Source organism: Myxocyprinus asiaticus, chromosome 42 (assembly GCF_019703515.2).
Source record: "Myxocyprinus asiaticus isolate MX2 ecotype Aquarium Trade chromosome 42, UBuf_Myxa_2, whole genome shotgun sequence".
NCBI classification, from domain to species: Eukaryota; Metazoa; Chordata; class Actinopteri; order Cypriniformes; family Catostomidae; genus Myxocyprinus; species Myxocyprinus asiaticus.
In genome coordinates, this window is record NC_059385.1 from 25,775,404 (window position 1) to 25,836,573 (window position 61,170).

Sequence of the window (61,170 nt, forward strand, 5' to 3'; positions counted from 1 at the left end):
AAAAACAAAGCAAAGATTGAGGTTACAGTGAGACACTTACAATGGAAGTGAATGGGGCCAATTTTTAGAAGGTTTAAGGGTAGACGTGAAGTTGATAATTTTATAAAAGCACATATTAATTGGTCTGTTAAAAGTTGTGTATTATTTGAGCAGTAAAGTTGTTTAAATCATCATTTATATCATTTTAGGGTGTTAAGGTTTACGCCGTCATGGCAACGAAGTAATGACTTTTCACAGAAAAGGTTAGTAAGTAATTTTATCACAATGAAATTGTGTTAACATGCATATTGTTTACATCTTGAGGCCAAATTTTTGGAACAGTAAGTATTTTGATTGGCCCCATTCACTTCCATTGTAAGAGCTTCACTGTAACCAAAACATTTGTATTTTTATTTTTTTTAACAAAAGGAGGTACAAATCGAATTAATTATTGTGGTAATCAATATTGTGCCACAAATGCTGCTGATTGAGCTTAAATTGTATTAAACTGATAAATTATTATTTAAATCTTTGTTTAAACACTGACCCTTAACACTTTCTTAGTTTAATAATTTTAAACCATGACTTGCACTGCATTCATATAACTAATATTGGTATTATATTCATGCTGTTTAACCAGAGGGGAACTGGCCCCCACAGTGAGCCTGGTTTCTCCCAAGGTTATTTTTCTCCATTAACCAACATCTTATGGAGTTTTGTGTTCCTTGCCACAGTCGCCTTCGACTTACTCACTGGGGTTCTAAATACAATTATTATTTACTTAAATATTTATTTTTAAACACAATTTACACTCATATTTTTTCTATAAAAATGCACAATGATGACTCTAAGACATTACAGATATTACAGCTTCATTTTCTGTTAAATCATGATTTTCTGTAAAGTTGCTTTGAAACAATGTGTTATGAAAAGTGCTGTACAAATAAAAATTACTTGACTCTTCCCATCTTCCTTTGGTCAGAAAACAGATAGTCCCACCCCAAATTCATGCCATTGGTTGAGATAATGTTGCTGTGTCAGACTAGTCGGGATGCTCAAACAAACAGAGCGATGTTTAAAAAACACCACAGAGGTGGGTCACGTGATGGCATGCAGGGAGCAGACGTGTGAGCAACGAGCTCTGCGCACTTTGCTAAATTTTTAATTTTTTTTATGCGATAACCTGGTGAAATTCGATACAGTCAGTTACACATTTGCTCTTTGAGGTAAAATATGGCAAAGAAGTCAAAATCCTCAGGCTCTGGAGACATTAAAAGACACTTACATGCTCAGGATGAAAGCCCCGTCAGGCCTACAGACCGGGGACTCGATTTGGTTGGTGTGATGAGAGAGGAGATCCAGCGTCAACTGTCCGACATGTCGGTGATGCTGACGAGGATTCTTGCTGACTTGGAGGATCTCGCTCTTATACATCGATTGATTACAGCGATGGAAACAAAATTCTCTGAGTTAGTCACAAGAGTGACTGTTGTTGAGAGACGAATCAATTGTCTTGAGTCATCGGAGAGGGAATTACCCGCTAATCCACCCGTGACCAAAGTTGATTTTGAATGTGTTCTTGGAAAAATTTAAGATCTTGATAATAGAAATCGCAGGAATAACATCCGAATTGTTGGAATTCCTGAGCATGAGGAGGGCAGAGATATGGTGAAATTCTTGGATGAACTCTTCCCGAGTCTGCTCAACAAGCGAGCTCACAGAGTTCCAGTGGGTAGATCTACTGAGGGAAACAGGCCCCAATCGATTATGGTCAAATTTCTGAGATCATCCGATAAAGATCTTGTGTTGCGCCAGGTGAGGAACAGGGGAGGACTTTCTTGGAAGAATCACAGTATTTTCTTTTTCCCGGACTTTGCGAATTTGACAAGAGAGAAACACGAGTGATTCAAGGAGTGAAAGAAACTCTTGCATCAAAGAAATATCGTTTTTGCACTGATGTTTCCGGCCCGACTGAGAATAGAGACGAAGGACGGTCACAAAGTATTCACATGTCTGAAACAAGCACTTTCTTTTATACAATCTATGAGTGAGTAAACCATTGGGGTTTTTCTCATGTAAGTGGATCGACTTGCTGTTCATTGACTCTACTGTTGGAGGAAGTTGGGCGTCATTTTTGTTTCTTTTTGCATTGACTCCGCCTGGCGGCTGGAGTCTGTTTGGTGGAATAACACTTTTCCTTAAAGAATCTTTTGCATTGATGGAAGATCGCTTCTGCACTGAAGTTCCCGGCCAGATTGAGATTAGACACTATGGATGACCGCAAAATGTTTACATGCCCACACAAAGGATGTCTTTTTTAAGGATGTTGGCGGTCTGAGTAAGTCATGGTGTATTCTTTTCATGTTTATGATGGTTCCGCCTAGCGGCTGGAGTTTGCTTTGTGGAGTAACACTGTTTTGGGACAGTTTTGTGGATGAACCTGCATGTTCTTTGTTCTTATGCGTCCTGTTGGCTGAGGTTTGATTTGCGGAGTTTTTCTGCGGGACATTGGAATGATTACGTCATCTGCTGCATTCATAAGCAACCGGTTCACCGTTCATCTGTTTGACTGTTCGAGGACACTGAACGGTTTATAGCAGCTGGAATTTTGTTCTGTGGAAGAACACATCTTTGAGTCAGTTCTGTGAATGAATCTATACGTTACGTGTGTTTATGATGCCTATTGGCAGAGGTTTGTTTTACAAAGTAATTTCTGTTATGTAATTTTGCCTTACAATCATTAATATGTCAATTGTTAATATGAATGGATTATCCCTCTCCACATGGAATGTGAATGGGTTGGGGCACCCCATAAAAAGAAGAAAGGTTGTTACTTTTCTTAAGCGTAAGAAATATGATACAGTGTTTCTTCAAGAAACACTTCTCTCCCCGCAGGAAGCTGAAAAATTTGGGAAGATATGGGGTGGACATTTTTTTTTTTAGTGCTGGCTCAAGTAAGAGCAAGGGAGTTATTATATTGATAAATAAACATCTACAATTCAAATATCTCAAACAGATTAAGGATAAATTAGGAAGAGTCATTATTGTTTTAGTTGAAATTCAGGGACAAAGGCTGATTTTGGCTAATATTTATGCACCTAATGCTGATGATCAGGGCTTTTTTATAGATCTTGAAGGGATGTTGCAAACTGTTGGCACCCCTTATGATATAATATTGGGAGGAGACTTTAATCTTTTGATGGACTCAGTTCTTGATCATAGTGAAGTGAAAGCATGTAAGCCCCCTAGAGCAACAGTGACACTTCACAGGATGTGTAAAAATCTTGGTCTTGCAGATATCTGGTGACTTTTGAACCCATCTGGCAGGGACTATAAATTTTTTTCATCAGTCCATAAGATTTATTCTAGAATAGATTTTTTTTTATATCTAAGTCCCTCATTTCATCTTTTGTTGATTGCTCAATTGAAAACATCTTAGTCTCGGATCATGCCCTGGTGAGTTTAGAGATGTTGCCACATACGGAAAAAAAGAAATCATATAGTTGGCGCTTTAATGTATCCCTCTTGCAAAATCCTGATTTCCAACAAATGTTAAAGGATGAAATCAATGTTTATATGGAGACCAACTGGTCCTCAGTATCCTCTGTGGGCGTGGCTTGGGAGGCACTTAAGGTGGTTCTTAGGGGTCGGATCATACAGTGTGCCTCATTCACCAAAGAAATCCAAAGCACAAGAACTTGTGGAATTGGAAGGGAATATTAAAAGGGCCGAGGCAGAGCTGAAATGTCGTATGTCATCTGATGGCCTCAGAGAATTGACCCTATTGAAATATAGATATAATGCTATTTTGTCGTGGAAAGTGGAGTTTTGGTTTTTTTCTACCATTCCCTCAATAAAATCTTCTGCCGGTGAAATATTTACCTCGACCAGTGATATTAATAATGCTTTTAGGGAGTTCTATTTTGATCTTTATAGTTCCACGTCTTCATCTACTGATGGAGATATTGGAAAATTTGTGGATCCATTAGAACTCCCTAAACTGACGACCAAGCAAAAAAACTCTCTTGATTCTGAGTTAACCTTGGAGGAGCTTGACGAGGTAATTAAGTCCCTGCCTACAGCCAAAGCTCCGGGGCCAGATGGATTTTTTAGATCTTGTGCAACAGAATTGGCTCCACATTTTCTAGAAGCTTTTACAGAAACATTAAAGAATGGAAAGCTTCCCCCAACCATGACACAAGCCCGAATCAGTCACAAAGACAAAGATCCAAGTGAGTGTAAAAGTTACCGCCCAATTTCCCTGATCCAGTTAGATGTAAACATTTTGTCAAAAATTCTGGCTAACCGATTAAGTAAAGTTATGACATCTCTTATACGTATAGATCAGGTGGGGTTTATTCGGGGCCATAGCTCTTCTGATAATATTAGGCGTTTCATCAATATCATGTGGTCAGTGGTGAATGATCAAACTCTGGTCGCTGCCATTTCACTCGACGCTGAAAAGGCATTTGATATGGTTGAATGGGATTATCTTTTTAAGATTTTGGAAATGTATGGGTTCGGGAGTACATTTATTGGTTGGATTAAGTTACTTTATAGACACCCTGTAGCAGCAGTACAAACAAATGAATTAATTTCAGATTATTTTACTCTGAATAGGGGCACCCGTCAGGGTTGCCCTCTTTCCCCATTATTGTTCTGTTTTGCCCTGGAACCATTAGCAGCCACTATAAGAAAAGAGGATGGTTTTCCAGGGGTGATTGCGGGAGGTGTGGCGCATAAGCTTCTGCTTTATGCAGATGATATTTTATTATTTGTCACCGACCCTTCTAGATCTATGCCTTGGCTCCACAGAATTATTAATTCCTCCTCCAAGTTCTCAGGATACAAAGTTAGTTGGTCTAAATCTGAAGTTTTGGCTCTGACAGCATACTGTCCAGTAGTGGTTTTCCAGCCGGGCGCTTTCCAGTGGCCCAAACAAGGCATTAACTAAGTCAGACAAATTTGGTGGAAATAAAATACCTAAATATTTAGAGTTAATTTTGACCTTCTAATAAAAATATTTTCGAGCAATGTGGACAGGTGGGCTTCACTAAATTTACTCCCTATAAATGTCCCCCTCTCTTATTTTAAGCAATTTGAAAGTATAGTGAAGTCCTTCATTTGGAATGTAAGCATCCCAGATTGCACTTCAACAAATTACATAGGCCGATTGACAAAGGTGGACTAGGCCTACCCAAGATTTTGTTTTATTATTATGCTTTCGGTCTCAGACATTTAGCTCATTGGTCGCTTCCACCTGAAAGGGCCCCTCCTTGGTTTTGTATTGAACAAGAAGTTCTTGCCCCTATTTCGCCATTGCAGGGCCTGTCTATCAAATTAACCGGTGAAATTAAGTTACACCCAGTCATCTCGCATTTGAACTCGTTATGGACAAAAGTGTCCAGAGTGTTTAATTCGGACATTTATTTGAATGCTGCTTCGAGCATATGGTTGAACCCAAAATTATGTATTGATAAGTCCCCCTTCTGCTGGTCAGAGTGGATTGTCAGGGGGGTTGCTGCACTCGGTGACCTATATGAAAATGAAGTGTTGAGATCCTTTGATAATTTGACTCAACATTTTGGGATTCCCAGATCTCAGTTTTTTAGGTATTTACAGTTGCGCCACCTGCTCTGTACTATTTTTGGGAGTAGCGTACACCCCCCTAGAGCGGCAGATACTTTGGGAGAGGTGCTTGTTGCTTTTGGTAAAGGACATGAGGGATCAGTGTATTACACTTTGCTAATTCAGAGTTTGGGGGATGGAGCTTTAACTTCTATTAAGAGATTATGGGAGAAAGATTTTAATTTGGTGTTGGAGGATGGGGTGTGGGCTGGGATTTAAAAAAACATCAAGTCTGCATCTAGTGATGCAAGGGTGCGCCTTATGCAATTTAAGATTTTGCATCGATTTTATTGGACCCCCTCTAGAATGTATAGGCTTGGTCTTAAAGACACACCCACCTGCTGGAGATGCCAATCGGAAGAAGGGGACACATCCCATGTTTTCTGGGGATGTGTTAGTATACAAGAGTTTTGGTTGAAAGTACAGAGGTTTGTAAGCAAAGTGGTCAACACACGGTTTTCGTTTTGCCCCAGATTGTGTGTTTTGGGGGATGTAGCGGTCCTGCATGTGGGTGATAAATACGTGGAGAGTTGGGTCCTGACAGGCGTGATGATTGGCAGGCGGTTAATTCTCAAGGGATGGAAGTCGTCTGATGCGCCCTCATTTCGTGAGTGGTGCGTTGAGCTGGGTAGGGTGGCAGCATTTGAGGAGATTGTGTACAGAAGGCTGGATAACATGGATATTTTCATTAGGAAGTGGGGCGGTTATCTAGCCTTTTTGGAGGGTTCTCGAGGAGGGGAAGTGGAGAGGGATTAGAGTTTTTTTAATTTATTTATTTATTTTTATTTCTATGTCTAAATATTTCCTGTTTTATTGTCTATTGTGTGTCTTTGTCAGTTGACTCCCGATCACTGGAGTGCTTGTTTGTGTCGGGTGGGGTGGAGGTATTATTGCTCGGGGAGGAAAAAAAAAAGTTTTGATTTCATGTGGTTTGAGGTTGTATCTTCTATTATGTCTGTGTGATTTGCTGCATAAATCAATAAAAAATTGTTATTAGAGAAAAAACACCACAGAGCCACTGGGTTTACATTTCTGGGGGGAATCAACATACAAATGGCTTACATATAATTGCCCCTGGGATATGAGAATGTATTATAATATATATATATATATATATATAAAAATTAATACACATTATCTTTAAGGATATAATTACACATAGTTTTTAAATATAGTCTACTTTTGCAATTACTGAAGTTAGGTCATTACAACCAGCAGCTTGATGGCAAAGTTATTGCTTGTCATTAAACATGGAGTCTGTTTCACATTTGCTAAACTGTAAACATTATGCACGTTGCCACTTTTTAATCAAGATAAAAGTTAGTTTAAAAATGTCACAGCTGACCAACCTCTCTACTTTAATCTGTTTTAGAATTAATGAACCTAAAGTTGAAAGATTTCATAGAGGAGTGGACAGTTGAGCTTATTATTTTCAGTGTGGCTACTGTAGACATTACTGGAATACGATGTGTTTGTTTATAGTTTGTGGTGTTCCTAATACAACAGAGTGAAATTGAACAAGGTGTGATGGAGGGATGAAAGGATGAGAAACAATAAGACACAAGTCATTCTCACTAATGTTCCAACTTCAGATGACTCTTCCATCTCTGATTGTCGTGCTTTCATTTTGAGTTGATGAGACAACAAATGGTGTCAAACCTAACTGGATAGTTCTCCCAAAATTTCCTCCCAAACCCCATTGACATTATTTCTTCTACGGAACACAAAAGTAAATTATTTAAGGAATGCCCTACTGGCTGAATTCAATACAATGGCGGTACATATGACTCACTTTATCGCTTAATAAACCAACCAAAAGTGTCAAAGTAGTCCATGCCACTTTTGCATCATATTTCAAGTCTTCTAAAGGCATACAATCAGTTTTTATGGAGAATTTTATGGTTATTCACTTAAATCAAATCATTAATGAATTACATAAACGGCACTGAAATCCAATATGGTGGCTACATTGATAGCATCAAAACTCAGTGGTTCTTCATTGGTTCCAATGAGATTTGCTGTTATTGATGTGTTCCCATACTGGTTTTCAGCACTGTTTATGGATTTATTAATGATTTAAAGGTATTTTTCACACAAAAATGAAAATTCTGTCATCATTTACTCACCCTCATGTTGCCTCATTTGGATTTCCATATATTTGAACTTGGTGTGTTGTTTTCTTGACACGCTAAGTTTGAACACAAGATTTGAGAGGAAGATTATCAGTGAATAATTTCTAAAAGGAATATTTCACCCTAAAATGTATGTCTATCCTGTAAAAATGTTCATTTTTGGTCATTTTGGAGCTTTATAAACCCAGTCCCTTTTTTTACTGTTATTATATGGTAAAAGTGGCCAGAATATTTTACAAAAAGTCAATTTTGTGTTCCAAGTCATATGGGTTCAAAACAACACAAGGGTGAGTAAATTATGACTGTTTTATTTACTTTTTTATTTTATATACCTTTTCTTTTCTTTTTTTTTTTTCTTGGTTGAAGTATTACTTTATATTGTATTGTACTTTTTAGCCTTTTTGGAGCTTGACAGTTCCTGGTCACTGTTAGCTTTTGTTCAGTGAAAACCCTAAGTTCACTTTACTCAATTGATTGAGTGAACTCATTCCCTAAATTGATTTGAAAAATGGAGTCTCCAAAACTGGTGCAATTAAGTTCACTTAACTTGGTGATCATATAGAATTAATTTAACTATTTAAGTTAAGCTAACTTCATACAAATAGACTTAAGATTTGCTATTTCAATGTTGTTGTTTGTACTTAATAATTTTAATTGAATGGACTCAAATTTAGTTCAAACAATAACACAGTTTAAATAAAGAAGACTATAACTAAATCTAGATCAATCATTAAATAAACTTAATTCTCCACAGAAATGCATAAACACCTGCATACTTCAGTTGTACATGCACAAGATGAGCTGAAATAGAGTTAACAAGGTCCAACTTGACCAAAGGGGGACACAGATCACCCTAATGGTGGCATCACATGAAACAACTATTTGCAACAAAACAACATAAATAATACTACAAAAGAGCTAAAACCTCTATGAATTCTTAGTAACAACTATTTAAATGCCCCCATACGTTCCCCTTTAACAAGGAAAGATGCTTAAATAAGTCAAGCGCAAGGGTATTCCCCATAGCCTCAATTTGGTACACAGTAGTTGAGTTATTAACACTTAAAATCTTAAGTCAATGGGTTTTTTAGATGTATAAGTTCAAGAAACATAGATATTTGAATTATGAGCCCAAAATATGACATTTCAACTAATGTTTAATTAAGACTTGATTTTCCCAATAACGACAACAGTAGGGATTATAGTGTCATATGGGAAAACCGTGAATACATTTCAACATTTCTCCTATTATATTCTAGGGAAGAAAGAAATTTGTATTGATTTGGAACAACATGAGGGTGAGTAAATGTAGATTTTCATTTTGGGTTGAAATTTCCCACATATTATTATCACAGTGCACATATGTAAGGAGTTGCTTTTGCTCCTATAAATATCTGCACATCTTCCCTCCTGTCTGATCTCTCCTACTGCCCCCGTGGCCTCTGGATGGAGTGAAGACGTAGCCAGGCCTCAGTTGTACACAGGTTTCCTCTGAGAGACAATAGGGGGGCAGTGTGGGGATGTTCCAGGGCCGAGGGGCCAGATTTATTGCTGAGGAAACAGAGACGAGTGTCAAAGTGAACAATAGGGGATTCACACAGCGGAGGTGTCCCTTGGACAGACACTTACTTATAACCAGGACTCTTTCCCCTATAGCCAGGAACTCCTTTCCTGCAGAGCTGGTAAAAAGACCAACTTCCCTTGTCAGAAAGAGGAAGAGGGACCCAGAGAAAAAAGAGAGATCAACATCTGACAGGGGGTCCGCCGCAGGCCTGACAGCACACGCCTGTTGGTCATCACATACTGATATATGGGTTTACCAGCCCCCACGTGGAGACACTGGAGTTCTTATCTATACTGTCCTGCTGCCCATCTCTTGATATTGAGAAGCACCACCCATGTCGAATGCTTCAATGCTTTAACCTCCAGTATTCTTCTGTCTGGTTGGACTCAAGAGTGCCCCTGCTGTATGATATCAGAACTGACTTAATGAGACATGCACACACAGTATTGTGGCCACATCATGTTTTTGGACACTAAAGCCACACTTAAAGGAAAAGTTCACCCAAAAAACGAGGATTCTCACATCATTTACCCACCCTTGTGTCATCTAAGACTTATATGACTTTGTATCTTCCACAGCACACAAATAAAAAAATAAAATAAAAAATGGAAATATGGTGTCTGTTTGTCCATACAGTGCAAGTGAATGGTGACAAAATTTTCAGGCACCAAAAAGGACATGAAAGCAGCATAAAAGTAATCCATAAGCAGTGTTGGAGTAAGTTACTCTAAAAAGTAATGAATTACTAACTACTAGTTACATCTTCTACAGTCTAATTAGACTACTGTACTAATTACTCCGTCTGAAAAGTAATTGCATTGCTTATTACTATTTACTTTCTAAAACCCTTAACCTCGACCAGATGAAAAATATAAAGATAGACATAAAACTGTTCTTTTAATTCTTTCAAATAAATCATATAAAATCAAATAAATTATTCATGAACTGGCCAAAGAATTTAAGGGGGCTGTGTTAAATTAGAAAACATACATTTTAACATTAGACGTTAAATTGATTTGAAATTCACTATTGTTTTTTTATAGAATTGTTCTATAGTCTATACAGTATTTAACACAATTACATCAGACACTTGGTTATCAAATGTTAGTGGAAAATGCCCATAATTTATTTACAGTTGCTACGTTTGATATTTCCTTATCAAATGCAACAAATGTCATATTAAGTGTATCCACATATTTTCTGGGGTAGCCTAACTGTATATGCTCTTAAGAGACTATTCACATTTTTGTGCTAATGGTAGAACAATGCAATAGTTCTAAAAAAGTTTGTAAAAAAATAACATTTGTAATATTAATTAACACTTGTAATATAATTTATGTAGAAAGACAGTAAAATATATTTTTACATTCAAAAAATGTCAATGCTCAGTTGTTGTCTTCAAGGCAATACAGTTCTTTCAGAAAAAAGGGAAGAACGAGGCTAATCGTCACACTTTTTATTCTAGTGCATATTTCTCAGAGGTGTATGTTTATATAAGTCAATTTCTGTTTATACACATACCTTGTAGTCTTGGATCAAGTTATTGAATATTTCCACCAAATATTGCCATATTGTTCATTAAACACACATAGACGTTTTGTGAAAACTTGCCCAAATAGCAGGACATGTTATCACTCTATAAGTTGGTTATAAGTTGTCATAATGGAAGCTGAAATTAAATAGGCTATCATAGTTTTTTCAGTATGGTGAAAATTATATATAAACAGTACTATGCGAAAGTCTTAGGTGCATTATATTTTTCACAAAAACATTTGTCTCAATATGTATATATATATATATATATATATATATATTCCCCTTTTAATGTATCAGTAGGAAATATTAATTTTAGATTTCAACATTCCCTTTGCAAATAGAATTGAATAGAAGGAGAACAAGGACTGAGTCAGTCTGAGATTACATGAAGAGACAGAAGCAGTTGAGACAGTCTAAACAGATAGAAGAACTGTAGCGAATTCTCCAAGAAGCTTGAAACATCCTATCTGCCAACAACCAAGAAAAACTGTGTCCAGGTGTACCTGAGAATTGGTGCTGTTTTGAAGGCAAATATTGGCACACATAATATTGATTTAGCTTTTATTTTTTATGTTTATTGGACTTTGTATGATGTTAACTGACCAATGAAAACTTTTTATGCCATTATTTTTGAAGTCATCCCCACTTTGCAACATTTTATTTGCACACTAGGCCTAATATATACAGTATATTATAATGAACAAGAGTAAAAATGGAAAAAGTAACATACAAAAATATCAAATCGTTAAGTGTATAGAAATCAACATGGACAGTGACAGTACTGTCCTGACCTTTAAAAAAGAAAACCTTGTCCTGAGAATATATTTGTTCAACTTTTTAGTTAAAATCTACCTTTATATATCATTACATAGCCTAGTTTACTTTTGCCTGGTTTAATGTATGCCATTTAAATGCATATGGTTTTGAAGTGTTCACTTGTTTACCCATCAGCTATTTCAGAAATATGATGATTTTTGAAATTTTACAACTTTTATTCTTTTTTACAACTAGGACTACAATTATTCTAAATTAAATGTTTGAAACCAACTTATAAAACTACAGTTAGAGGAAACAAGCATTTGTTAAACTTTTAACTGAAACCTTGTAGTCTAAGATAGGCTATAGCCCTTGTGACAACTTTCCCGCGTGAGAACTAGCCCCGGTCCTTTTTATAGTTCTTTCTGAAGTATCTGGACATTTTTACCATGACTGATGATAAGATACAACTCAGCTGCATTGATCTGAATAGAGGTGAGGCGCAAGGCAAGAGGCAGGTCAAAGAAGCAGGTCAAAATCACACAGGTCCACCCCTCTCATGAGCTAAAGGAATTACCAGAGACAAATGCATTCAGAGCTATAGCTTTCAGTCTGCTATTTTTCACATTCCCATTATGCCGGCGAGGTAATTGTTGCCCTCCGCGCAAGACAGACAAGCGGCTTCTAACGAGCACGCGCCGAGGGAAAAAGGTGATATAAATGCATAAGATTATGTTGTTTCATTAAGTTCGTCTCCCTTCTCTTTCACAATGCGTTAACAGCAATTCAGAGCATAAAGCGGCGTAAATATAGTGTTTAGTGTTGTTGGCTGGTAATTGAAACTTTTTTTATTCCGCTTTTGTAATGTCGCGTGTCTGCGGGGGTGATTGGCAGACTCGAGTGCGCGCGGATGAAACGGCTGCCTTGTTAATGAATAGCGCGCTGATTGCAGGATCCCGAGCCGTAAATTAGCGGTGCCGCCACGCTGACGTGCAATTACCGGAGCCCCTTCATGCATATTCATCACGCTGTTTTGCATAGTGATCAACAACTTCGGCGCTGCCACTAACAGATAGAAAGGACTTTCAAAATGTCTTTGGTCGGAAGTCTAAGGTGTTTCTCCTGGGGTTCATAATTGGCTGCAACAAGACTTTTTATTTTATTTATTTATTTATTTATTTGCGTCCCACAAAGGCTGTTTCTTGTGATATTTAAGTTCCAGCTCTTTGCCAAATGCTTTTAGTAATAAGCACGTTGCAGGTCACCGTGAATCTTTTACGGAAGCCATACACTCCCAAAATGATTTCAATCCGAATCTACCATACAATAACAGTTTTTCGCTGCTCATTTGCATAACAATAGGCTACTGTATGCATACGCGTTTAGATATCAAAATATTTTATTTATAGCCTAACGAATGATCCGTGAATGCATTACAATAGTATGAAATAACAATGCCATGATTCCGACAGACTATTACAGCAGTTACTTATTTCTTTACATAGTAGATGTGGTTTGTAGTTAACAAATAGCCTATTATAATAATATTAATATGTAATCATATTAACAACCATATTAACCTACAAAAAAAAAAAAAAAAAAACATTGTCCTCAAAATGTTTAATATTTTGTAAACCTATTTATTTTCTATTTTCTCACAAAAAGGAAGCATTAATAACGAGTAAATTGGTGTAATTATTGTGTTAAAGTACTGTAATTGACATCATTGATAATGATACAGCCTTGTAATGCATTTAAACCATTATCATTTGCATCCAAGCATTTAAGTCTTTATGGTTGTCACCTGGAACAGACAGACATTGTGTTGAATTTTGAATTGTATTTTATTTTTATACATTGATGATAATATGTGGTATTATTTAAAAAAACAACTTACATTTTTATTTAAATGCAGGTACAAAAATGCTGTTATAAAACCTACTCTGAATTGATAAAAACAAATCAAGAAATTCATTGATCATTGTATCATCCCACACTACTCTAAAGACCTCTGGTCACTATCTGTATAATTTTTTAACCACATCCATTCAACATAAAAAATATGATGAGGAAACTTATAGAAACTGTGGAAAAGCAAAAATGTTGCCAAGAGCTGATGTTGTGCAATCAAGTAAGTGCACTTCTGCAGGATGAGAATGGCCTTTAACACAATATGCATTTGGTTATGATAACAGTTATTTCACAAGCATGTATTGATTTTTATTTTCTTGTTCTTGTTCTTATTTTTTGTTTTTGTTTGTTTGTTTCTGATTCCACAGCCAATTTTAAAGCACCATTAAATAATACAAAACCCACTCTCCGTTTAAATACCACATTAGTGCATTTGTAAGGATTAATATGAAAGTCTTCAAACAATCTTTCTGTACACAATTTAAAATGCCACAATAGCAAAGCTATTATAATATACAGAATATTGTATGATTCTGGTGAATAAATGAGAACATTGTTCATTGTAATCTTAGTCAGTGGTTTGTTTTAATAATAAATTAGATTAAAACCAGACTAGATTTCTTTGTCCTAACACAACAGACATTACATAGTTGTTTACTCCAAGTTTAATTTGGAATTCATATTGTATGTTACACAAATGTTACCTCAGGATATGAAAGGAAATACCAGTTCTAAAGATAATACCATTGTCATTCACTCCCTTTCATTAAATTCTTATATGAAAAAACAACAACAACAAAAAAGACACGAAAAGCTCACTATTTTCTTAGCACACATCATAACAATTATGATAATAAAAACTGATTAACTAAAAAACAAGAATGTCATTACTGAAGTTATACCTTTTTAAGTCTAAAAATAAACCATAGCCTCATATTTTATGCAACTTAAAGGAATAGCTCACCTAAAAAAGAAAATTGAAAATCATCTACTTACCCTAATGATATCCCAGATGTGTATGACTTTCTTTCTTCTGCAAAACACAAATGAAGATTTTTAGAAAAATATCTCAGCTCTGTAGGTCCATAAAATGCTAATGAATGGTGGCCAGAACTCTGAAGCTCAAAAACACACATAAAGGCAGCAATAAAGTAATCAATCAGACTCCAATGGTTTAACTCATGTCTTCATAAATTATATGATAGATGTGGGTGAGAAATGGATCAATATTTACGTCTTATTTTTACTATATATCTACATTTTCACTTTCACATTCTTCTTCTTATATTTTTGGTGATTCGCCTTCTTCCTGCATATTGCCACTTACTGGGTATGGAGGTGAATATTGATCTCTTTCTCACCCACACTTAGCATATTACTTCACAAGATATAGATTTAAACACTGGAGTCTTATAGATTACTTTTATGCTCCCTTTGTGTGCTTTTTGGGCTTCAAAGTTCTGGTCAGTATTCACTTTCATTGTATGGACCTACAGAGCTGAAATATTCTTCTAAAAATCTTTGTTTGTGTTCAGCAGAAGAAAGAAAGTCATACACATCTGGGATTGAATGAGGGTGAGTAAATGATGAAAGAATTGTTTTTATTTTTGCGTGAACTATTCTTTGAAATGTGCTCCTTTTTGAGTTGAAGTCATTCATCTTGATTATCTCTCTCTGTCTTTTAACAATTTTCCTTCAAGCCTTTCACTATTGCCTGTGTTTTTTATACCCAGGGTTCACATTGCTCTAAGTATGGAAAATTATATTAAAAGCAGTGGCCTTAAAAGCAGCTGTACGCTGGCCAGCAGTTAAAGTGTTCACACACAGCCCCTCTCCAGAGTCACTGATAGCGATCTCTCCCTCAGACATGTCCATTCACATTTCGACTGCCTCTGTTGCTCCTTTTGAAGCACAAAAGCAACCTGTACTCTGAGAGTGGAAACACAAACTGCATGAAAAGAGAGAGAGAGAGAAAGAGAAAAAACACATAATGAACGAAAGCCAAATGCAGGTGCTGACCCCCAGTGTAATACACATCTGTTCGTATCTGTTTGCAATTTCACCACGAGTGATCTTTATCATTGATTCAATTGAGCTATGATCTGCAGTCTCTAGCTTGAGCCTCGCTGGCCGAGCGCACTGGCAGCTATTCAAAGGACCTGAACTGCGTTCAGAGTCTGTGAAACCGCTTCCACTTCCCTCTTGATGGGCTCTGGATATCAGCGGACTAATTCTACTAAGTGGTCACTGTGTGCATTTAAGAACGCAAACAGTAAACACCCTGGCAGCATCTGTGTGCGTAAACGCAGGGACGGGCCTATCGCTACAGCCGGTCAAACAGGAAAGAATGACTTAAGATAAAACGAGGGGAGAGATAAGAAAAAAACACTGTAATGACCACAGTTTGGCAATGCAATGTAGTGTGAGAGAGAGTCTGAGATTCCCAGTGAAAATGCTTCTATTCTGTGCTTTTCTTATTTAATACAATATTTTTTAGCATAAATTATTTAATCAGTATAACAATTTCAGTGGAAATGTTTTTTTTATTATTATTATTATTTTATTTATTTAGATAGTTAGTTGCGTTTTCTGCTTTAAGGACAGCATGCTCTTGAGTTGACTCGACAAGTTTGTGCAAAACCTGATGATCCATTTTATCCAGCATGATTTGAGCTTCTTTGCATGACCCTTTATAAAAAGTATATGCTAATGTATATAGAAGTATATACTGTATATACACTGCCTGGCCAAAAGAAAAAAGTTGCCATTTGGATTTAAATAATGGTCATGATCTGGGGTTGCTTTAAAATAAAATGAAGTCAGCTAACTACCTGAATATACTGAATGACCAGGTTATCCCATCAATGGATATTTTCTTCCCTGACGGCACAGGTATATTCCAGGACATCAGTGCCAAGATTCATCGGGCTCAAATTGTGAAAGAGTGGTTCAGGGAGCATTAGGAATCATTTTCACACAAGAATTGGCCACCACAGAGTCCTGACCCTAACCCCATTGAAAGTCTTTGGGATGTGCTGGAGAAGACTTTATGGAGTGGTTCGACTCTCCTGTCCCAATGAATCTTGGCATTGTCATCCTGGAATATGCCCGTGCCGTCAGGGAAGAAAAAATCCATTGATGGGATAACCTGGTCATTCAGTACATTCAGGTATTCAGCTGACTTAATTTTATTGCTGCATAACGTTGCTGAGCCTAGACCTGACCAACTGAAGCAACCCCAGATCATAACCATTATTTAAATCCAAACGGCAACTTTTTTTTGGCCAAGCAGTGTACATAATTCAAAATCCTAAAACTTTCGGTTTATTTCCTGTTATACACTGGCGACCAAAAGTTTGGATTTTGCTGTTTCGGAAGGAAATTGGTACTTTAATTCACCAAAGTGACATTCAACTGATCACAAAGTATAGTCAGCACATTACTGATGTAAAAAACAGCACCATCACTATTTGAAAAAGTCTTTTTTTTTTCTCTCCCCTTTTCTCCCCAATTTGGAATGCCCAATGCGCTCTATGTCCTTGTGGTGGCGTAGTGACTCGCCTCAATCTGGGTGGTGGAGGACGAATCTCAGTTGCCTATGTGTCTGAGACGTCAATCTGCACATCTTTTCATGTGGCTTGTTGAGCATGTTACTGCGGAGATGTAGCGCATGTGGAGGCTTCCCGCTATTCTCCGCTGCATCCAGGCACAACTCACCACACGCCCCACCGAGAGCGAGAACCACATTATAGCAACCACGAGGAGGTTACCCCATGTGACTCTACCCTCCCTAGAAACTGGGCCAATTTGGTTGCTTAGGTGACCTGGCTGGAGTCACTCAGCATGCCCTGGATTCGAACTCACAACTCCAGGGATGGTAGTCAGCGTCAGTACTCGCTGAGCTACCCATGCCCCCTGAAAAAAGTCATTTTTGATCAAATCTAGACAGGCCCCATTTCCAGCAGCCATCACTCCAACACCTTATGCTTGAGTTATCATGATAAATTGCTAATTTGGTTCTAGAAAATCACTTGCCATTATATCAAACACAGTTGAAAGCTGTTTGGTTCATTAAATGAAGCTTAACATTGTCTTTGTGTTTGTTTTTGAGTTGCCACAGTATGCAATAGACTGGCATGTCTTAAGGTCAATATTAGGTCAAAAATGGCCTAATAAATAAATAACCTCTTTCTCTAGAAACTCGTCAGTCAGTCATTGTTTTGAGGAATGAAGGTTTTACAATGCTTGAAATTGTATTGAAGATTTCATACAAAGGTGTACACTACAGTCTTCAAAGACAAAGGACAACTGGCTCTAACAAGGACAGAAAGAGATGTGGAAGGTCAGATGCAGAACCAAACAAGAGGATAAGTACATCAGAGTCTCTAGTTTGAGAAATAGATGCCTCACATGTCCTTTCATTTCATTAATGTCCTGACTATACATTGTGATCAGTTGAATGCAACTTTGGTGAATAAAAGTACCAATTTCTTTCCATAAGAGCAAAATCTGTACATTATTCCAAACTTTTGGCCACCAGTGTGTGTGTGTGTATATATATATATTGACCCCACTGTATGTAAATAAATGTTAATAAGGCAGTTATATTCAGTGTAACAAAGCACTGAGGTGACAGAAATGTGAATGTAAATGCATCACTGTTATTGGTCTGAGGGGGACAGTATGTTGTTGGACAGAAAGTAAGAGGGAGATTGCAGGGGTGTGTCCAGGCTAATCAAGTGTGACAGAGGTCAGCAGATGTCAAGTGAGGTCAGGGGTCATATCCTGACTTTGCACTCACTGATCTGTCCTATTATTGATTTAGCTGATTTTCACTGACCTCAGTGTTAATGCAGCATTTATACAATGTTTCCACTTTTTAGTTTGCATTATTTGACACAAACTACCACAAATAAGGTTTCACTCTGTTTTTGAGAGATATATCTTAAGAAAAGTAAATTCCTTGGAGTAAAGTAGCCCTAAATGTATTTGGACATGAAAGTCACACTTCAAAATGTGTGAATTTCACTGCATTGGATAATTAATTTTTTATAATTTCCTTTATATTTATCACACATTTGCACATATACAGTGAAACTCTTCTTTTTCACATATCCCAGCTAGGCTGGGGTCAGAGTGCAGGGTCAGCCATGATACAGCACCCCTGGAGCAGATAGGGTCAAGGGCCTTGCTCAAGGGCCCAATGGTGGCATCTTGGCAGTGCTGGGGCTTGAACCCCCAACCTTCTGATCAGTAACCCAGAGCCTTAACCGCTGAGTTACCACTGCCCCCGAAATATCAAACCAAGAGCCATCTGCCAATAAATGATGCTAGACCTTATCTCTGAACTAACTTCACATTTCTGAGCCCTTTTTCATTTACGTCCAACCAACTGGTGTCAGGTTGATTTTTAGTGGATGTATGAAATCAGTTACCATCAAAATCACACAGGTGTAGTTTAGCACATTACCTATGGACATGTTCCTCAACCAGAACATTTGACAACCAGAAAATGTACAAATACTGTTTGTCTTAATTTTGAACAGAATATATAATTGTTTTATCATTTAAAACCAGACTAACTACTTCTTCTTTTTTGTGTGTGTGTGTGTGTGTGTGTGTGTGTGTGTGTGTGTGAAATGTTTTGGTTTGATATTTTGTTATGTAATGCAAAGACATAAATGTGGCTTAAGTCCAGATACTTGGTGGGTCCACTGTATGTTCACCTGCCTCTCACATGTTGTCAGTGCAGATATAAGGAGACCAATCATGATGCAAATATGTATTTGAACTGCACTTGCAATTATGAGAGATTGAGTGTTACTGTAAAACAGATTTAATAGATCTGTGTTCAAACACCTCAATGCCTGACTTCATGAAACTGCTAAGATAAATGTTAGACAATTGTGGACAAAAAGTAAAGAGATGAATAACCAGCACTAAGGACAGATACATGTGCATGAGTGTCTATAGCACCCGTGTTAAAGCTAACTAGTGCCCCCTGTTGCTTATTTCAGGTATTGGTTTTACTTTTTAATACACACATTTTTACCTTTTTTCCATCATAATTTATTCCTGAAATCCTGGTCAAGATTAAAAACAACTCCCGATCACAGTACTACTACTACTACTACTACTACTAATAATAATAAATAAATAAATAATAAAAAATAATTAAATTCGAAGTCTAGAATATCAGATTATATTTGTCAACGATTTGGGAATTATTTCTCCTCTTTTACCAATTACACGGTTTTCACTTCTCTTTAATTCACTAGCAAATCAAATATGATATTATAATAATAATAATAATAATAATAATAACAATAAAACAAAATAAAGAAAATAAAGAAAAATTAATAGTACATTTAAATATTCATTTTAAATATTTATATAGTTTAAATATGTACTGTATATAATTTTATATATTTAAATTTTAATATTAATATTTAATATTAATATTATATAAGCTTAATTAAATAAAACAGGTTTCGATTGTATTAGTATTAAAATAACAAGTGTATATTAGCTGCCTTAATATTGTTATGTTGTACTGCCAAAAGGTTCCTTTCTTAAGACATATTTTATAAAACTTGAGCTTGAGTATTGAGATTTTAGTATTCAAAGTAAGTGTACAAATGAACATGAACTCATTGAGTTTTTAATGTGTGTGGCAAACAGCTGTACACTACAGTTTATAGACTCCTATCTTAAATAAATAAATAAATAAATCTTCCTGAGATAGTTGGTTGTAACAACCAATAAGATATGTCAATACAAAAGCAAGGGATAACAAACCAGTAATGAATTAGCACGTTTGTGAATTAGTAGTGCTGTTAAAGTACCCAAAATGACCCCATAAGGCTACTGCTGATAATATTTACTCTGAGCAATACTTTAAGAACTTAATTGAAATGTCTTGTTCCATGGTTACCACAAGGTGGCGATATTCCAGATGTCCTCAGCATTCCAGATGTTGAAACATCTTCCCAGTCCAATTTTTTTTTCCCACACTCATAAAAGGATTGAATAGACTAATATACAGTATAATAACTTTTTGTAACTCATTTAGATTTATTTTTTATGCCATTATTAGAAAACACACACACACACACACACACACACACACACACACACACACACAGACAAACACACAATGTTGGTGTGGCTATCCTTATGAGGACTCTCCATAGACATAATTATTTTTATACTGTACGAACTATAGATTCTATCCCAAAACCCTAACACTACCCCTAAACCTAACCCTCACAAAAAACTTTCTGCATTTTTACATTTTCAAAAAAACATAGTTTAGTATGTTTTTTTAAGCGATTTGGATTATGGGTACACTAGAAATGTCCTCATAAACAACATTTATAGCATAATACCCTTGTAATTACCAGTTTAGAACCTAAAAAAATGTCCTCGTAAACCACCCAAACTCACCCACACACACACACACACACACACACACACACACACACACACACACACACACACACACGCACACATACAAACAAAACAGCTCTGTATGTCTGTACCATCTCTTTAGTCATGTATCTGTTATATTTGTCTCACATTTTTGGCACATATTTCATGTTTTCTATGAAAATGGGCATGTGTTGTCCTGATGTATCGCTGGCTCCGTGTTGATGTCCAACAGGCCAAGCGAGGGAGGTGTTGGTAAAGTTATAAACTGTCTGTCCTCACCAAACATTTACATGATTATCATTGAGGCACGAGGGAAGAATGCAAATGTGGGTTTGTGTTGAGGAGGGGTGAGCAGTTGGAGCAAACGCTTAATGACACAATATGTTTTTAGTCTCAGCTGAAGACACAAAGGGCAGATTTACCACAGGAGCCATGTACACACACACGCACTTGAGTGACAATGGTCTGGAACGATATATTGACTAATCAACATCCAGGACATCCGTTTTATAAAGTATATTATAACGTGACGAGACTTTACAGAGTCCATAAACCTTGCAAATCAAGCCACATATTATTTGAATTAAAAATCCATGAAGGTTGGTGGCTGTCAAAACCACATGATCCTCTCTTTCCTTTTATAACATAACCTAATGCCTGAGACATGCAAAGTAGTGCACTGTCACTTATTGACTGATATTCAGTATCTAATATGGCATATAAGCAAAACAGCTCTTTTGTCCTCATTTCTAAATGCTGACTTAAATACAAGGTCCAAAAAGCATAAAAAGGCTGCATGAAAGTAATCCATAAGACTCCAGTGGTTTAATCCATGTCTTCAGAAGTGATATGATAGGTGTTGGTGAGAAAAGATACATGTTTACCTTTTTTACTATAAATTCTCCTCCCTGACCAGTAGGTGGCTGTATGCACAAAGAATGTGAATCACCAAACACAACAGAAGAAGAATGTGAAAGTGAAATTGTGGATTTATAGTATAAAAGGACTTAAATATTGATCTGTTTCTCACCCACACCTATCATATCACTTCTGAAGTCATGGATTTAACCACTGGAATCTTATGGATTACTTTTATGCTGCCTTTTTATGCTTTTTGGACCTTCAAAGTTCTGATCACCATTCACTTGCATTGTTTGGATCTAAAAAGCTGAAGTATTCTTCTAAAAATCTTTGTTTGTGTTCTGCAGAAGAAAGAAAGTCATACAAATCTGGGATATCAAGAGGGTGAGTCAATGATGAGAGATTTTTCATTTTTGACACGTTTTTAAAAGTTGCCGTTTTTTAACCCCACACAGTGTCAAAACATTACGCTCATGCACGAGATGCATTGCAATGCTCAAAGACAAAGGAGAGGTTGAGTAAATAATGACAGAATTTTCATTTTTGGGACAACTATCCCTCTATGGACTGGAGACAGGCAGTAATACATCAAACAATTCAAAACTCTTTTCAGCTCTGAAAATCTTTTACCCCACACTTTGTAAAGAAGAACTTAATATGACAAATACCCCTAGGGAGAGATAAACAGTAAGTGAGAGACCTCCTCATGTTATTCAACAAAGACTAAGAGATGAGACTTAAACAAAAATGTGTTGAGTAATCTCGAGGAGGGAGGATCTGCAGATGTCAAATGGTTCTTCAGAACTGCTCTTAAGGCTCAGATATGAATTGCAGTTAATTTGCTTTTCTTTTCCCTCCCTTGTAAGGTCTCCATCCTGTGGACTCGTCTCTTTGCCCACCCGTAGTGCAGTAAGAGAGTGAAAAAAGAGAGGAACAATCATACAGTGAACTCTTAACCATGCTCATTACATTAAGGATTTGAGGTTTGGCCATGGTGCATAAAATTTTGTGTTTAACTTATGGATTTCAGGATTCCATGAAGTATACCAGAGGAAGGAGGATGCAATCATGAGGCCCATTTTTTTCCCCACAGACCATCTCTCTCCTGAATAATTAACACAGCAAAGGAAAGAGAAATAATAAATAAAAAAAATCACAATATCTGAATTAATATTGTTAATATCTGAACAATATCTCCTAGACAACAGTTTGCTGTAATCTGATTACAATGTAATAAATTACTGTAATCTAATTACTTTTTAGTAAAAAAAAAGTAGTGTATCACATTAAATTTTAAATTCTTGCAATCAGATTACAGTTACTGATGTTCATTTAAGTTAATTACATTTAAGTACATTACTTGGGTTAAACATATTTCTAAATAATATTATACATGTAGATTACATGAATGTTCATATGTATTTGTGTTTCTGTGACAGCTGAAATGCATATATAGACATTATAATATTAAGATTATTTTGAATTGTTGAGCGGGAAAAACTTTTCAGTGAAATGAGTTATAGAAAGTAATTTAAAAGCAAAGTAATTAGAAATCTATAATGGATAATCTTTTTTTGAGTAATTTACCCAACACTGCTAGACAGTGATAAGATTAAGGCTACATCTACATTAATCTGGATACATATGAAAACAGCATTTTCGTTTTCAAAACGCTCTCCGTCAGCACTGCCATTTTCAAGCATTTTCCAAAATTTGCTCGTCCACACATGTCCATGTTGCATGTACGGTCTGAAACGCAATTGTCCTCATGTTCCGTTGCCAGACACCAATTCAGATTAAACTTTCCGTCACCTTAGAAGGAATGCAATGTGACTGTTGTACAAAGTAACATTTATCTTTAACAACGCTATCAAAGTGAATATCAGGTACAACAGTGTCGCTATAACACGGGCCGCCATCTTGATTGTTTTGGTTGAATGGATCACATGATTGTGGCACTTGACAACAAATACAACAAAGTCATCGTTTTCAATTTCCCAGTCCACACTACAACGTGAAGAAGGTGTTTTCAAATGTAACCGTTTTCAAAAAGCTTGGTTTTCGCTGACAAAAACGCAATCTCAGTGTGGACGGAAGGCCAAAACGTAGAGAAAAAGATGCCTTTTCAAACGAAAACGTATTAGTGTGGACATGGCCTTATGGACAGGAAATGGAAACCTTGGCTTAAGTCTGAAAAACAGATCTGCATAATCTCACGTGTCTCTTCTAGTGTTTCTCAATAACTTCTCAAACTGTGCTAAAATTATAGATACCAAAGTCTGTAATTAAAAGTCAAAGATTTTGGTATGTTTTTGCAGATCTCTTACCTCATATTTAATGTAAACAATCGTCTCATTTTTGTCTATTTTGATTTCTCCTAAGGGATTTTAGCAGAAACATCAGAGACATAGTTGATACTTTAATGAGACATAACTGAGAACTCCAGTAAGTTTCCTAAGCAACCTATAAGCAAAAAAAAAAATGTCTTTGCGACTGCCTCATTAGGTCTCTTCAATAAAGAACATTTCCACTGTATCATTGTGCAATATAATTTTATTTGCAATATGTGAATTCACATTTATTTATATTATCTGCACATACCCAAACCTCTTCTGTAAATATCCATTCCCTTTTGCACATATTTTGCAACCTCTCTCTTCGTATATGGACCAAACCCTGACACAAGGCAACATGTAACCTAAAACATGGATGTGTGAATCCAATCAATTTCAGTGGTGTCATATTGTTTGGCTGTAGTCTTTAAAGCTCTGAAAATCTAACTTTGTGAGATCTGAGTATTTCAATGTGTTTATGAGACTTTAATGGCACAATAGACCTCTGTTTCATTACACTACTCTGATCCCATGTCACCGTTTACTGTAAGTGAACGATTAGGCTATGCTGGTGTTTACACAGGAAGATTTAAAAGAGTTAACAAGCGTGGCTCAGTGTGCATCACATTAAGAACCACTTTATGTGGTTCTTAACAGTTGTTATTGTAAACTAAATCTTTTAATTTTCAGAAGAAAATATGAATGGTGCATTCCTTTGCAAATCTCAGGTTCTAAGTGATTGCTAAGGTGTTTTGAAAAGTGTGAGGGGTTGCTTCGCAGTTGTTAGGGTGTTCTGGGTGGTTGTTAGGGCGTTGCTAAGTGGTTTGCTAGGGTGTTCTGGGTGGTTGTTAGGGCGTTGCTAAGTGGTTTGCTAGGGTGTTCTGGGTGGTTGCTTACTGTCTCTGTGACATTAAGATTCCTAGATACATGATGCTGAAAAACAAAGGTGGTTTGCTCGTTTCAGCTGATTTAAATTGGTTTTAAGTTGGTTTCTTTGCATGGCCAAACAGGTATTCAACTGGTTTAGTTGGTCTGCCTGTTGGACTCCCAACCTAACTAGCTGACAAGTATCCCAAACCATTCTAAAACCAACAAAGCAGAACAGCTTGACCAACGGAAACCAGCTTGGTAGCTGGCAAAGACCAGCACAATGCCTTGTTTAAGCTGTTTCTTTTCAGCAGGGTATGGTCCGGGTCCATCTTCCATGTAAGACTATTTGATAAAAACCACACAATTTCAAATATTTTTCATTGTCCAATGGACAAACAGTGCTAAGATGAGTTATATGCCAATGTTTAATACTGAGGGTTTGGGGTTTGTTCAAATCAGTAAGCAAATCAATAACAGTGATGCTTGCCTTAGTAAATCAATCCAGATCACTATTATGCATCAGTTTTAAGGTCTTGGTTTAGTAGAGCACAGTTTGTAATCGCTGATAACTAAAATCCTGAATAGACTGGCTATCCTTCTGATCTAGTTCAGGGAGAATCGTGGATGATAAGGAATGTATTGTACAGTAAACACTGTTCTGCCTCCTTGGGTTCAGCCATAGATGTTGTCGTGCAGGCACATAGAGCTGGCTTTGTTACTTCATTCTCTTTATTCATGTTACAGCAGAAAGCTGTTGAATATTTCATGCTGTGATCTTTGGTGTCTTGAGTTACACCTCCTCGATGTGAATAACTCCAGTATGAGAGAGAGAGTGAGGGAGGAGACTCCTCCCACAGGTGTCCAGGTACTGTAAGCCCTCCCCCAGCCCTGAGCTCTATATGAAGGCACTGTTAGGTACTGAGCACGGTTTAGCACTCTTCACATCACACACTCCAGAAGCAGTCATCCCCTGCAAGCGCAACAGGTATGAAACCTTCACTTTTTTAATGCAATTACCACATACTGTATAGATCAACCCTCATGACAACTTCTAATACCAAATGTCTATGTTATTCAATATGATATGATTCACAGTGAATTAGCATGGTATACCTACATTTATAGTAAATTGATTAAATCAGTGTATACATTTATATTGCAAGAATCATAAGAAAGTAACTACAGGATGTAATTCTGAATTCTTGGTTGGTTGGGAAAAATCCTTCCTTTCGGTTTCATTAAGAACTTTTGGGTAATGGGTAATAATTTTAATTTAAAAATCTAATGCATCTACAAACTAACTGTATTATCTTGTGTAGTGTAACTCAAACAGTAGAAGACACAAAACACAAGCAGCATTGTTTCCAAGACAACGGACTCTGCATTAGAGGAAGGTGGCTGAATTAATTGTTTGATGTGCCAACACAAAACAACAATGCAGTCTCCATTTACATATCATGTGATCTTTTTCATTCAGTTAAGTTTTATGCTTTGTTTGATAATTTTAATAGCCTACTTAATTGACAAAAAACAAACAAACAAGAAAAGGAAAGTAAATAAGCATTTTAGCTCAAATTAACTTGTTTTAAAAATTAAAAATGTTCATTGTTTTGGGCAAACGGTAAGACTTATATGAGTGTTGGTTGAATTTCCTACTCTACAACTGATCTGAGATCTGTTGTGTTTCTATATTTAAAGTTTATTAGTATAATCCCCCTATATATATATATATATATATATATATATATATATATATATATATATATATATATATATATATATATTTATACACACAACATTCACAAAAGCATTTGTCTTAAGATGGTTATTTATATCTTTAGTGTGTCAACAGGAAATATAAATGTTAGACTCCCAAACATTACTTTTGCAAATAGAAAAGATTAGAATAGAAGAACAGGGAGCCCTGCAACAGATGTCATGGCCCCCACAAAGCCCCCCACTGAACATCGTGTCAGTCTGAGATTACATGAAGAGACAGAAGCAATTGAGACAGCCTAGACAGATAGAAGAACTGTGGCGAATTCTCCAAGAAGCTTGGAACATCCTATCTGCCAACAACCAAGAAAAACTGTGTCCAGGTGTACCTAGGAGAATTGGTGCTGTTTTAAAAGCTAAGGTGGTCACACCAAATATTGATTTAGCTTTTTTATGTTTACTGGATTTATATGACATTAAGTGATAAATGAAAACTATTATGTCATTATTTAACATTATAAGACATCCTCACTATGCAACATTTTTCACAAGTGCCTAAAACCTTTGCACCGTACTGTGTGTGTGTGTGTGTGTGTGTGTGTGTGTGTGTATATATATATATATATATATATAACATATATGTAAATATATGTGCATCCCACATAAACATAAAAGACTCCTTCATCCCAGAGTTCTTCAACAGTAGCAGACTGTCAGAGGGTTATCATTTTATGACAGGAGATAAATGGATTAGGAAGGTGTGAACAGCCCAGAGTTGAGAAGTCATTTTTTACAGATTTTGGACATTTACTTCTAGATGTAAAATCCAGCACAGACAGCAATGGAAAATTCTTGGACTCCTGTTTGTTTACAGACTGTTTTAAACTGGAAGTCTTGAATTTGGGTGGAGATGTGCAATGAAATTAAGATTTTCTTTGCTTATTGTTACTTTATACTGTATTTTACAATTGTAACATTCTGGCAGGCTGAAAACAGATGGAGACGAAGTAACTGAAGAGTGAACCCAAGTTTAATTTATTTACAGTGCTGGTAACGGAACAAAACAAACATAAATGACTAGACTTAATGAGGAACCGGATAGACGGGACATTGAAACAGTTACAACCAACAATACTCAACAAGGGACCAATGCAAACAAGAGGGCTAAAATACACTGACAAGGGAAACACATGTCAAAGACAACCAATGACAAGATTAAACTAATAACAAGATAACAAGACTCCTAAATAGGAACCAACAACAGAACAGAACTGATAACAAGTTAACAAGACAATAAACCAATGAGAACAAGACACATGAACATGAGGGAAACAGGATATCACAAGACTAGACAAGGAAAACACAGAACTACAAACTAAAAGCCTCTAAACTCCTTGTGACCTTTTGCCGCTAGGTCAAAAGTCTCAGGTGTTACAACAATACATCACAAAAAGGTTATAAACATATTTTAGGTATCTCAGGTAAGGTATCTCAAGGTAAGGTATCAAAATAATGGAACTTTTAAGGTAGTTTTCATAAATTTTTAAAAGGACATTTCATTATTACCTGCACTGTACTACTGATAGAATTTTCATTTTTTGATGAACCATCCCTTTAAATACTGGTGATATTTTAAAAATAGGGCTATTCTTTGAGCTATAATGATATAATGATTCACCAATTTTGGGAATGTCATGTCATCCCTGTCGACAGAGAACATGGCATCTAGCATGTCCGTACGGAGTTTCTCTCTGGGTCGACAGCCCTCTTTCACCAGTTTGTCTCTGAGGGACAGCGGACGTGCCCGATCCAAAGCTGCCGTCTCATTCGCTGCCGCCAAGCCCCTGTCTCGATCTTCCTCCATGAGCATGTCGGACCTGAACGGTCTGTCCAACCTGTCCCTCAACGGCCTGCACGGAAACAGCACCAATGAGAAAGAGGCCATGCAGAGCCTCAACAGCCGCCTGGCCAACTACCTGGACAAGGTTCGCACTCTCGAGAAGTCCAACGCTGACCTGGAGCTGAGAATCAAGCAACTGATGCTGGAACGTGTGCCCAAAGGTCACGACATCGATTCCATGATGGCCCAAGCCCACGCTCTAGAACAGGAAGTATGTGCTCAGTTATTCTGAAAATTCCAGATATTAGGGTACTAGCTGCTTTGAATAGCTTTTAAAGGTCATGTGTTTTAAATGTTTAAATACTGTACACTGCCGGTAGAGCTGGTAAACTATAATTTCGGCATTTGTAGGTTGACTCCCTCAAACAGTGTAAAAACTGTGGCTCTGTGGTGCTATCAAAACATTGTTCTGTTTTTTCTTTTTTTTCTTTTGAGCCTCTCGACCATCTTGACATAGTAACATTGGCTCAACCAGTGGTGTCTGTTTGATGACCAATGTCAGATGGGGGGAGTGTTTGGGAAACCTGTGTGGAAATTTTATTTGGAAACGCTAGTAGCACAAAAATTACACACGTGACTTTAACAAGGCACATTCTGTAATTATCCTGATACCACACAAACAAAGATGTGCATCGATTTTCAGCAACATATATACATTAACTTAACACAAGCTAAATACTTTTATGGTGTTTTGTGTTTCCTGAACAAATGTTTGTTAGCGTTTCTCTTGGTAAGTATACACATGCTTTAAAAGTCTGCTCAGCAATGCCTCTGATCATTACCATGCCTCTGACATGCTTGTTAAATGATTACCTCACCTTGGACTGAACAGTTACCCTTTAACAAAGAAGGAAAGTAATGTCTAATTAGACTAGAATGTCCCTGTTGACAAGATGCAAATATGCTGGTGTCCCCTCTTGACTTCTTAACTTCTTAACCAGCAAAACATCTTTGGTCAACCAGCTTCACTAGAAAGACCATACTGGTTGATCACCATTTTGGCAGGTGAATAGTGTGGTCATGGTGGTCCACCAGCTAGACCAGTGCCAAACTAACACTACCCATCATAAACCAGCTCGAACCAGCATAGAACTTCTTGCTGGTCTAAGCTGGTCTTTTCAGCAGGGTTAACACAGTCTGATAGAATATATGCATAAAAGCAGTTGTATTATGGTCAAAACTCTTGAGTGGTTACCCAGTGGTACCAGGTTCAAACCCCAGTCAAGATGAGTGAGATGCTTCGTTCCGCTGTCACTAATGAAAGTTCTGATGCTGAAATCAGTCTGTGCTTACCAAAATTTGAACCACTGCCCCCTGTGGCTGAAGCTGGAATTGTTGTTGAACGTCCACAGAGTGGCGCCAAAAGCGAGTTGTTTTTAGATGCAAATTATGTAATACAGTAAATAGGAATGCACATTTTATTAACTCTACCCCTTAACCCAAACCCCAACCCTTAACCTAAACATCAGTGGAGTAAAAATATAATTTTACAGCAAAAATGTAACCTCCGAATCACGCACACCATTATTTATCTGTATGTGATTACTTCCTGGTCTCCATCAGTAGAACCAGAGGAAAAGATGAACACCTCCAAATTGATGCAGACTTGTCAGTAATTCATCAGAATGGGGTCGATTTTATGGTACATGAACATTTGGAAGCAACATGTCGATTTCCTGTGTGATCATGTTAGCCATTATGGCTGTTCAGCTAAGAAACCAGGTTGCCTCATGGGCATTGTTCATGTTGAAAATATGCTAGAAGTTACTTTTGGTAAATAATATTGTATCCTAGTAAAACCAAGCATAGTTACGTCTTCAATAATAAACTACACTTTCACTATGACTATGAGATTGGTGGTTTTAATGTATTGGAGAAATAATAAAGAAATGTACAATTATGTGCACCTTAATGTGCTATATCTTGTAGGTGAGAAAGAAAACTCTGGAGAACGCTCGCATCATGTTGGAGATCGATAACGCCAAGCTGGCTGCGGATGATTTCAGAATCAAGTGAGTGTATGACTTCCTCAACATCTTTGAAACATCTTTTGAGGTACTTTAGGAGGTATGGACTGTATGTGTTCTTGTTTTCTAGGTGGGAGACAGAGAATGCCATGTGTCAGTCCGTGGAGAGGGATTGTGTGGCCCTAAAGAAAGCAAAGTCAGACCATGACCAGATCATCGCCACACTCCGTGGAGACCTGGACAGCCTGAAAGAGGAACTCTACTTCCTGAAGAAGAACCACGAGGAGGTCAGAGCTCTGCACACAAATGGCATGACTAAACCTGACTTTACAGTGACAATTCCTCATTCCTACATTCCTTTAGTCCACAAATCAATTAAAAGATACCACGAACGTGTACATTAACACAGTGTCCCAACCAGGTGAAAAACAACAAGTTTCCAGAAACAAGCAATTTGTCTGTCTATACTGAATGCGAAACTGCAGTGCAACTAGACAGAATCACAGCCAGTAAGAAGATATTTATTGTTTAATGTGTAGTTATGAGGGGTGGATTTTTGAACCAATGGGAATTCACTGTGGGTGGGCTACCCAGCAAGATGCTTCAAAATATAAACCAAGCAATTGACAAAATGTCCTTTTGCTTGAGGCTTTCTCACGTTGTGTCTGGTTAGGATGCATTTTAAGTACACACAAACCACAGTAGGAAGAGTTCCAATCAAAATTGTTTTGTCCATTCCATGAAGTTACTGACAGAGTGTCTGTTCATATAAAGCAACTCATGTTCCCCTTTTCCATGCACATGGACAGGGGGAACGGATGTATAGCTCCGTGACTGCGTTGTAAACCCTTGAAGAGTCTCAAACCGTGACCTCTATTGTCTTTGATAGACAAGGGCTATGCTTAGAGCCACTTGTAACCCAATCCATAAGGCTCTTTTGTCTGATGCAATCTAAGATGTTGCTCCCAGCTACCCTTCTGGCATTGAATCAAATGTTTGTTGATTGTTGTTTTTAGGGCAGAAACATACTCTGCTCAAGAACGCAAATGCTACTGTACGTGAATGCTTTACTAACTCAAATGTGCATTACCATATTATATGTGTGAATATGTGTTCTTGCATTACTGTAGTGATAACAAATGTTAGCGATTGAGTCACCTTCAAATGTCTGTGCCATTCAGGCAGATATGTTATTATTCAGGGAGCAAGCTAAAAACATGTAGACAGTTTAGCTAACTCGCTAACAAATTTGCTCACCAAGAAGCAGACTATTTTACCATAGAAGTAGACAATTTGCGGTAATTTCTGTTCAAGTGCACCTTGCAATAATATTCTAAGGCCTGGTCCACACTAATACATTTTCGTTTAAAATCACATTGATCTCTCTATGTTTACACTACTCATCCACATTGGAACAGCATTTTCAGACACCAAAAATTTAGCATTTCATAAACGCTCTCTTTTAGCACTCTCTGGAAAATGATGATGTTAGGAAACTGAAAATTGTGTTTTCAAATGAAAATGGATTAGTGTGTATGTGACCTAAATTACATTCTGACACATTTGGAATGCAACGACAAATTTGCGCTCATGTTCTTGAATATGTTCCATAACATCAAAAAAGGTGTTAAGGTAAGGTGCCGTTCAGACAGAAAGTATTCTTGCACTAAAAAAAAACTAGAAGCTACACAACGGATATAAGAGTATACAGGTGTTTCGTGATTTTAGACACATTTCAGAATGCAATTACACATTTGTGCTCACATGCTTGTGCTGAGTATGTTCCGGGCCTTAATTGGTGCTTTGACAAAAAATAAAGAAAGATGTTATGGTACCATTCAGACAGAACACGTTCTTGTACAAAAAAAAAAAAGCTAGATGCAGGACAATGGATATAGCAGATGCCTAGCGTTTTTCATGATTGCAACAGTTAAAGTTCTTTTTAACTTGACACAGAATCTATGCATGAGATGCTTTAAAATCGTGACACATGGTCCAAAACCTCCATCTAGTGCACGTTTACATAGAAAAACAGCAAAATAAATAAATAAAATGCTTTTAGTGTTAACAGCCCTTAATCTGACTCAGCGGGAACTGTTGCAAAGGTTTTCATAGTAAGATAAGAAAAACCAGCTCAGGTAATATTTACGAAGTTCTGTTTTAATACAGTTAACACTTTCTCACACTTAATCTCTGGGTATATTTGGAGAGAAGGGTGCGGTGCTGTGGTTGTAAATATACATAATATACAGTAACAAGAGTGTTTGTCTGTTTATGTGAGCGACACACTGTGCGGTCCCTTTCAGTGCAACATGAGATCAACACTATTAAATATTCATTCACAAGAACTTAATAATGAAGTAGCTTCCACCTACCTTGTGCCACTGCGTGGTGTCAAATTCCCAACATTCACTCTGTACGGTCTCAAATACTCATACAAATAGTCTCAAACCATACCCATGTTCAAACGCAGAATACACACACACACACACACACACACACACACACTTTACCTACTCAAACATGTTAAAATATCTAATTTGTCAAGGAATGACAGTTTATATTAGTTCCACAGTAAACCATCATGCAATTTGTTTAGTCGTATAACATTTGTGTCTCCTTATCTGTCTCTCATTTCTTGTCTCACCACCTCTGCAGGAAATAGACAGCCTAAGGGGACGAATTGCTCAAGAGGAAGTCAATGTAGAGGTGGATGCGGCCCACGGACCTGAGCTGGGGACTGTTCTGGCTGAGCTTAGGTCTCAGTATGAAGGCATCGTCCAGAAGAACAAGGAGGAGACTGAGAACTGGTACCGTAAAAAGGTCGGTTTACTCAAGGTAACAGGGTCAAGGCCAATACCATGACTGCCAGCTCACATTTAGATTTCCCTAAGCCTTGTTCACATTTCAATTGGGATTACCATGTTTTGTGAAGATGCTACCATGTTTTTTTGGGCATGTACCATGTTACTACCATGGTATTGTTTTTGTAAGTAAAACTATGTCATTTATATGATACTCCAAGGTATTTAAAAAACATGGTATTACCATGTTTATTGGATGTGGTACTGTGGTAATAAGAGGCCTATGTTTTGTAAGTTAAACCATGGTATTTACATTGCACTCTAATACACTTAAAAATTACTGTACTATTACCATGTTTTGTTTTTGGACATGTTACATGGTAATTATTATTATTATTGTTAGTAAAATCATGGTAATTACATTGCATTCCATGGCATTTAAAAAATACAGTGTATTACTGTAACAGGAGCCAGCTGGTACGTGATAGCTGTGTGGTATGTGTAAACCTCACTACCCTGGCCTCAAGAGGCGCACTAGCCACTGATGTGTGAGACTGTAGCCTTTAGCGTCCTCTTTGGCACACCCGCCCCCCCATACCAGTTGACACCGGTTCGAATCCCGCTCGAGGGGGGTCGAGTAAGACCACTGACGTTACGACTGCTATGAGATGCAGGACAATTTCTCTTCAGGAGTTTAGACCCATAAAGATGTCGTTATATTCCCTCAGACTGGAGTTATACAAATGCAGGTATTTCCAGACATCCTCACACACGCGCACTTGACATGAACTTCTGCTGTTGTTGTTTTTACCTCCTGTTATTTAGCGGCGATAACTTCTTCCTCTAGTGTGTCTACGTGACAGCATCAGCTCAAATATGACTATTGCCACCTCGTCGATCCACTAATTTGAGTAAATAATTCCAGGCTCATGTACATTCTGCGTGTTTTAAGATGCGTGGTTAGAAAAATCTAGTGAAAATCTTCAGTGCTCGAGCACGCTGCTGATGATGAGATTTGTGTCACGCATCCTGTACACTTTCGTGTCTGACCGAAGTATACTTTGGGCTTTACCATGTTAATGCTTTGTATCTTTGTAAGTGAAGCCATGGTAGTTACATTGCAATTCAAGGCATTTCAGAAATACTGTTGAATTACCATGTTTTTCATACATGTTACCATGGTAATGCATTGTTTTGTATTTTTTTGTAAGTGAAGCCATGGTATTTACATAAAATTCCAAGGAATTTCAAAAATATTATGGTATTACCATGTTTTTTGGACATGTAACCACGCTAATGCCATGTTTTTTATTTGTTTTGTTAGTGAAGCCACGGTACTCACATTGCATTTCAAGGAATTAAAAAAAAAAAAAAAACTTTGGAATTACCATGTTTTTTGGACGTTACCATAGTTATACATGTTTTGTATTTATTTTATTTTATTTTTAATGTTTTGTATTTTTGGGTGAAAATCATGAAATCATGAATATCAAGTGAAAGTGTGTGTGTGGGGGGGAGGGGAGGCATTAGGTAAATATATAAATATTTGTCATTATTATCTTTACTAAAATAGCAATTCAATTCCCAAGTAAAAATTGTATTCATTATGGGGGGTCCCCAAATATAGTTATTTTTAGTAAAGATAACAATGACAAATACATTTTAATTAAAATGTAAACACACCTACGTCAAAAGACCACTAAGCACACTGATGCAATGTACAGTATATACCATGGTATAGGAATGGTACATTTTAAAGGCATTTTATTACCACTGATACCACTGTTTTACCATGGTAACATCACAGTACTTTTTATAAGGGTTTTATGATGTTAGACAAGAATTTGTGTAACATTTAAATCAACAAAATACCTTTTACCGAATGCATTACGTTTTCTTATGTTGCAAGGTGGTCTTTCACACTCGAGTAACTTATCCACTGAATACGTGTGTGTATTTTGTATATAGTTGGACATGGTGCAGACACAGGTGCGAGAGAGTAACGAGGCTCTGAGAGGGGCTCAAAGTGAACTCACTGAGAGACAGCGCTTCCTGCAGACCCTCGAAGTGGAACTGGAGAGCCTGCACAAACAGGTCAGCACCAGGCAGGGGAACATTTTAAAGACCATTACTGCTCTCTGAGTGAACTTCTAAAGTGCTGGCCAATGTAGATACAATTACAGCTTAGCCATGGAATGTAAAACCTTGCCCTTTACATCTAGGCAATTTAATGACCCAGACCATAAATACTCTATCTCATGCCTGTACTTACTTCCACAAGTAAAATGTAAGTGGCACGGCACATCGACATTGTTTGTTTTTGGATAACAGCTAGATAATGACTTCAAAAAGGGGTCAGTAGCCACCATAGTGGAACACTTGGAAATATGCTTCTGGCTCTAAGATCTCCAAAAAAGATATTTCCATCAAAAGTTTAGCTGAGAAACAGGTTTGCTTGTTGCAATGACCTTTCGGTCTCATGCCAATCCAAGATCGCTCCCAGCTCCTCAGTTGTAGTTACTATAAACAGGTTATGATTGAGTAAATAAGGCAAGGTGTAAGTTCACATATGGGTCTGTTTCATAGTAGTGTCACAGCTAGTACAGTTATTTTGGGTGTGTATGTTCCCACACTCACATATAGGCAAATTACCAAATAAACAAACAACCACAAGCTGCAAGTTTATACAGTATGCATGCATCAGGATATAAGTAGCATAAGTAACCATACATTAAAAATAAATAGGCACAAGTGAGCACATACATGCACTATACATTTTAATGCCTATGGGAACAGTTGGCCCAAAAATGAAAATTTTCTGTGAAGCACAAAAGATCTTTTGCACAATGTGTATGCTGCACTTTTCCATAAAATAAAAGCATAAATGCACAATATAAGTGGTCCATTACGAGACTCAGAAGAACATAGCACAGATGGACTACTTTAATAGTGCTTTTAAAGTGATTTTATGGTGCTTTGATATCCTTTTTGAAACTTGACAGCCTCTGGTGTCCATATACTTCAATTGTTTGTAGAAGAGCAGCTTAAACTTTTTTTTTTTTTAATTTGTGTTCCACGGAAGAATTAAAGTTTCATTAACTCATAAACTGGGAGGGTAATACAGCAGTGTATTAAATATTTTGCATGAACAGAGGTCTGTATGTGTTAATTTAAAACTCTTCCACATCATCTGCATGTGACCAGTAGCAAGAGAAGCTTTTTTTTTTTTATCTATACCCACGGCTCACCTTATCAGCAACCGGTGGATGGCAGTTTAAACACAATAACGTGTAAAGTAAATTGGATTGACTAATTGACAGATGAAATAGCTTCAGATTCATTGTAATTATTCACCAAACACGCACATGCATATACTCATATTGCCATATTTTCAAATATTTAATGATGTAACACTTTACATCATGCAACAATTCCTTTGGGTCTGGACATGCATGAAATTTGTATCACCAAGCTGAAACTGCTTAACAATTGACCTTTTTTTTTTTTTTAAAGGAATGGTTCACCCAAAAAATTAAATTTTGTCATTATTTATTCACACTAATGTCACTCCAAACCTTTCTTTCTTTTTTCTGTGGAACACAAAGACTACACAGGGTTTATTTGCAGTATAATGCAAGTGAATAGTGATTCCGGTCTGTCAAGCTCAAAAAAGGACAATATAACCACAGTCAAAGTAATTGATGCAACTCATGCAGTATATAAGCCTTCTGAAGGCATATGTTCACTTTGTGCAATGTACAGAATGACATTTAAGTCATTACTCCCTCTCAAATCAAATTAACTCAGTAAATCAAATATGGCATCTACATAGATAACATCAAACTTCATGGTTCTCATTGTCTCTTAAACCAAACGTCATTAAGTCATGTCACAAGAACAAATAAGGTTTGACCAGTGTTGGGGAAGCTACCTTGAAACTGTTGTTTGACAAGCTACAAGCTACTCATAGTTTAAAGTAGCTAAGCTACAGTCAAGTTACTCTTTTGAAAAAGTAGTTTCAAAGTAGTTTAATATACACAAGGTACTATCAAATAGTAGCTAGCTACACTGAACAAAAATATAAATTAAACATGTAAAGTGTTGGTCCCATGTTTCGTGAGCTGAAATGAAAGATCCCAGAAATTTTCCATATACATTGATTAGATTAGATTAGGGCCTAATGAATTTATTTAAATTGACTGATTTCGTTAAATGAACTGTAACTCAGTAAAATCTTTGAAATTGTTGCATGTTGCATTTATATTTTTGTTCAGTATACATTGAATGTACTTAATGAGGCAATATTTTTTTACAATGTTACTATCAAACCAATAATATTATTAACAACATTTACACTAATAACATTTATTAATAAATGTATTAATTAAATAAATGTAATGTATGTAATACATTTAATGAATAGTAACATTAATACAGTTAATAATGGCCATAAAATAAAATGCAAAATATAAAATAAAAACAGAAAAGATCAGACACCATTAACTTTATTGCATAGAAGCCAAACTTCTATGGGAAAAACGTCTGGACTGATGGTGATGTAAAGTGACCAACCACAGTTTGTTTACTTTTACAAGATGTACAAATTGATAAAAGAACACCATTCTATTCTATGAAACAAGCAATATTTTAGACACTTTGTTATAGACAGCACAACAGCATTAAAATTATTACTGCCTTTTTCTGTTCTGAATATGTTTATTTCGCTTCTCATTATCTGTGTGTTGGAGCAGCGAGAGAAATAATTACTATCATGCATTACTATTTGATTTTTTTAATGTCTTAGCATTTAATTAACTAATATTTTCATGTAGGCCTAAAATAAATAAAATTCATATAATAATTTACTATGGCATGTATTATTATGCGACAATCTTCTATCAAACGTCCTCTATTTTGGACCTGAACAAAGCATCTGGCCAGGATTTTAAAAATGCCTCTAAATGTTTGGAAGATTTTTGTAGAGCAACCTCTGTATGTGACCTGTACAGCTGAAACTTGTGTGTCAATGGCAAAAATGTCAGAAAATACAATGAACATGAACACAGTTGAGGGGAGAAACAAGCCTCTATTAAAATATTATTCATAATCAGTATTATGTAACAAGCACAAAACATCAGCCCAAGGAGAGTTTGTCTTAAAAATTTGATCTTTAGGGAAGTAGGCTACACCTGGGAACACCAGGAGGACTGAAAAGTGTGAAGTATAGTATAAAAAAGTTTTGTTAAGGTTATTAGTTATAATCTGACCAAAACATGATGTAGCATTTGGTCACGCTACACCGCTACTTGCTGGAAAAAGTAGTTCGCTACTGCAAAAGCTAGACTCTTTTAAAAGCAGCTGAGCAACTGTCAAGCTACAGAAAAATGTAGTTAAGTTAGTAGCGTCACTATTTGTAATTAGCTACTCCCCAACACTGGGTTTGACTTTATTTACGTAGCTGTCATATTTGATTGACAGAGTTTATTAAATTTAGTTATTTTTATCACACAAAGGGATCGTAAGGCTTCAGAAGACATGGAATATAATGCAAAAGTCTTATCGATTAGCTGGGGGGGTTTGCCTTTTTTTTTTTCAAAATTGACAAACTATTCACTTTCATTATATGAAAGTTAAACCCTTTGAAGACTTTTTAAAAATTCCCCTTTGTGTTTCACAGAAGAAAGAAAATCAAATGGGTTTGGAGTGACATAGAATGAGTAAATAATTACAGATTTTTTAAACTTTTGGGTGAACTATTCCTGTTATGTTTGACCATTATGGTGTCTTCATTTATAAGGACAGTGAGTCATAGGACAGGAAATTACAGGAAGAAAAATGGTAAATGGGATTGGGAAATGTTGCAAGCCAGATTCGATCTTGCATTGCCCACACGAGCACCACAGCTCAATATATAGGAGCATGTGCATTAACCACTAAGTCACAGCTTTGACTAAAATATTCTTATTTGTAACCCCTCCTCTCCCCGCAGGTGGCAGCTCTGGAGGGTAACCTGGGCGAGACAGGGCAGAAGTACACCCAGGAGATGGAGCGACTGCAGGCGACCCTGGCCCAGCTGGAGGACAACCTGTCGCAGCTGCGCCTGGACATGCAGCGTACCAAGACGGATTACGAGCAGCTCCTGCGTATCAAGCAGAACCTGGAAATGGAGATCGCCACCTACAGGAGACTGCTGGAGGGGGAGGAGATGTGAGTGCTAGGGATGCTGGGGACTATAGTTTAGAATTAATTTGAAGAATAATTCACCCAAACATGAAAATTCTGTCATTATTTACTCACCCTCATATTGTTCCAAACACATATGTCGTTATTTTTCCATGGGAAGCAAAAGGAGAATATGTTAACAATCTTCACGCAGCTCTTTTCTAAACAATGAGTAAATAGGGACAACAAACACCACAAAGCACCATTAAAGTAGTCCATATGTCTTGTGCACTATATTCCAAGTCTTCTGAAGCCATACAATAACTCTGTGTGAGGAACAGACCAAAATGTAAGTCGTAATGGACCCTTTTCACAGACTGTGATGACACATTTACACTTTAATTTAGCAGTGTAAATCTAGCAAACTTTTTTAGATTTAAAATGTTAAATTTCTTAAAGGTGCTATATGTAATATTTTTACTGTACTAAATCATAAAATGACCATAATATGTCATTAGAGAATTAGGAAACATGCTAAGTTGAAATTCTGGCTTCTCCGATAACAATGCTACAGCCAGTATATTCTACACTGAAGTTTGTATTCCGGGCCGGAATTTCTGTTTATGTTTTGGCCTGTGTGATCCCGCCCACTGCCCACACACCAATAGTATTTAGACACAGATTTGAACAAGTTTGCAGGCAAACAACACTGCATGCTGCTGCCATGGAAGCCGGCAAACTAACTGGATCAATGATAACAGATTCCACCCGACCTGAAAAGCCTCGCCATCCATCTAAAAACCACCATGACCAGAGGCGTAGTAATAAAAGAATAAATATTGGAGATGCCTTTGGAAGATGGAGACTTCCTTTAAAAAATCCTTTAAAATTGATGCTGAGTTGGCTAATTTGAGTGTCAACATTCTGGCAACCCGCATGAGCTTCGAGTCTGGGGCGGGGCAGACAACTCTCCAATATTTTGAATTTGGACTGCAGTACCCATTTCAAACGCTTGTTGTCAATCTTACATATAGCACCTTTAATGTAAATTTATAACTTTTTCACATTGACAGCAAATGCCTTTTCGCTTGTGCCATAACCAAACGCATTATGCCAGTCTGAGCATTCCAAATATTATAGAATGAGATTTGAGAACTTTAGTGTAGGGAAATATTTTCAATGCATAACAACTTTATTTTTGTTCTGTTCCTCACACAAAGCTACAGTATGGCTTCAGAAGACTTGGAATATAGTGCTTGAGCACTCATATGGACTAATTTTGTGGTACTTTTATAATGTTTTTTTTTTTTTCCATTTTGGAACTTGACAGGCGTAGACACTATGAATTGTTGTTGAATGGAAAAGATCTGTGGGAAGTAGCTCCTTTTGTTTTTCACATAAGAAAGTAAGTTGTGGGTTTGGAACAACATAAGGGTGAATAAATAATAACTACATTTTCTTTGTTGGGTGAACTATTGCTTTAAAATCTCTTCCTGGACTTTGCTCCAGTTTTACTCTTCCTTTAATATGATACTGATATTGGTTATTGTGTACTGTATTTTTGTGGCTGAATGATTGTTTTAATACAATATTTTTTTTTTTCATAGGGTTAAAGAGATTCCTCAACCACCCAAGAGTGAGTATTCACCCATAAAGAATGTGCTGTTGTAATGTCATGCTACATTCAGCAAACATTAGAACAAATTTGCACAAAGTGATTTACATGTTAGATTCTGCAAACATTAGAGGAACTTTCCATAAAACTAACAAATATTGCCTAAATCAATAAATAAAAAGTCAAACTCTGTCTCTGGTACTCGATTTTGATCATTTTCTCCATACTACCCACATACAAGTCAATATTCACTTGAAAACACCTTGCTTAAAAGTGCAATACACCATGAGCTCTAGTCTAATCGATAAACAAATAATTAAACCCACTCTCTCTCCTTTCCTCCCATAATGTAACCTCCTGACTTTTTTTTACTTGAGCTGAACTTTCCTTTAAGGAAAAATAGGAAGAATCAAATTTTAATAACAAAATCCTACTAATCTAGATTTAAGTAATCCATTCTAAGTTACAGTTTAGTTCTATAGTCAACTAATTTAATTGGAAAAGTGACGTTCCAAGAGCTCCATTGCTGATATTTCATAAAAACACCACTGGAACATTTCACACTTTGTATCACTCCACTTGTGTTTGTTACATAGAATTCCAATGCTTGATGTTGCTTTGGCATTTTTTTTAATTATTTTAAGTGCTGAAGCAAAAAATGATTTTAAAGGGATAGTTCACCCAAAAAATTAAGATTCTCTCATTATTTACTCACCCTCATGATATCCCAGGTGTGTATGAGTTTTTTCTTCACCAGAACACATTTGAAGAAAATTTGAAAAATATCCTAGCTCAGTAGGTCCTTAAAAATGCAAGTGGATGGTGATCTGATTTTTGAAGCTCCAAAAATCACAGATAATCAGCATAAACGTCATCATATGACTCCAGCTGTTAAAGTAATGTCTTCTAAAGCGGCACGATCACTTTTGGTGTGGAAAAAGGTTTGTTCTGCAGCGTTATGCACTTGAGACGTAATCGCATTGGCATTTGAAACACGCGAGAACTGACACACGTACGTCACAGCCGAAAGAGCAGCACTGTTTACAAGTGAGAAGGAGGAACGCTGTACAGTAGCTTGGTTGGTTTTGGTTTAGATCTGTATTTTTCTGTTTCTTTACTCACAATGGTGCATTTGTGTGCTTATCCTGGATGTCTCAACCAAGTGGAGAACATAAGTGTAACAAGACTTCACAGCAAAAGGAAGAATCGGCCACTACAATACTTTACAACTTCACAAACTCATCAGCTTCACAGGCACGTAGTCACTTAAACACATTAGCTTCACCAACACAATAGGGTAAACACAACAGCTTCTCGAGCACCGTGGGCTTTCTTGTGCCAGACTCTCTCTCCCTGTCTGAGACAGGTGTAAGACATAATTTAGCTCAGGTGTCAGCGCCCTTACTGCTTTCTCTGGACGGACGCTCGACCACACCCCCGCTGCCACATATCCCCTCTGCCTGACTCAGGCTGGAGAGCCATCCGGCCTGTCTACCACTCCCCCTCCATTTCTGGGAAGGAAGTCGGCGACAGCCATCAGCGCCCCCGGTCTGTGGACCACCTTGAATTTAAAGGGCTGGAGAGCCATATACCACCGGGTGATCCGCGGGTTGGTATCCTTCATGCGGTGGAGCCATTGGAGTGGGGCGTGATCTGAGCAGAGGGTGAAGGCCCACCCCAGCAGGTAGTAGCGGAGAGTGAGGACCGCCCACTTGATGGCCAGACACTCCTTTTCCACAGTGCTGTACTTTGTTTCCATCAAAGAGAGCTTGCGGCTGATGTACAGCACTGGGCGCTCCTCCCCCTCCACCACCTGCGAGAGTACATCCCCCAGCCCCCTGTCTGAAGCGTCCGTCTGCAACACAAAAAGGAGAGAGAAATTAGGTGCATGTAAAAGCGCCCCTTAACGCTTTAACCTGCGTAAACCCCTGTTGGCACTGCTCCATCCACTGGACCGGGTCTGGATCTCCCTTTTTAGTGAGATCAGTCAGCGGGCTGGTGATGTCCGAATAGTTAGGCACAAATCTCCTATAATAGCCATCCAGTCCCAGGAACTGTCTCACCCCCTTTATGGTCTTGGGACTTGGGCAGGTCGCAATCGCCGCCGTCTTGTCAATTTGGGGACGCACCTGCCCATGGCCCAAGTGGAACCCCAGATACCGTACCTCCACCCACCCAATCGCGCACTTCTTAGGGTTTGCTGTGAGCCCTGCCCGTCACAGCGATCTCAGAACCGCCCTCAGATGCTGCATATGCCGCTGCCAATCATTGCTTTATATGATGATGTCACCCAAATAGGCAGCGGCATAAGCCAAATGCGGTCTGAGGATTCGGTCCATGTGGCGCTGAAACTTGGCCGGAGCCCCAAACAAACTGAAGGGAAGTGTCACAAATTGGTGTAATCCGAACGGTGTGGAGAAAGCAGTTTTTTCATGTGAAATTGGTGTCAAGGGGATCTGCCAATAACCCTTTGTCAAATCCAGTGTAGAGTAAAAACGAGCAGTGCCTAACCGATCGAGCAACTCATCAATACGAGGCATTGGGTAGGCATCAAATTTAGACACAGCATTGACTTTTCTATAATTCACACAGAACTGTACAGACCCATCGCTCTTAGGCACCAGAACAATCGGGCTAGATCAATCGCTGTGGGATTCCTCTATTACTCCCATATCGAGCATTGCATCCAATTCTTCCCGGATAATTTTTTTTTATGTTCGGACAATCGGTAGGGACAGCTACACACCACCACCCTCGGCTCGGTCTCGATGTGGTGCTGGATGAGGTTCGTGCAACCCGGTAGAGGGGAAAACACATCCACGAATTCTTGTTGTATTTTGGCAACCTCTGCGAGTTGGTACGGTGAAAGGTGGTCTCTGCAAGTGACCAGGGTGATGTGATTGTGTTTTGTGTTTACTTCCGGCCCGAGCTCCACCCTCTCCAGAACTACCGTAGCCAACGTTACAGGGGCCGCCTCTCTCCACAATTTCAGGAGGTTGAGGTGATAAATTTGATGCGCGCCCCCTCTATCGGTTCGCTTTACCTCATAATTGAGATCCCCCACTCGTCGTGTGACCTCAAAGGGTCCTTGCCACTTGGTGAGTAATTTGGAGCTTGATGTGGGGAGTAATACGAGTACCTTATCTCCCGGTGCGAATTCCCATAGCCAAGTTCCCCGTTATACAGTCGGCTCTGTCGTTCTTGAGCTTGGAGCAAATTATCCTGTGTTAGTTGCCCCAAGGTGTGGAATTTTGCTCTAAGATCAAGAACATATTGAATTTCATTCTTACTGTTTGAAGGTCCCTCCTCCCAAACTTCACGTATGATGTCAAGCACGCCGCACGGGCACCGCCCATACAGCAGCTCGAATGGGGAAACCAAGTGGAGGCTTGCAGGACCTCTTGTACTGTGAATAACAGGGGATTGAGCCATTTGTCCCAATTTCTAGCATCCTCGTGCATGAACTTACGAATCATATTTTTAAGGGTTTTATTAAATCGCTCCACCAGGCCATCTGTTTGTGGCTGGTAAACGCTGGTGCGAATTGACTTAATGCCCAGTAATTCGTAAAGCTTGCGTAGTGTCTGTGACATAAAGGTTGTGCCCTGATCGGTGAGGATTTCTTTCGGAATCCCCACCCGGGAGATTATTTTGAAAAGTGCCTCCGCAACACTGCGTGCTGAGATGTTGTGCAGGGGCACTGCTTCCAGATATCGGGTTGCATATTCCACTAGGACCAATATAAAGCGCTATCCGCGTGCTGACCGCTCTAATGGCCCGACAAGGTCCATGCCAATTCTCTCGAAGGGGACCTCAATCAGTGGAAGGGGGCACAAAGTCCATCTTGGGGTGGCCGGTGGATTCACCAGCTGACATTCACGGCAAGCCGCACACCACCTGTGAACATCGCCACCAATGCCCAGCCAATAGAAACGGGCTATTAGTCGGTTTAGTGTTTTTCTTTCCCCTAGATGCTCTGCCATGAGATTATAATGAGCCGCCAGGAACACCATTTCCCGATGGCTCCGCAGTATTAAGAGCTGGGTTGTATCTTCCTCTGTTTGAGCATTCTGCATCACTCTATACAACCGCTCGTTTATAATTGTGAAATAGGGATATGAAAGTGCGACATTCGGCTGGAGCTGTTGACCATCGATCACTCTAACTTGGTTGAAGGCGTGCTTCAGGGTTTCGTCTTGCGACTGCTCCAAAGGGAAATCCCCTTCGGGAAATCCCCCGAGGATGGGAGGGGTTGCAGCCTCTCCCCCCCTCATGTCATCCTGACGTGGAGCTGACAAAGATGGCCCCGGCTCCACCTCCCCTGCCAGAGCATCACACATTTCACATCTCATCGTTTTTGTGCAGGACACATCCGCGCATATTCCCTTTAATACATTTCTAAATTCAGGCCAATTAGTCCCCAAAATCAGCGGATGGGTGAGGTGGGAACTAACCGTGGCCTCCACGCTATGTTTTGTTCCCCGGAATTTAATCACAAAGGTCATCACAGGGTAGTTGTGAATATCCCCATGCACACACTTCACCCTCACCATTTTAGCTGTGCCCAAAGCCTCGTTTTTAACCAAACGTTGGTGGATAGTAGTTTGATTACTACTCGTGTCCACCAATGCTTGGTGAGTACCCCCCTTGACACTTACCGGTATCCGGTACACTTCGGCCTGGTCGGGGGCAGCCTGTGGAGTGTCAGGGATCCAGACCACCATCCCCAGCTCCATAATAGGGCACTGATCCCGGAAGTGTCCTGGATCTCCGCAACTCCAGCAGGCTGGCCCAGGCGCTACGCCCGCACCTGTGTCAGCGGGCACCTCCACCTGAGGGGGAGAACAGTGGGGCACTATAGATGTTGGGGGTACCGACCCCCGCGCAAGGGGAACTGGCCTCGATGGCGGGACTCCTCGCCTCTGCGAGGCAGGAACGGGCTCTAGGGAGAGAGCAGAGTGAGAGGGAAGAGGGCAGGGGGAAGAGAATAGGGAAAACACAGAGGGAGGGGAGAGAGAGTAGGAGGGCTCTTCCACTATTGGGTATGCCGCCATATGGTCCTCCGCCAGATGGACAGCTTCCTCCAGCGATGCCAGGCGGTGGCACTGGACCCACTCCACCGTTCCTTTTGGCAGTCGATGGATTTGCTGCTCCAGCACCACCTGGTTGATCACTCCCATGACATCGCGATCCCCCACCAGCAGCCATTTCCGGCAGGTGTCTCGGAGCTGTTGGGTGAAGGCAAACGGGCGGCCGGTCTTCTCCAGCTTCATGGACCGGAAGAGCTGGTAGTACTGCTCTGGACTGCGGCCAACCCGCTGCAGGATGGACTTCTTCAGGTCTTCATAAGCCAGGAGGTTAGCTGCCGGCAGTATTTGAGTGGCAAGCTGGGTTCCTCGGACAAAATCGGGAGGAGCCTGGCCACCCATTGGTCACGCGGCCAGCCCCAGATCTCGATGGTTCACTCGAACAGGTCGAGGAAGGCTACGGGGTTGTCTTCCGCCCCCATGTTCAAAAGCGTGGGTGTGGGCAGGGGGCTGTGGTTGTCCGGGGACGCGGCTGGGGCTCTCTCCTGGCTGAGGAGGCTCTGGATCACATGCCAGTCCTCTGATTCAGCTCTTAGGATCTCGAAGAACCGACTATCTTGGTCTTGGAGAAGCGCAAGCAGGGATTGATGGTGGGTCTGGTGTAGGCCGGCGAGGGACTTGAGGATCTCTGCCAACTGCGAGGACTCCATGGGGTGTACTTCAATGTCCCAGGTTTTGGCACCAGTGTAACACGACTTCACAGAAGAAGGGAAGGAGGACACAGGGAAGCGGTTTCCAGGCTCAGGTAAGACTTCTAATTGGCCACATCAATACTTCACAACTTCACAAACTCATCAGCTTCACAGGCACGTAGTCACTTATACACATTAGCTTCACAAACACAATAGGGTAAACACAACAACTTCTTGAGCACCATGGGCTTTCTTATGCCAGACTCTCTCTCCCTGTCTGCTGGTAGCATGGCCACTTATATGCCACTCTCCCCATGCTCACTGGAATTAGAGATAGGTGTTTGACATAATTTAGCTCAGGTGTCAGCGCCCTTACTGCTTTCTCCTCTCTGGATGGATGCTCGACCACGCCCCCACTGCCACAATGAGATTACGTCTGTATCATGGCAACGCGAATACCACTCATGAGGAATCCACCCTCTCATGAAGCTTGCCGGAAGCGATGATTTAGAGTAAAAAAGTACTTAAATATTGAGCTTTTATTACACCAAAAGCAATCGTATCACTTTAGAAAACATTAATTTAACCGCTGGAATCATATCTATGATGTTTATGCTGACTGTTTGTGATTTTTGGAGCTTCAAAAGAGAAATCACCATCCTCTTGCGTTTCAAGGACCTACTGAGCTAAGATATTTTTCAAATTTTCTTCAAATGTGTTCTGGTGAAGAAAGAAAGTCATACACACCTGGGATATCAATGAGAGAATTCTCATTTTGGGTGAACTATCCCTTTAAATTCAGTTATGAAACTCTACTGTACTTTGACATGTAATCTGTTAGTCAATCAACTTGCATACTCCCTCTTTGTCTTGCATTTAAATTGCCTCAGTTGTTTGCAGGTAAGCCAGTTTCATTGCAGCACACTACATGAGTTTTCTAACTGAAACCCTCCTCCTCCCCAGGATCATTTGTCTAGATCTGCTTCATTGGCCTTGTATGAATGTCTAATTGTGCAGCAGCACGTATGTGTGTTCTTAGTAGTAGCAATTCTTTGTATCTGCTCTGTAGCAGCAGCATAAGCAGATCTAGTCTGCCAAGACCAAACCTACAAACTTGTCATAACCATTATAAAACCAGCTTCTTTCCAGCTTCTTTTTTTTAGGAAATCTCCAGCTTCTTCTGACCATTGTGACATCACATAAAACAACCAAAATGCAAGCAACCTCTCATTCCCTATCTGTCACTCACTCTACGTTGTGTCGATGTAGTGACACTAGGGGTAAATCTTGGGATCCCGAAACACCTCTGGTCTTTGAAAAAAGGACAATGAAAATTGGCGAGTGGTATTTGCATACCACTCCCCTGAACATACGGGTATAAAAGGAGCTGGTATGCAACCACTCATTCAGATTTTCTCTACGGACCCGAACAGTCGATGCACACTGAGCTGAATTCCCAAGGCTGTTCATTCACCTCTGCTGGATCTGACAAAGCATTTCAGCGGCTTCTCCCCTCTCTGCACTGGTACACTGCAGAGAACGCCCCTGGGCACTTCGGCAGAAATAGAAGAGTATATTCTAAAAAAGAGTATATTTCTCTAAAAGAGCGGCACACAAGGAACATCATTTTAAAGATGCATCTTTTTAAAGATGCCTTTCCGTTTGTGTGTTATTCCTGGTTGCGGTCGTTATCTTTCGCCTTCTGACGGTCACGATCGCTGTCTTTCGTGTCTGGGCGCTGCCTACACAGAGACAGCATTCGTGGATGGGTCATGTACTCATTGCGAGAACATGTCCATGGCAACGATATGGTTGCGGCTTACCTTTGTATCACTTTAGAAAACATTCTTGCCTTTGTAAGAAAGAAAGCCAGCCCAGCAGCTCCCCGCCCCGGTCCTTCTACCCACGGGTATGAGGCCGGCACGGCTAGCGCTGGGGGCGATTTGGGGACCCCAATGGGACCACCTCCGCCGGGTATCCCCCCATGGACCTCCCATTCCCCAGCATGCTCGTCTGCCCCGATCGGGCTTCCGGATGAGGTGATGAGCTCTCGAGCGCAGCATTGGAGAGCGGGCTCATCCAGTTGGACACGGAAGCCTCAGCTGGGCTCCTCCCCTCAGGTGCAGTCGCCCAGTCACAGGTTGATGCGGAGATGACGGACATGCTTTCCCAGGCAGCCGCAAGCATCGGGCTAGAGTGGAACCCTCCACTCTCCCCTGAACCCTCACGGCTCAATGATTGGTTCCTGGGCTCACGGCACCACTCACAGCCACGCCCCGCCCCAGTTCCTTTCTTCCCGGAAGTGCACGAGGAGCTGACAAGGTCGTGGGAGGCACCTTTTACTGCCCGGTCCCGATCTTTCAGCTCCCCCGCCCTCACTACCCTCGATGGTGGGGCGGCCAAGGGCTATTCGGCGATCCCCCGGTGGATAAGGCGCTCGTGATGCACCTATGCCCGCAGAGCGCCGCCAACTGGTGCGAGTGCCCAAAGCTCCCGTCCAAGGCCTGTAGGTTTACGTCGTTCCTGACGGCCAATACCTGCGGTGCCGCTGGGCAAGCCACCTCCGCCCTGCACGCCATGGCTCTCCTGCAAGTCCATCAAGCCAAGGCACTAAAGGAACTGCACGAGGGTAGTTCCACCCCGGGATTGATGCAGGAGCTGCGCTCGGTGACAGACCTCGCCCTCCGGGCGACGAAGGTCATGGCACGGTCTCTCGGGCGGGCGATGTCCACCTTGGTGGTCCAGGAGTGCCACCTTTGGCTCAACCTGGTCGAGATGGGAGAGGCCGACAAGGCACGGTTCCTTGGCGCCCCATTTCCCAGGTTGGCCTGTTCGGTGACATTGAGGACTTTGCCCACCAGTTTTCGGCGGTGAAGCAGCAGACGGAGGCTATCCGGCACATCCTGCCCCGGCACAGCTCAAGATCCCGCACCCCACCTGCTCGTCGCCAAGGGCGTCCCCCTGTGGTGACTGCACCGGCTCAGCTGCAGCCTGCCCCCACATCCACGGCGTGGAGCCCACCACAGGAAGCAGACTCCACCCGTCTCACCGCCAGCCACCAAGCACCTGCGAAAGGCTTCGAAGTGCCCCTGAGATGGGCGACCCAGGGATGACGAAAACCTGCTGCTCTGGAGCTGGTAAGCAGACCACTCCATCCCCCGGTGGAGGGCTGGGAGGAGAATCTTCTGTTACCTTTTCATTTAATTTCACCGCATGCGGTACCCAAGAGTTCAGAGCGGTTTCCTTGTTCCCTGGGTCACATACGCAGTGCGCATGGCCGTCATCATGACCACTGTCCACCATTCCATTTTGGCAGGTTTGGCACTCCAGTGGCAGTCTCCCCGCCCCTGCGCGCCCAGTTGTGGCACAAATCCGCCCCCGATGTGACGGTCTACACGGGTCACAAGGACAGCCTCTTCCTCCCCCATCCCAGGCTGTTCCGGGGGTGGTCACAAGGAGCCAGATAAGTGCTTCGATGTCCCTGAACTCAGCACGGCCACGACACGGCGTGGCACCTCAGGCTCTGCCCCGCTGCGAGGCCCCACCTGCCGGTATGTCTGACGAGATTGTCCCCTTGGTCCCCTTTGTCTGGAGCTTGGACGCGTGGCTTGCGCTTTCCAACACGTCGCGATGGCTGGTCCGGACCGTCCAAATCGGCTACACGATTCAGTTCGCCAGGCATCCGCCCAGGTTCAGCGGCGTCCACTTCACCTCGGTGAAGGGCGGGAATGCCACTACCTTGCATGCAGAAATCACTACCCTCCTACGGAAGAGTGCGATAAAGCCTGTCCCTCCGGCCGAGATGAAGAAGGGGTTTTACAGTCCCTACTTCATTGTAACGAAGAAAGGCGGTGGGTTGCGGCCAATCTTGGACCTGCAAGTACTGAACCGGGTTTTACACAGACTCCCGTTCAAGATGCTGATGCAAAAATGCATTCTAGCAAGCGTCCGGCATCAAGATTGGTTCGCGGCGGTAGACCTGAAAGACGCGTACTTCCACGTCTCGATTCTACCTCTACATAGACCCTTCCTGCGGTTTGCATTCGAGGGTCAGGCCTCCCTTTCAGCCTGTCCTTGTCCCCTCGCGTCTTCACAAAGGTCGCAGAGGCAGCCCTTGCCCCATTAAGGGAAGTGGGCATTCGCATCCTCAACTATCTCGACGATTGGCTAATCGGGATGTGTTGTGTGCACACAGGGACCTGGTGCTCTTGCACCTCAGCTGACTAGGGCTTCAGGTCAACTGGCGAAAGAGCAAGCTCCTCCCGGTTCAGAGCATCTCTTTTCTCGTCTTGGAGTTGGACTCAGTCTCGATGATGGCATGCCTCACGAACGAGCGTGCACAGTCGGCGCTGACCTGTTTGAAGGCGTTCAGACAGAAGACAGCGGTTCCACTGAAACTGTTTCAGAGGCTCCTGGGGCATATGGCATCCTCACCGGTGGCCACTCTGCTCGGGTTGATGCATTTGAGACCGCTTCAGCACTGGCTGCAGATTCGAGTCCCGAGATGGGCATGGCGCCGTGGGACACATCGCCTGGCCATCATGCCGGTTTGTCACTGCCTCTTCAGCCCTTGGACCGACCTCACATTTCTAAGGGCAGGCGTTACCCTAGATCAGGTATCCAGGCGCGTCGTGGTTACGACAGATGCCTCCAAGATGGGCTGGGGTGCTTTATGCAATGGGCACACAGCCACCGGCTCCTGGACGGGCCCACGGCTGCGTTGGCACATCAACTGCCTCGAGTTGTTGGCAATTCTGCTCGCCCTGCGGAGGTTTCGGCCATTGACCCAGGGCAAGCATGTGTTAGTTCGGACAGACAACATGGCAACGGTGGCATACATCAACCATCAAGGTGGTTTACGCTCCCATTGTATGTCGCAACTGGCCCGTTGTCTCCTCCTCTGGAGTCAGCAGCACCTCAAGTCATGCAAGCCACTCACATCTCGGGCAACCTCAACACTGCAGTGGACACGCTTTCATGACAGGTTACACTCAGGGGAGAGTGGAGACTCCACCCTCAGGTGGCCCAGCTGATTTGGAGTCGATTCGGGCAGGCACAGGTAGATCTGTTCGCTTCCCAAGAATCCTCCCACTGCCCGCTCTGGTACGCCCTGACCAAGGCACCTCTCGGTATAGACGCGCTGGCACACAGCTGGCCCCCTGGACTATGCAAATATGCGTTTCCCCCAGTGAGCCTACTTGCACAGACCCTGTGCAAGGTCAGGGAGGATGAGGAGCAGGTCGTCCTGGTAGCACCCTACTGGCCCACCCTGACATGGTTCTCCGACCTTATGCTTCTCGCGACAGCCCCCCCAGCGAATTCCCCTAAGGAAGGACCTTCTTTCTCAGGGGCGGGGCACCATCTGGCACCCGCGATCAGACCTCTGGCCCCTGGACGGGACGCAGAAGACTTGAGTGGCCTACCACCCGCGGTGGTAGATACGATCACTCAGGCTAGGGCCCCCTCTACGAGGCATCTGTATGCATTGAAGTGGTGTCTGTTCGCTAAGTGGTGTTCTTCCCGACACAAAGACCCCCAGAGATGCGCAGTCAGATCGGTGCTTTCCTTCCTGCAGGAGAGGTTGGAAGGGGCATCTGTCCCCCTCCACCTTGAAGGTGTATGTAGCCGCTAAAGCGGCACACCACGACACAGTGGACGGTAAGTCCTTAGGGAAGCACAACCTGATCATCAGGTTCCTGAGAGGCATCAGGAGGTTGAATTGACTGTGCCTCATTCCCTCATGGGACCTCTCTGTAGGTCTTCAGGGTCTACGGGGAGCCCCCTTTGAGCCCCTGCAGTCAGTTGAACTTAAGGCACTCTCTTTAAAGACTGCCCTCCTGACTGTGCTCACTTCCATCAAGAGGGTAGGAGACATGCAAGCGTTCTGTGTCAGCGAAACATGCCTGGATTTCAGTCCGGGCTACTCTCACGTGATCCTGAGACCCCGACGGGGCTATGTGCCCAAGGTTCCCACAGCCCCATTTAGGGATCAGGTGGTGAACCTTCAAGCGCTGCCCCAGGAGGAGGCAGACCCAGCCCTGATGTTGCTGTGTCCGGTGCGCGCTTTACGCATCTATTTGGATCTCATGCAGAGCTTTAAATCTCTGAGCAGCTCTTTGTCTGCTTTGGTGGACAGCGGAAAGGAAGCGCTGTCTCCAAAAGAGGATCGCCCACTGGGTCATTGACGCCATAACAATGGCATATCACGCTCAGGACGTGCCACCCCCGACAGTGCTACGAGTCCATTCTACCAGGAGTGTGGCGGCCTCCTGGGCTTTGACCAGTGGCGCCTCTCTAACAGACATTTGCAGAGCAGCGGGCTGGGCAACACCCAACACCTTTGCGAGGTTCTACAATCTCCAGGTGGAACCGGTTTCGTCCCGTGTAGTGGCAGGCACAAGCAGGTAAGTCCGGGACAGCTAGCCGGGTGTATCGCTTGCGCATAGCGCCTTTCACCTCCCCTGAGCTGAAGACGTGCACTGTTGACTCCCAGTAGTGTTCATAAACTGTGTTCTCTGCATGATTTCCTCCGAGCCCTGTGGCGATGAGTTTGCGGAGAAACTCGCTGCCAGCTCAGTACATGTGCTAACTAAGCCCTGTACTGGGGTAGGTGCTCCGCATGTGTTGGTTCCCCATAGGTAACCCCATGAGACGTATATCTTCCGCTATTCGTTTCCCTGTTGGTAAACTGCATCTTCCTTCACCATGTTTGTAGAAACTCCTCCCCCATAGGGTAGGACCTACCATGGGACTTCTCCACATGACATACTTCCGGCAAAGCTCGGCAAGACCATGTGACGTATTTCCACTCAAAATACCCCCCCTCTCTGGGCGGGGTGTGGTCTCCGCAGTGTCTTCCCCTTGGGAGAGACACCCTCCCAACGTAGACCTGGTGGCCCCTGTCGGTTAACAAATTTCACTCTTTTTTTTGGGGAGAGGAAAAAAAGAGAGGATAAGAGGCCATGACTGGACTAGCCTGTCTCTATCTTTTGGGCAGTCGACTTGTCCCCGAAGGGTCGTTCGACACTCATAACAGCATTGAGGGAGGTTACGTGTCGGCCTGATGTGCTGGCTACGAGGCACACAGTGGTCTGCCCATCACACACCGCCAGTTCACGTAACACAGTTCAGCCAGTTGTGGCGTTTCATATAGGGACCCCTAGTGTCACTACATCGACACAGTGTCGAGTGAGTGACAGATAGGGAATGTCCTGGTTACTTGCGTAACCTCCATTCCCTGATGGAGGGAACGAGACGTTGTGTCCCTCCTGCCACAACGCTGGACTACCCACTGAAATGGCCGGGACCTTGTCTTGGCTCCTCATCACAAAACCTGAATGAGTGGTTGCATACCAGCTCCTTTTATACCCATATGTTCAGGGGAGTGGTATGCAAATACTACTCGCCAATTTTCATTGGCCTTTTTTCAAAGACCAGAGGTGTTTCGGGCTCCCAAGAGTGACCCCTAGTGTCACTACATCGACACAACGTCTCGTTCCCTCCATCAGGGAATGGAGGTTACGAAAGTAACCAGGACGTTATACAAGATTTAGAAAATGAATCTAGAGTTGAAATAATGAAATAATGAGTTTTCACATTAAAAAGAAACCCTGTTTCTTCCCAGCACCATTAATCTAGATCTTCATCATTAGGATTGTCTAGAAGTGAAATGTAGTGATTGTTGATTTGGTTATCATCAACAACAAAGCTGACAAAGAGTTGTCATCTCAAAATTATGGTAATTCCGACACAACATAAATGCAACAAAGAATGTCAAAAAAGCAATATCACTCTTGCATCTGTGCTGCCTAAGTCTGAATCACAGTCATGTTGATATTCAGTACCACAGCACAATTGTGATATTGATATAAAACAACAGTTACTGCTTACTGTATAAACAAGAAGTTATTATCAATAACTGACATTTTTAGACACAGTATGGATGGTTATTTTGTCTGTTTTTGCTCTGCTAATGAAAATAGTTCCACAAGAAGCCAAAGCATGATCCAACATTGTAATTCTATACTGCAAACACAGGCAAACTGAGTGATTGTAGTTTCTGGAATGTTTTATTATACAGGCAGTCAGTTTGCCCTCTCACCTGGGCTCCACACCGGCTGCAACCTGAAACTGACACTTTAAACGCTACCAAACACAGTAACCTCTCAGGACAGAGCCGTCCATAGCAACACCTTGCACTATACAATGTGTTTAAGCACAGTCGATTTGTTTGAAAGGAATCTGATTTATCGTAATCATCTCTCTCACTGTCTCTGTATCTGCAGAGGAGCCTGACGTCCGCACCCGTAAGATAGTGAAGGTGGTAACGCAAACCATGATCAATGGTAAAGTGGTTGATGAATCCAGCGAAGTCGAACAGATTGAAGAGACAAAGAAGTAAAACAAGAACACGACTGTCTGTGTGATTCTCTGTATAAAAGCCTCTATTGTCCATTTAGGAGCCACATTACACTTGGCCCCAGAGGACCCCTGGATAACACAGAGTTTTGTTTCATTCCCAGTCTTTCAAAGATATTGTGTTTCCTTTCTCAAGCATCAAGAGAGCTAAAATTTCTAGGGAAAGCCATCAGATTTAGAGCAGAAATTGAAGAAGAAACAAGTGCTCCTGTTATTGCTTTTTAGCAAGTTCTTCTTGAATGCAACAAATATTTCTGTTAGGTTGTTGAGTGTATGGTGAGGAAAATTGAATTTACTTATAAATTTATGTTTTTGAGATATTCAATCTGTGATTTCTGTATCTCTTTATCTTTAATAAAACTGTTACATGCAAAGTGTGTCTGTTGTGACCATTTAGCACTTACAGTACACATACATACAGTAAAAACATAAAATTATAGCATTGACATAATTACAACTACACTCACATAACAAATATACAGTACACATTTAAGTCAAAAAGAGACAGAACATACAGTATACTAGTCAAATGTAAGTTATTTTCTCTATATATTTAGCTTAATACAATAGTTCACTAATATTTTAGTCTTATACTGATATCTGCTTTCATTTCTTCATAACATATTTAAAACTTTAACTTGTTCTTTTTAGATACCCTAACATTTCAGAGATCATTCTTCACATGATATGCACAAATACCAGATAATAAAGTGTTACACTAGATTTTAACAGTTTTATAAATGCAACCTTTCACAGAGGTGCATTATCTGCCACACATGTACTTATTAATATTTTAAGTTATCACAAAGGTAAATTGTTGGCATATCATTTCAACTTTTAAAACATGTCATATACAGTTGTGCTCAAAAGTTTGCATACCCTTGGAAAATTGGTAATATATGTACCATTTTTAAAGAAAACATGAGTGAGCAGGCAAAACACATTTCTTTTATTTCTTATGGGATTCATATTCAACTGTAGGTTATAACAGAATGGCACAATCCTAAAACAAAACATGGCAACAAAGAAAAAAATGAAATGACCCCTGTTCAAAAGTCTGCATACCCTAAGTTCTTAATACTGTGTATTGCCCCCTTTAGCATCAATGACAGTGTGCAGTCTTTTGTAATAGTTGTCTATGAGGCCCCAAATTCTTGCAGGTGGTATAGCTGCCCATTCGTCTTGGCAGAATGCCTCCAGGTCATGCAAAGTCTTTGGTCGTCTTGCATGAACCGCACGTTTGAGATCTCCCCAGAGTGGCTCGATGATATTAAGGTCAGGAGACTGTGATGGCCACTCCAGAACCTTCGCCTTTCTCTGCTGTAACCACTGGAGGGTCAACTTGGCCTTGTGCTTAGGGTCATTGTCATGCTGGAAAGTCCAAGAGCGTCCCATGCGCAGCTTTCATGCAGAAGAATGCAAATTGTCTGCCGGTATTTTCTGATAACATGCTGCATTCATCTTGCCATCAATTTTCTCAAGATTCCCCATACCTTTAGAGCTGACACACCCCCAAAACATCAGTGAGCCACCACCATGCTTCACAGTGGGGATGGTATTCTTTTCACTATAGGCCTTGTTGACCCCTCTCCAAACATAGCGCTTATGGTTGTGACCATAAAGCTCTATTTTGGTCTTGTCACTCCAAATTACAGTGTGCCAGAAGCTGTGAGGCATGTCAAGGTGTTGTCGGGCATATTGTAACCAGGCTTTTTTGTGGCATTGGCGCAGTAAAGGCTTCTTTCTGGCAACTCAACCATGCAGCTCATTTTTGTTCAAGTATCATCGTATTGTGCACCTTGAAACAACCACACCATCTTTTTCCAGAGCAGCCTGTATTTCTTCTGAGGTTACCAGTGGGTTTTTCTTTGTATCCCGAACAATTCTTCTGGCAGTTGTGGCTGAAATCTTTCTTGGTCTACCTGACCTTGGCTTGGTATCAAAAGATCCCTGAATTTTCCACTTCTTAATAAGTGATTGAATAGTACTGACTGGCATTTTCAAGGCTTTGGATATCTTTTTATATCCTTTTCCATCTTAATAAAGTTCCATTACCTTGTTACGCAGGTCTTTTAACAGTTCTTTTCTGCTCCCCATGGCTCAGTATCTAGCCTGCTCAGTGCATCTACGTGAGAGCTAACAAACTCATTGACTCTTTATACACAGACACTAATTGCAATTTAAAAAGCCACAGGTGTGGGAAATTAAACTTTAATTGCCATTTAAACCTTTGTGTGTCACCTTGTGTGTCTGTAACAAGGCCAAACATTCAAGGGTATGTAAACTTTTGATCAGGGCCATTTGGGTGATTTCTGTTATCATTATGATTTAAAAAGGAGCCAAACAACTGTGTGATAATAAATGGCTTCATATGATCACTATCCTTAAATAAAATAGAGTTTTTTTGCATGATCAGTCATGTTTTCAAAATCAATGCCAAAATTTCACAATTTCTGCCAGGGTATGCAAACTTTTGAGCACAACTGTGTGTGTGTGTGTATATATATATATCTTTACAATTGCTAATTGGAGACTCTAAACTGCCCCATAGGTGTGAGTGAGTGTCCCCCAGCCTGTTTCAGGGGTCTGAACTCAGTTTGAGGGATTTTTGGCCCATATGTGAACACACCAAACGATCTCAGACCCCTTAAAAGCGAACCGAGCCGAGACCATCTCGGAAGGTGGTCTGAGAATGGTTCGCTTGCAGCCTTTTGTTCGGTTCGCTAATAACGTGCATTGTGTACAAAAAGCGCTCCGGGCTCACTTGAATTTTCCATTCGCGTAATAGCAAACATGTTTGGCCCTGACAGTTTCCAGTACTCAGGAAATGACAATGCGAGCATTGGAGAAATGCGACGAGCAGCTTGATTTGTTTCTATGGATATGCAAATTAAAACTATTAAAACTATATTTTGTAAAGTGCACATGAAACAAACTCAAAGGTCTTTCTTTAGCGTTCTGTGCAAATGAAGATTCGAGGGTTTAAACTGGATGCCTTGAAAACTGCATGAAAGTTACAAAATTACGATCTACAGGTGCATCTCAATAAATTAGAATGTCGTGGAAAAGTTCATTTATTTCAGTAATTCAACTCAAATTGTGAAACTCGTGTATTAAATAAATTCAATGCACACAGACTGAAGTAGTTTAAGTCTTTGGTTCATTTAATTGTGATGATTTTGGCTCACATTTAACAAAAACCCACCAATTCACTATCTCAAAAAATTAGAATATGGTGACATGCCAATCAGCTAATCAACTCAAAACACCTGCAAAGGTTTCCTGAGCCTTCAAAATGGTCTCTCAGTTTGGTTCACTAGGCTACACAATCATGGGGAAGACTGCTGATCTGACAGTTGTCCAGAAGACAATCATTGACACCCTTCACAAGGAGGGTAAGCCACAAACATTCATTGCCAAAGAAGCTGGCTGTTCACAGAGTGCTGTATCCAAGCATGTTAACAGAAAGTTGAGTGGAAGGAAAAAGTGTGGAAGAAAAAGATGCACAACCAACCGAGAGAACCGCAGCCTTACGATTGTCAAGCAAAATCGATTCAAGAATTTGGGTGAACTTCACAAGGAATGGACTGAGGCTGGGGTCAAAGCATCAAGAGCCACCACACACAGACATGTCAAGGAATTTGGCTACAGTTGTCGTATTCCTCTTGTTAAGCCACTCCTGAACCACGGACAACGTCAGAGGCATCTTACCTGGGCTAAGGAGAAGAAGAACTGGACTGTTGCCCAGTGTTCCAAAGTCCTCTTTTCAGATGAGAGCAAGTTTTGTATTTCATTTGGAAACCAAGGTCTTAGAGTCTGGAGGAAGGGTGGAGAAGCTCATAGCCCAAGTTGCTTGAAGTCCAGTGTTAAGTTTCCACAGTCTGTGATGATTTGGGGTGCAATGTCATCTGCTGGTGTTGGTCCATTGTGTTTTTTGAAAACCAAAGTCACTGCACCCGTTTACCAAGAAATTTTGGAGCACTTCATGCTTCCTTCTGCTGACCAGCTTTTTAAAGATGCTGATTTCATTTTCCAGCAGGATTTGGCACCTGCCCACACTGCCAAAAGCACCAAAAGTTGGTTAAATGACCATGGTGTTGGTGTGATTGACTGGCCAGCAAACTCACCAGACCTGAACCCCATAGAGAATCTATGGGGTATTGTCAAGAGGAAAATGAGAAACAAGAGACCAAAAAATGCAGATGAGCTGAAGGCCACTGTCAAAGAAACCTGGGCTTCCATACCACCTCAGCAGTGCCACAAACTGATCACCTCCATGCCACGCCGAATTGAGGCAGTAATTAAAGCAAAAGGATTGACCCTACCAAGTATTGAGTACATATACAGTAAATGAACATACTTTCCAGAAGGCCAACAATTCACTAAAAATGTTTTTTTTATTGGTCTTATGATGTATTCTAATTTTTTGAGATAGTGAATTGGTGGGTTTTTGTTAAATATGAGCCAAAATCATCACAATTAAAAGAACCAAAGACTTAAACTACTTCAGTCTGTGTGCACTGAATTTATGTAATACACGAGTTTCACAATTTGAGTTGAATTACTGAAATAAATGAACTTTTCCACGACATTCTAATTTATTGAGATGCACCTGTATGAATGGAAGTAACCCGAGGCTGTCAGTAAATGTAAATAATTGTGATTAATCTTATTGTTTGTCGTTATTAAGACTAATCTACCATGATTGAATGCTGAATTTTGCCTCTAATTCCAGTATTTTTATATAAAATATAATGCATTAAATTCTGTTACATTACTTTACTTTGTAATAATATATAATTACATAATAATGATGCCAAAGATCAATAAATTAAGTTTTATTGACTATAAACATATGTTCTTATGCTGCTTATTCATTTTGAGACCATTAAACATGTTTATATTATCTTATAAGTTAATACATAGAGCTGTTTGTACTCTTAACATTAAATATAGCCCAAATAATTATAATACATACAATATTTTTTAAAGTGGGCTCGGTCCCACAAATGACACAGAGTGTGAATGCAAAAAGGACTGAGACCCTGTAACTGGTATAGTGGACCAAAAAGAGATCTGAGCCCACTTACAAGCTCTCAGACAGTGTGAACACAAAGAGAACTGGGTCCCTTTTCACTCTGTCCACTTTTTGGTCCACTTAAACGGGTCTGAATTTGGTTCTTTTAAAGAGGACTCAAGTGTGAAAACACCCTAAGTCCAAATTCCTGCAAATTATACTCACCTCATTGTTTAAAGGAATAGTTCAACCAAAAATGAAAATTCTCTCATGACTTACTCACACTCATGCCATCCCAGATGTGTATGACTTTCTTTCTTCTGCAGAACACAAATTAAGATATTTTAAAGAATATTTCAGCTCTGTAGGTCCATACAATGCAAGTGAATGGGTGCCAACTTTTTTAAACTCCAAAATTCACATAAAGGCAGCATAAAAGTAATCCATAAGACTCCAGTGGTTAAATCCATGTGTCAGACATGATGTGATAGGTGTGGGTGAGAAACAGATCAATATTTAAGTCATTTTTTTGTCATAAATTCTCTTCCCTGCCAATTAGGGGGAGATATGCAAGAAGGACGTGAATTACCAAAAACAGAAGAAGGAGAATGAGAAAGTGAAAGTAAAGTGGAAATTGACTGAACAGGAAGGAGATTTTATAGTAAAAAAGGACTTAAATATTGATCTGTTTCTCACCCACACCTATCAAATCACTTCAGAATATATGGATTTAACCACCAAAGTCATCTGGAGTACTTTTATTTTGCCCTTATGTTGATTTTGGAGCTTCAAAATTTGGTCATCATTCACTTACACTGTATGGACCTAAAGAGCTGAGAAATACTTCTAAA

At 40.2% G+C, this 61,170-nt stretch overlaps 1 protein-coding gene across 3 annotated transcripts; it reads left to right on the forward strand.

The window, feature by feature from the left end:
• The first annotated feature begins 25,905 nt into the window (after positions 1-25,905).
• On the forward strand, positions 25,906-55,670 carry LOC127432681 (keratin, type I cytoskeletal 18-like). Of its 3 annotated transcripts, none has more exons than XM_051684034.1 (9): positions 25,906-25,986; positions 28,431-28,828; positions 30,547-30,629; positions 30,715-30,871; positions 33,243-33,422; positions 35,357-35,482; positions 39,378-39,595; positions 41,158-41,186; positions 55,170-55,670. In XM_051684034.1, the coding sequence occupies exons 2-9, from the start codon at positions 28,436-28,438 to the stop codon at positions 55,283-55,285; spliced, it is 1,302 nt and encodes a 433-aa protein (XP_051539994.1). In that variant the 5' UTR covers positions 25,906-25,986; positions 28,431-28,435; the 3' UTR covers positions 55,286-55,670. The 3 variants fall into 3 exon arrangements, with proteins under 3 accessions (XP_051539994.1, XP_051539996.1, XP_051539995.1); XM_051684036.1 differs by having other exon boundaries at positions 33,243-33,407; XM_051684035.1 differs by lacking the exon at positions 25,906-25,986 and adding an exon at positions 26,377-26,395.
• Positions 55,671-61,170: the final 5,500 nt, after the last annotated feature.

Excerpts from the sequence above, each read along its gene's own strand:
- LOC127432681 (XM_051684034.1), top strand. The coding sequence starts at position 28,436 with ATGGCATCTAGCATGTCCGTACGGAGTTTCTCTCTGGGTCGACAGCCC. Across the intron at positions 28,829-30,546 it reads CCCACGCTCTAGAACAGGAA|GTGAGAAAGAAAACTCTGGA; the intron begins GTATGTGCTCAG and ends TATATCTTGTAG. Across the intron at positions 30,872-33,242 it reads TGAAGAAGAACCACGAGGAG|GAAATAGACAGCCTAAGGGG; the intron begins GTCAGAGCTCTG and ends CCACCTCTGCAG.